The sequence below is a fragment of the Zingiber officinale genome, chromosome 11A, assembly GCF_018446385.1.
Source record: "Zingiber officinale cultivar Zhangliang chromosome 11A, Zo_v1.1, whole genome shotgun sequence".
Classification (NCBI taxonomy): Eukaryota; Viridiplantae; Streptophyta; class Magnoliopsida; order Zingiberales; family Zingiberaceae; genus Zingiber; species Zingiber officinale.
The window spans coordinates 11,787,957-11,858,942 of NC_056006.1; the positions used below are offsets into that span (position 1 = coordinate 11,787,957).

General features: G+C 40.8%; 5 protein-coding genes across 6 annotated transcripts; 3 read left to right on the forward strand and 2 right to left on the reverse strand.

The window, feature by feature from the left end:
• The first annotated feature begins 2,390 nt into the window (after positions 1-2,390).
• LOC122031732 (probable E3 ubiquitin-protein ligase HIP1) lies at positions 2,391-11,578 on the forward strand. Its single transcript, XM_042590831.1, has 7 exons — positions 2,391-2,696; positions 3,211-3,966; positions 4,057-4,961; positions 9,653-9,703; positions 10,832-10,930; positions 11,011-11,154; positions 11,226-11,578. The coding sequence occupies exons 2-7, from the start codon at positions 3,264-3,266 to the stop codon at positions 11,376-11,378; spliced, it is 2,055 nt and encodes a 684-aa protein (XP_042446765.1). The 5' UTR covers positions 2,391-2,696; positions 3,211-3,263; the 3' UTR covers positions 11,379-11,578.
• Positions 11,579-26,999: 15,421 nt separating this feature from the next.
• On the forward strand, positions 27,000-40,925 carry LOC122032365 (protein MULTIPOLAR SPINDLE 1-like). Of its 2 annotated transcripts, none has more exons than XM_042591650.1 (10): positions 27,000-27,179; positions 27,272-27,329; positions 27,410-27,550; positions 27,667-27,726; positions 36,504-36,586; positions 36,677-36,734; positions 37,120-37,233; positions 39,573-39,765; positions 40,104-40,174; positions 40,496-40,925. In XM_042591650.1, exons 1-10 carry the CDS (start codon positions 27,042-27,044, stop codon positions 40,678-40,680), a joined length of 1,101 nt encoding a protein of 366 aa, XP_042447584.1. In that variant the 5' UTR covers positions 27,000-27,041; the 3' UTR covers positions 40,681-40,925. The 2 variants fall into 2 exon arrangements, with proteins under 2 accessions (XP_042447584.1, XP_042447585.1); XM_042591651.1 differs by having other exon boundaries at positions 40,104-40,232; positions 40,496-40,632.
• Positions 40,926-41,613: 688 nt separating this feature from the next.
• Positions 41,614-50,982, reverse strand: LOC122032278. The gene is made up of 6 exons (XM_042591559.1): positions 50,583-50,982; positions 49,491-49,775; positions 45,110-45,283; positions 44,923-45,029; positions 43,937-44,262; positions 41,614-42,414 (listed from the first exon to the last, which is right to left on the reverse strand). The coding sequence occupies exons 1-6, from the start codon at positions 50,730-50,732 to the stop codon at positions 41,855-41,857; spliced, it is 1,602 nt and encodes a 533-aa protein (XP_042447493.1). The 5' UTR covers positions 50,733-50,982; the 3' UTR covers positions 41,614-41,854.
• Positions 50,983-51,385: 403 nt separating this feature from the next.
• LOC122032279 (trihelix transcription factor ASIL1-like) lies at positions 51,386-53,564 on the forward strand. Its single transcript, XM_042591560.1, has 2 exons — positions 51,386-52,602; positions 53,204-53,564. Exon 1 carries the CDS (start codon positions 51,783-51,785, stop codon positions 52,596-52,598), a length of 816 nt encoding a protein of 271 aa, XP_042447494.1. The 5' UTR covers positions 51,386-51,782; the 3' UTR covers positions 52,599-52,602; positions 53,204-53,564.
• Positions 53,565-53,698: 134 nt separating this feature from the next.
• Positions 53,699-58,840, reverse strand: LOC122032114 (preprotein translocase subunit SECY, chloroplastic-like). The gene is made up of 8 exons (XM_042591367.1): positions 58,618-58,840; positions 56,964-57,133; positions 56,086-56,471; positions 55,034-55,333; positions 54,874-54,957; positions 54,558-54,681; positions 54,228-54,391; positions 53,699-54,063 (listed from the first exon to the last, which is right to left on the reverse strand). The coding sequence occupies exons 1-8, from the start codon at positions 58,830-58,832 to the stop codon at positions 53,842-53,844; spliced, it is 1,665 nt and encodes a 554-aa protein (XP_042447301.1). The 5' UTR covers positions 58,833-58,840; the 3' UTR covers positions 53,699-53,841.
• Between the last annotated feature and the right edge of the window lie 12,146 nt (positions 58,841-70,986).

The window sequence follows — 70,986 nt, forward strand, 5'->3', positions numbered from 1 at the left end:
AGACTATCACTCCACACAATAGTCTAATTGAATTGGGAGCTAATTGCTGCAAGGAGATGTGCAAATATAAACATACGACATTGAAGAAGGGGTGTAAGGGGAAGCGAAAGACGACCATGAATTGGTCCTTAAAGAAAGTAATGAAGCCAGTCGGAGGAAGATTGGAGCGATCATAGCCTGAGGGGATTACGATACGATAGGAGGGAGAAAGATGATAGTTGCGTCGCATCGCTTCCACCTCCCCGCCATTGAAATCAGAGGTGGTGGAGGTATACTAGAGCTCATGGATGGCGACGGGTGGATCGGAAGTCATGGGAGAAAAGAAAATGGATAGAAGGATGGAGGAAACTGGACTTATGAAGGGAATGAGAGCTTGAAGACATGTCGACAAAGGCATACAGAGAGCAAGGGGGCGAAGAAGAAGAAGAAACGCAGAAACAATGAAGTAACATCATTGCAACAAATCTTTAAAACCCTAGTGGGGCTGCCGGAGAGCTGTTTGATCAGTTGCTTAGAAAAGTGAGATTTAATTTGGAGCATCAAATTTGAACAAACAACTGTCACATCAAATCTCAACAGTTGCATGTCATATCGAATATTATTCTATGCAAGCGTGTGACACATGACAATAAATCACAGGGCACATTTATGAGTGATGAGTGACAATTAGCAGGCTTATGATAAAAAATCGTGCTCATCAGGCTTTGCATTGATAACAAGTGATTTGCTCGGTTTTCAAGGTGCCAAGGTGAGGTCAGCTTGAGCCGAGCGGTGGTACAAAAAATAAGCGTTCGGTTGGAAGACGAAGGATGCATGATGTAGCAGCAGCTCAGTTTTTCATCAGATTAAAATAATCGTTCGATTGGGAAACAAAGGACGCATGAAGAAGCGACAACTAAGTTTTTAATCAGCTTAAGCTGAACGACAGTGCGGTCGGGAGATGTGGAATCTCATAAATACTGACATCTAAGTCTAATATTTGTTTGAGGCAAATGAACATCTGATCGGAGGACAAGAAGCACAAATAAACTGAAGTCCAGTCAGTCGGACTTGCAGCCTCCTTTGACTATACTTGATGGAGAGGCTTGTGATATGATAATTGAGGTGGGACCCCTGAGTCGAGTCAAAGTACAAGAGTCGGCTGACATGACGGTCAAAGTCAAAGAAGGGTCAACCTTGGATGCCTGCGCAATTGGTTCCTTCGAACGAGAGACAACTGATCGAACCATCACACCGACTAGACTGAGGGGTCAGTCGGACTTGAGTTGAGTCCAATCGTTGGTTCAAGAACAGCATAACTAACCAGTTCAACAAAGTGATCTAGCTGATCGGACCATACATCCGGTCAGACTAGTTAGATACTCAGTCTTTCTGAACTTCTTGACTCAATGAAGAGGTTGAGCGAATGCTGAGTCTTTGGTTATAGTTCTTTAATCCAACCGGGTAGTACCTCCGAGTGGCAATTGGTCGGGACACTTGGGAGGCTCGGTCAGATTATCATCTTCACACATAGTAGACCCCTCAAACTAATGGCCTCATATTACTTTTTTGGTATTTTGTGCCATGGAGGACAGAGAATAATCTACAGGCAAGCTGTACACTAAAAGCTTCCTCCATGCCATGCACAGAAATTGTGGATCCATTTTAGAAAAGGTGTCAAAAACATATTTATGGTCTGTCTTTATTTAGAAATGCTTTGAGATTTATACATTAACAGTGACATTATAAAAAGAGATCTCCATTGCAAGTGCAGATACGCTCACAAGACGCGATACCACTAGCTATTATTTACTATCCATTCATTTTATTCGAGTCGACATGATCACTGACTTGAGCGTCGAAGGGCCAATACTGAAGACTTCTTCCCTGCCCCGACAACTAACGCTCTTTGTGAGACACAGGGACATTTCGGAGGCATATTAGGATAGCGAGGAATCTTCATTTGGTCAACACCAGAGTTAGTATTTTCTACCAATCATCTTCTCTGCTTTCACACAAGATTAAGACGATCCAACTTTACATATTGTCTATTAAATAAATTCAAGAAGTATGATGATACTAGACATAACATTCCAACTTCACTCAATGATGTACTCTACGTAGGGTACGATGATATTAGACATAACATTCCAATTTTACTCAATGATGTACTCTTGCGTGGAAATTGAATCCTGATTACTTTAAAAAAAAATATATACATCCTACCACTTACCACTTGTCACAATGAGAAGTTAATGGGATGTTTATAGATTTTCCAAATATAAATGGATTTAGTCATAAAGTATCACAAGTGTAGACCTGAATGTGCCTTTCCCTTCATATCACACTCACCTTGCCATATACGTCACAGTGTGCATATCAAACCCCTTTTTCCTCTGTATATTTTAACTCCCAAATTAGTAATGCCTTGCAAGCTTTGCAAGGGGCAAAGAGAAAAGAAACAAAAACTAATGAAAAGGAACGCCGTCAAATTCTGCATTCTCATCCTCTCCCCCCTTGTTCCTTCCCGATCTCCACCGCATTCGTCTGTTTTCCCAATCCAATTCGGCTTCCTCTCGGCCTCCTGCAGCCTTGTCCTCCTTGTAAGCGGCGCGGGAATCGGAGACGGCTGTGAGGTGTTGCGGGCGGGAGCCGCAGAGGGAGGAGCTTCTTGCTGATCGATCTTTGAGACTTTTAGATCGGGTGGAGCTTCAAAGGTGAGCTCTTTGGGATCTTCTCATACCATCCTTTTAGGAAAAACTAGGGATCGTTGATCCGCGTTTTCGTCTTGTGGCTTCTACTGATTAGATCATACCATTTTGGGTCTTTTTTTTTTTACCTGAGAAGATGTAAGGAAGATCGCAAGGGATTGTCGATATTCTAGATGCTGTCTTTCAGATACTAGGTTTTGGTGTTCGTTCTTCTTACGATTGCTTGTAGTTCTATCATACATTTTAGGAAATTATTGCACTTCTACAACTTCTGTTCGTATCTGTTGTGTGAATTATTCTTTTAGAGGTTTCTTACTACTTGTTGATTTCATCCTTTAATTCATATTTGATATCAGAATGGTGCTGGTTGAGCTGCCATTCTAATAATGATCAATGAGGACAATGCATCTCCAGTGTTTCATCTCAGTTTGATCTACCAATGAAGTTTTCTTTCTTTTAGCTGTTCATATATGTCTATTTGTGCAGTTGCTGAGTTGTTCAATGCGATTTGTGGTTCCAGGGTATACATTGGTCCAACTTGGAAGGGTTGCAAGGGAGAACCTAATTGCCCTGATGCAGGGGGAAAGGAGCACTTTCCAACCTTTCTGCGACGTTCTTGAAATAGATCAGCCTTCTAGTTCAAGCACTTCTGTTATGGATCAACAAATGCTTTGGAATGACCTCCCTCTTTCAGTGGAGAACCAGGACTTACGTCACAACCCACTATCATCTCGTGAAACCATCCTATGCAGAGAAGTGGCTAGCCAAGAAAATTCCAGCTTGGATTTCTGGGATCAAGTTGGTCCTTGCTCTACCATGCCCTCACTAAATCAAGGCAGTCCCAGTGAAATAATACCTGAAAGTGATTGGATGCCTTCTGCTCCTGGTAGAACAGGTGAACCAAGGATAGTAGACAGTAGATGTGAAGCAATGGATACTCTTTCATTTGAAACTGATAATGCTGACCTCAACATCAATCTTGGCAACAATAGGCAACCATCTTTTCAGTTTCTTGACGTTAACGAACCCCCCACGGAGAATGTTGAAATGAGTAGTCAGTTTCTTGATATGCAGCTTCATTCAGGATCAAGTAATGAGGGTTCATCACCTTGTCAGCATATTCCCATCTCTAGTTCTTCTAGGGCTATTGATTTCTTTTCCAAGAATGATGGTGGCAAACAAAAAATAGCAGAATGCTCTTCACACAAGAGAAAGAATGTCAAACAAGATGATGCGGAATGCTCAGCAAGTGTACATTCTACCATCTTTGGTGAAGGTGAGAATAATTTGCTCCATTTTGTTTCTTCTCTTCATTTTGCTTTCAATCCCGTAAAAGGATATCTGGCTTATCTTTGTTGTTAAACAGGTTCAAATTGTGCGGGAGAAGAAATAAATGTAAGAATCAGTACGTTACGAAGAGGTGCAACTTCTGATCGCCATCATTATGTTAGTGCTTCTGGAAACAGTGAAAGCTTTCGGCAGAACAATCGAATGAAAATCAGCCATGCAAATGAAACCAATGATTTCACACCTGGCCTATGTCTCCTAGGGAACGGCATTACTAGTTATAATCCTTGGCCTGCCCAACCATCATCTGCAACAGCCCCATCTAATCAGTCATATGATTCTAGTTATTTGGGTAGTAATTTGGGGGCACGTAAGCAACATAATCTATGTACACCACCTGTCGTTTCTTTGGACTTGTATCCTTTCCCACAAAGTGGAATTTCCACTACCGAAGTAGGTAGTTCTTCGGGTTCTCCAGCAATTGCAGTTGATGGCTCTGTTGTGGAACCGGATCAGTTACATGCTCCAATCAACATCTCAGAGCAAGTGTCTGTTTCCCCAATTAGCACTATGAACATGATTCCAGACCAAACCAATTGGCATTCAGCCAGTGGCACTACAGTTTTATCTGGCAATTCGGTACCTACATCTCAGGTTGGCACCAATTTAGGAGTACATCAATCATCAGGAGCAAATTGGTTAACTCACCAAAACCGACGGCGCATATCAGAAGCTGTGCGCAGGAACTTTCTTTCTTCAGGTTCTGAATGCAGAGGTCAGACCATCAGCCTTCCTCCACATCAAAACAATTCTTCTACACCTCAAGAGGTTGGGCGTCGTCAGTCTGGAGCTGTTTCTCGTGCCCTTCAGCATCCATATTTGAGGTTAAATATGTTGCACAGGCAGAATAGTGGTGCTTTGGGGATTCCCTTGCCGGCACGTACTCCTGCAGCTGCAAGAGAAAGGAGAAACAGGATGTCAGAGGTATGCAATGTAACTGTCATCTTTAACAAGTTGACACATTGCTTTGTTATCTTAATTGTTCCATGAATATCTTCTGCTTGAAAAATATTACCATCAATTTGGCGTGTAGCATTCTCAGCATGATAATCTTCAACTCATTTTGATCTATAATCTACAAGAACAATTTTTGGTTGCATTTATATTGATACCAGAAAAAGGATCGTTTCTGAGAAATTGAAATTAAACCTGAGACAATGCTCAGAATTTATTTCACCTTCAGAAAATTACAGCTCGCAACCGAAGAAAGATCACAAAAGAGGAAATAAACACCTTGGTGTTGCTCAAGTGTGTTTAAACCTCAACACTCGAGGTCCTTTAATAGCCTCGACAAAGTTGTGATGATAAGAAGCGGGTACCCTTATTTGGCCCCATCACCCTTCCTATTCAGCACCTTTGTCGGCCATTATGGACTTTACAACGCATACTGACTAAGCATTTCTTCTTTATGTCCTATTGCTGAGTCATAAAGTATTCTTTACAGCTATTGAAAGGACGGCTCCCCGGGGCTCAATCCCTTCTTTTTACACGTGTTTGGATTTTGGGCTTACCACTTGCTTCCGGGTTATGGTGGAGTTTCCTGTATGACGCGATAGATGTCTCATAAGGCATTGAATGCCCTCCAGAGATCTTTTCTTGTTTCGTGAATTATTGGGAGTTTCTCGGTCCAATAATTGTCTCTTGTTCCTCCCAGATGCCTCCTGTGGTTAAAATCATACTCCTTCATTTGCTGAATGAGTTCCAACTCACTAATAGCTAAGGATGCATTTCTAATAGCTTGATCTTCAATATCTTTCATCCTTCGTCGCTTCTGATGTTCTTCAGGAAGGAGTATATTTTTGGCAGTCTCATGTATTAGGTCTTCGTATTCTGTTAGTAACGGAAATTGAGCGGATCCTCCTACTCCTTCTTCTGTTAGTACTGCCAGTGTCTCTGAATCTTCTACCAGCCTAGTAGATTGTCAGCGAAAACATTTAATTTACCATCAATATGCTCAAAATTTACCTTTACTCCAGTGTCGGTAATAAAGTCTGTAAAAGCAATCCATCTAACTCTGGAAGACTTGTTTCTGACAGACTTATTATGAAAATTGATGATAGCTTGGCAATCTGTCCTCAATATAATTTCCTCTTTTTACAGGAAGTGAATTTTTAAGGCACTCATAGTTTCCATTGCGGCAAAAATTTCTGCATCAATTACAGATTTGACTATTGGAAACTTACCATGAGCGTAAGCACATACTTTTTCCATTACTCGTGGATCATTCTTTTTGGGCTTCCATTTGCAAACACCTCCCCACCCCGTCATTGACCCATCTGTTTCAAGAATAATATAGGCCTTCTCAGGAGGGATTTCGAGGTCAGGTAGTTTTTGTACCTGGGTTTTGATCTGTTTTACAAGAGCCCAATCTGATTCCTTCATCCTTTTATCTCCATGAGGTGATGTCTTTTCGTATAGCGGCCTGAGCTTAGAGCTAAGGTTTGGTATATAAGTCCTAGCGTAATGTAAGACGCCCAACTAGGACCTCAACCCTTTTTCCATTAATTGATCATTCTTGACTTCAGTAATCTTCTTTATAATGTGTGGTTGAAGTCGTATCTTTCCTTCACCAATTTCTGCTCCCAAAAACTCAATTCTAAGTACTGCGATTTTACATTTTGTGGGAGATAAGACCAATCCTTGTTGCTCGTATATTTTTAGCATGATCTCCAAATGCTTGATGTGCTCTTTCTCCGTTTCTGAAAATACTAAGATGTCATCAATATAAACTGCTATAAAATCTTCCGTACCTTTAAAGCAAGAATCCATCTTTCTCTGAAAAATTGCTGGAGCATTCTTCAAGCCAAATGACATTACTAGCCATTCATATAATCCAGATGGACAAATGAAGGCCGTCCATTCGATTGATACTGGATCCATGTCTATTTGGTGGAATCCTGACTTTAAGTCAAACTTTGAGTAAATCTTGGAGTTCCCTACCTTCTTTAAGATCGTATTGATTCTAGGCAAGCTATATTGATCCTTGTATGTGTTGTCATTCAAGGTCCAGAAGTTGAATACCATCCTTTCCTTGCCCTTTATTTCTTTTCCTGAAACTGGATCTATACTTGTGCCGGATTGCACTATTATGGCCATGGTCCTATGTCTTGATTTACTGGGCCTAATCACCTTCAACTTTAGTAAAGCCTCAACATGTCTATTAAAGGCTTGCTTCATAGCCGGAGTTATGTGTGACAAGGATTTATCCTGAATAGTAATATCCGGGTTGATGATATCAATCTTGCAAGTGATTTGATTCTTGGCCCAATGCTGGAGGGGGTTTTCCCCAATATAGCCTTGCTCCTGCCTAGTTATATCTTCTGAAGTCACGTCACTGTTAACAAATCAACTTAGACTGCTATATGTTGTCATGGCTGTGACAGCAAAAGTTGTCTGATAGTATAGTGAGAATTTTATTCTTGACTAGTTGATATTATATATCTGTATCCAGTTTCTAAGGTTGTTGGTTTTTGAAACAGATACTGTCATATTTCACTTATTAACTCGATGATTCTCAAAAGCTTAGATTAACATGTATTGTTGAAAATTTTCATCGCTTCTTCAAGTCCTCTGAACTAAAAGTGCTTGAGTACAATTGACGACATTTGTACATATTCAGAAGTCAACTTAGAAGGTAGTTGGTTTTTTAGTATTTTCCATAAAGAAAATGTTCGTCAACTCTTTTCTGTAAGCTTTTGAACCTGACAATTTTGCATTCATCCTAGTCACAAAATCATGTTCATAACTTTGATGGTGCATTTTACTTAGACATGCATTTGAGCTCACTTAACTTCTTTGGAAGATCTTTTTTCCTAGTATCTACCTTAAAGGTCTGATTTGCTGATTATTGATCTAGTTTTCGGGGCTTTGAGTTAGTTAAACAGCCTCTTTTGCATGGTCTAGGTTGCAATTTGTGTTGTTCTAGAATTTATCTTGGTCTTGATCTTGTAAGTTTTTTTTTTAAGTTGTTCAAAGCCTTAAGACAACACTTAAAAATGTTCCATGAAACAAGATACTGGAAGCATGGATTAAAGTGATGGTCAGCACAAATGGAATTTATTGTTTTACCTGCTAACCAGTATATGAGACGGCTTCGATATTGGCAATGAAGCTTCGCGAGCCAATCATATCCTGACTTCATGACTCCACATGAGAATTGCTGAACGATGGTGGCCTGCATGACGAAAAGAGAGAGGCAAAGGGAGAGAGAGACTAGGAAAGTGAGGGAGAGAAGGGTTGATGTAGGAGAAGGAGAAAGTTAACATGTCCAAACTAAAAACTATAATAAGATCTAAAAATATTTGAAATAAGATTTTATCAACATGAATTTAATCACTAACTAAACTATATATAAAAAAAATGGATTCTCTATGAGATTATTTTTATCAAATTTTTAGATATGTAGCTGTGTTACAATTTGTAGTGACTATAAAGCTCAAAATAAAAAAAATAAAATTGTGATGAACGTAGTTTTTGCTACAAAGGAGATTAGTTGACTTAGAACTAATCAAAAACATTATTAATTAGTATCCTTAACAATTATGGCTTTAGGGCCTTCAAATTTAGAACTGCTTCAATATTATAGAATCTGAAAGCAAAGCATACCCCAATTATAGATGATTAGGGAAGGTGTTATCATTTCTTATTTTAGTAGGTTATAAGTGTAAATCATTAAGAAACGAAAGAAGTACACAATTTTTAATTCTAAAGATTGAGACTATCAAATTAATCAACAAATATAAATAGAAAAACAATCATCTATTAGCAACCTAATTAATTATTAAGTAACTAATTAATTACAATAAAATAGTTAATTAAAATTTTCAACTTATACTAGGTAAAATTAATTATGTTATTATCAATAATTCAATTAAATAAGTATCGAAATAGTACAAACATAATGCGATATGGTGTTAAAACCGTATTATTTCAGTTAGAGACCTATTGCTGAGTATAGTTAGATTTTAATCTTTGATTGGGAGACCTTTCCTTATAATGACCCAAAGTATGTTAATTCTAATTATCAAATGTTTGCCTTCACAGAACTTACAACCAAGAAAAATTTTCTTATTTCCTCAAGGATGCTACTGTTGACAACATAAAAAGGCTTAGGAATGACACTACTGATTTTCTTCACATGGAATGCAAAACATTGCTAGTAGCAAAAGAAAACATTTTCTGCCTTTTCCTCTTGTTCTCATGCTACAAATCCATAAGTGCAGATTACAAGTCCTCTTAAAATAAGAATCTTTTCAACATTTGATATCCCACTGTCTAACCGGATTCTCTTTCTTTTATACGGCAGATACAATATTATACGTTCATCAATCAAGTTATACTACTTTAAAACTTTAAAGCATCTTAAGCATGTTACGAATCATTATTGTATGCAAAGTGGAAATCCAGTAAATTATTATCTGGTTATTTCTAGGAAGAAGGTTGGTTTCATAATCATGCTTGTAATTAGTCTCTTTTCAGTGGTTCTTGGCATGAAATGGTTTCTTGTCATCTCTAGTTATTCTACTTCCTCACCATTTTTTTTGTTATTTGGAACAAAAGCATTTTATACATTTTATCATGGTTAGTGTTGAATGGGATTATTATCACTATAACAGATTCGGAATGTTTTTGACCTCATCCGTCGGGGCGATAATCTACTCCTTCAGGTTAGTTCTAATTTTCCAGCACTTTACATTGGACTAACATTTATCCCATCGTTAACCCCTTCAGTAGTACTTTATATTCTTTTGTCTTTTTAGTTTGGCTGTTGTTTGATTGACCGGATTCTTTGATAAAGTAATTGCATCTTAGGAATGATCACTCTCCATCTTTTCATTTTGTAATGCTAGAAGAAAGGACACTAGATATTACCCTAATTTGAGCCATACAATATCTCTATTGCAAATATCTACTATTTAAATAGTTTCGACTTTTTTTATTATAGTTTCAACTATCTAGAGTTTGCTACGTGATCTTTATGAGAACTGATAAAGTTGTTAGTGCTTTATAAATTTATATATATTTGGAACAAGGAAAGAAACTAAGAAGACAATTTGTTGAGCGCATGTCGGCAGGTTACAGATTTTGATTCAATTCTTCTTTACCAGTTTCAGCTGGTCTTTGAGATTGCCCATTAATGCTTGGTAGTATGCCCACATGACTCTGAGGTCCGACCATCTGAATCCAAGGAAAGGCACAGGACAGTTGCAAATTTGCATTAGCGTGTGGATTGTGAGTTCAGGCATATGTTAAAGAGGAATGTGAATAGATATGACATTTGGGAATAGATAATAAGAGGAAAAGGACAAGATAGATAATTCTTGAAGTCAAGGCATTTTTTTAAGAGTCTAAAGTCTAACCCTCGGAAGTGATAAACAATCTTTCCATAATAATTCCGAACAGTTCGCATAATTAGTAGGAATTGGAACAACCATGCTTCAGAGCAGTATATAACTTCCCTTATTGATGTAGAAAGGGTGCATGATGAATAGGAACTATGTTACTCGACTCCTGTATGAATATCCCACGTGGGCATCGATCTAGGTGTTAGACAACTATTTTTCAGAATTCTATACATGATCAAAAGGAGTATGGGGCGTCGGCTTAGAGTGTAGGTGCCCAAGAGATAATTGACAACACCAACTTGGACAGAATCGGAAATTTGAGTAGCTGCAGTGATTTCTATTATTTGCATTATTTTCGAGATTGTCGGTCACTGTTTTCTGGTTTTGTAAACATAAGTCGAAGTATCATGACGATGAGATTGGATCTGTATTGTTTATGTCTTCGGGCAGGATGTCTTGCTACTTGAGCAGTCGGCATTTGTTGGAGGCGCCAATCTTCTGGACAGGTACCGAGATATGCGGTTGGATGTGGACAATATGTCTTATGAGGTAATACTCTTTTCTTTTGCTTTCACTTTTGCTTTGAGACAGACGGGTGAAACTTCAACTTATAGTACTCTGCGCCTTAGGAACTGTTGCAACTGGGAGAACGTATCGGTAGTGTCAACACTGGATTGAGCGAGGAAAAGATACTTGAATGTCTACAACAACATAAGCATGTAGCTCTTGCAGCAGAAGCTTCGGAGGAAGTTGAGCCATGTTGCATTTGTCGAGTGAGTACATCTCTAACTTCAAGGTTTTCTTTAGAAGGCCGGAAACTGAGGTACTATGTGTCGTGTGGCAGGAAGAATATGTGGAAGGCGAGGAATTGGGTCGATTGGACTGTAGCCATGATTTCCATTCATCGTGCATCAAGAAATGGTTGGTTATAAAAAATTTGTGCCCCATCTGTAAAACAACTGCTCTGAGTACGCGAAAGGAGGACGAGATTCACTGAGCCTCGTAAAGTAAGATGGTTGGCTTTAGCAATTTGACCTTCTCTAATAAATCATTACAACGATGGAAAACATTTCCTGTATCCTTGAATCATTTCGGTTCCGTTTATCTTTGTTGTTAGTTTGCATTCTCGTCTACAATTGTAGAAGATATGGTATCGGTTGTCATTCTGTGGTTGAAATGCAGTGTCCTTGTTTTGTAGTAATGCTCCTTGTTCTCCAACTTCAAACCAGACTGGTGAAACGAAAGATAATTCAAAATAAAGGAAGAAAACTGGAGCTAAATCATTTTTAGGGTTTTATTGGCCCCCATGGCAAGACCACTCATGCTCAAATTTGCAAGAAAGTATGAAGATAGAAACAATGTGGGAGAATCTATCTATTGTTGAGGGTGAGGATCCGTATTGACTAGATTTTTGAGGTGATTTAGTGGGAGTAAATTTGGCTAAAGATATTTTCTGAATTTATTCAATTAGAAATAAAAAAAAATAGGGTAAGACTGTGTACAATGGATCTTTCCTTGGAACCTCGTATGGTGAGAAATTCGTACATCGGGTTGTTCTTGTTTTAAAATAAAAAAAATGTTCTTGTTTTAAAATAAAAAAAAATAAAATTTAGTATGGATAAATTCAAGAGAACACAACAACAAGAAGAAAAATTTGCGGGACGAGAAGAAAAAAGAAAAAGAAAGAAGGGAAAGAGAAAAAAAAATCTCAAGTTGGCAAAGGCTACTGCGTTCCCCTTAGTGTCAATCTGTCTCAGGATCAATATAGAGACGTATGAGGGAGATATTTACCTTGATTATATTGAGATTTGAATCCTAGACCTTAAGTTGGCAACATCTCATACACTAGTCACTAGATCGTCCCGAGAGGACAGAAAAAAATCTCTCAAGAAGAGAGCCAAGGAAGATGGAAGGGAAGAAAAATAGAAGGAAGAAAGGAAGGATGAAAAAAATTAATGAAGTTGTCGGCGGTCACATGAGCGGTCGTGTAGGGTTGTATGTGGCTCACGATCGTCTTGCGTGGTGTGAGGGCCGCTCGTTGCTCACGACTAGCACAAGGTGGCTGTGCTTACAGTAAGTGCAAAGTGGTTATGAGTAGGGGTGCAAACAAATCAAATATATTTGCAAGATTTTCGAGTCAGCTTGAAAAATATTTATTTCATATTCAAAATTATTGAATTTGAGTCGAACTCGAATATGTTTGATATTTTTTTTTTAATCGAATTCGAATACAATATTTTATTTGATTGTTTAACGAGCGATTCATGAGCCGAATTCAAATTGAACTCTGATTATTTTTACACAAATTTAATTTAAATATTTTTAAAAAATGTCCTAATAATTTGAATTGAACTCAAATTTAAGTCATTTCGGACTATAGTTCAATTCTACTCGAATCAAGATTCGAACCGAACTCGAGTTCAATTTTTATTTTGAAATGAGCTCGAGTCAAAATTATTTACATTTTTGAGTTTCGAATCAAATTCAAATATCATATATATTTTTTGAGCTCGAATTTAAATATCAATATTTTCATATTATTCAGTTCGATTTAATTTATTTGCACTGCTAGTGATCAAGGTCGCCCACTACTCATGACTAGCATAAGGTGGTGGTGTAGGACCACCTACGGTGAGTGTGAGACGATCGTGCAAGGCCACTTGTAGTCGGGCGAGGCAGTCATGCATGACTGGGTGACCATGCAAGCAGTAGCGGATCCAGGAATTCAAATATGGAGGGGCGATCACGAAAAACAAGGGGCGGTATCCTCCATCTCCACTGATAGACCCCCATAATACTAGGGGTTCCATCGCCGGCAAGGGGGCGACCGTCGATGTCGTCCCCCTACTAGATCCGCCCCTGCATGCATGGTTGATAGCACGGGATAAGACAGGGGCAATTGGCTGCACATTACTGTCCCTGGACTAACTGTGTAGGTCGTCTACGGCTCGCGTGGTTGAGGGGCAGAGATGAGAGATGTGACGAGGAAGAATAGTCATTTGGTCCTGATTTAGGATGATACAAACAGGGTAAAATATTTTTAACCCCCTTGTGCTTTCTATCTAGTAGCATTTTGCCTTCTGTGTTTAAAATATAACATTTAACCCTCATTTGACCAAAAGTCAGATGTGAGAAATCTTATAAAAGATAATTATGTCCTTGTTTTTTTTTTTATCATTTTTTAATAATAATAAAAGCGTAAAGGTACATTGAATTGACTATTATATCTCTTGATCCGGTGGTAAGGACTGGGGACCCTCGTTGACGGGAGGTCAATGACACGTGGAGGTCAATGGTAAGAGGGTCAACCCCAAGGTCGTGCCGAGTGGACATAGGTTGTACCGAGCGGAGTAGCAGGCCGACCGAGCATCCGGCCGACCGGACATCCGGCCAAGGGTCTCCCGGACCGAACGAAAGACAGCCCGACTAGGTGTCGGGTTTCTGATGCTCAAGGAGAAAGAGCCTATGGGCCGAGTGGACAGGCCGCTCGGCCGAGCCACAGGACAATAAGGCACAATTCCAGCCGAGCACATGAGCAGGGCTTCCCCGCCCAGGTCGAGGTATGCGCGTTCCCGGAGGCCATGAGCGTCGAGCGACTGGTCTGCTCGGCCCGGGAACCAGTAAGAGCGCTAGGAGACAAAAAGGACAACTAGTAACTTCGTCCTCGAGACACCTCCCGCCGACAAACAGCATGGTCGGCGCCCGGAGCGGACAGAGTATCGTACGGTGGAAGCTTCCACCGTCACATCCGGGATATGCTCGGACGATTGCGGAATAGCGTCAGACATGCTTTTCTGACACAATCCTACTGAGGTATGTTTGGGGAAGCGTGCACGCATCGAGAAGCGTGCTCGTGCCTCCCCGGAGTCCTATATAAGGACCCCCAGACTTCGACGGAGATATGCAATTTGGATCATTGTAGCCACAGTAGCGTTACTTTGCTCTTCTTCTTCGCTGCCTGACTTAAGCGTTGGAGGGTCGTCGCCGGAAAACCCCTCCCGGCTTGGATTCTTTACAGGTCCGCCGGAGGTCCACATCACCAATCGAAGACAGCGGAGAGCACCACGTCCCCAGCGTCTATTGACTCAGCGCTCGGACAAGATCAAATTGGCGTCGTCTGTGAGAACGCACCTGAATCCGAGCAGAGACGATGGAAGAAGCTGGACGTCAACTCAAGGTGATGCTCTCCCCCGAAGAATTAGACGCGCTCATCAAAGCACAGACGGCCAAGATAGTCGAGCAACAGCAAAAGGCTCAAGTCGATCGGTTAGCGCAACAGACAACGTCAGCATCAGGCAGTCGGGCAGCACCAGACGACCGGCCGGAGCAGCTCTCAATATGGGGTCAGAACAAAGGTCCGACCGACACTCAGGTGGAAGCTCCGTCCGCCCCGATACCGTTCCATCGGGCTTTATTCCAAACACCGTCAGAAGTCGCTCAGGCCAACCTCGACCGAGGATCTTCGTCAGACGAAGCCCCCGCGCGGGACAATAGAAAAGGCAAGGTGCCACGGACAGACTTGTCCCCTGAGCGGATCAATAGACAGTTCTCCGAGGCCATCCTGCGCGACCCACTACCAAGGCATTACGCGCCCCCGGCGATCGGCGAATACAATGGGACCACTGACCCGGACGATCATCTGGGTAAGTTCGACAACACCTCCACTTTACATCAATATACAGATGGGGTGAAGTGCCGAGTGTTCCTCACCACCCTTTCTGGGTCGGCCCAACGGTGGTTCCGGAGGCTGTCTGACGGATGAATAACAAGCGTCAAAGAGTTCCGCACGACCTTTCTCCACCACTTCGCAAGCAGCAGACGCTATCAGAAAACCAGCGTCAGTCTATTCGCCATCGAGCAAGGATCGAGGGAGTCGCTCCGAGCTTACATCCAACGCTTCAACCAGGTGGCCATGGGCATCCCGACGGTCACCTCGGAAACTATGATGAACGCGTTCACGCAGGGGCTTGTGGACGGTGAGTTCTTCCGATCACTTATCCGAAAGCCGCCTCGCAGTTACGACCACATGCTGAACAAAGCCAACGAGTACATCAATGTGGAGGAAGCTCAGATGGCAAGGAAAAAAGAAATACCATCCGAGACGCCATCCTCAGCCGAGCGGAAGCCACTCACTACTCACCAGCCACCGAGAGGACCACAGGCAGAAGCAGCCCGTCCTCATCAGCACACAAGGTCGCACGTCGTCCAACAAGTGGCAGCCGATCGGCCCAAGCCCAAGGGGAAGGTATGGACTCCCATGTTTTGCTCGCTCCATCAGTCAGCAACTCACAACACCCGCGACTATCGGAGCCTCCCCCCAATCGCTCATCCTACGCCGAGGTGCTATCGCTGTCGATCACCTTCGCCGAATCGACGACATCAACACCAAAGTCTGCCCGGGGTACAGAAAGGAGATCTCCCGAGTGGCAACATAACCAGCCGCACAGGGCCATTCCTCGGGCATCACATGAAAGACCCCGACAATCCGCTCGGGAGGAGGAGAATAGGGGCAATGCGTCGAGGGGTGAAATCAACATCATCGCTGGAGGGTCGACCGGAGGCGACTCCAACAGGCCACGAAAAGCGCATGCAAGGCAGCTCACGATCCATGCAGTTGGCTGCAGTCAGGAGCGGGCGAACGGGCTCGAGATCAGCTTTGGGCCTATGGACCTCGAGGGAGTCGAAGTCCCGCATGATGACACCCTCATCATCCGAGCGGAAATAACTAACTATACTATTCACCGCATCTTTATTGATACAAGCAGTTCGGTCAACATAATCTTCCGGAAGGCCTTCGACCAATTTCAAATCGACCGAGCCGAGTTGCTGCCGATGACAACCCCCCTTTACGGGTTCACCGGTAATGAAGTTTTGCCGGTCGGACAGGTACGGTTGGCTATCTCGTTGGGAGAGGAGCCACTCAGAAGAACGCGGACTGCCAACTTCATCGTGGTCGACGCTCCCTCCGCGTACAATGTTATCCTGGGGTGACCGACTCTCAACGACTTCCGAGCGGTCGTCTCCACATTCTGCCAGAAGATCAAGTTCCCGGTGGAAGACCAAGTTGGGGAGGTGCGGGGAGATCAGCTTGCCGCTCGACGATGCTATGTAGAGATAGTCCGAGCCAAGGCTAAATCCTCTCAGAAAATGCCACGAGTCGAGGTAAACGCTATAACCGAAAAGCCACCTTCTCTAGTTTATGAAGAAAAGGAGGAGGTACAGATCCATCCTGCCCAACCAGAGGCCACGACTTTCATAGCATCCGACCTGCAAGCAAGCCAGAAAGAGAAGCTGGTCAGATGCCTCCAGAAAAATTACGACATTTTCTCTTGGTTAACCCACGAGTTGCTAGGAGTCTCGCCGAACATAGCGCAACACAAGCTTCACGTCCGACCGGATGCTCAGCTGGTAAAGCAAAAGAAGAGGGACTTCAGTGCTGAACAGAATAGCATCATCCGAGCGGAGGTGGAGAAGCTCTTGGAGGCCGACCATATCAGGGAGGTACAGTTCCCGAGCTGGCTCGCAAACGTGGTGCTGGTCTCCAAACCAGGCAACAAATGGAAAGTTTACATTGACTTCCGAGATCTTAACAAGGCCTGCCCGAAGGACTTCTACCCTCTGCCCCGGATCGACCAACTAGTAGACTCCACTACCGGGTGCGAGCTGATATGTATGTTGGATGTTTATCAGGGCTACCATCAAGTGCCGCTCGCCCGAGGAGACCAAGAGAAGGTTAGTTTCATCACTGCAGACGGCATTTACTATTACAACGTAATGTCGTTCGGGCTGAAGAATGCAGGAGCTACCTACCAGTGGCTGATGGACAAGGTATTCCGGGAGCAAATCGGGTGTAACTTGGAAGTATACGTAGATGATATACTTATCAAATCCTTCCGAGCGGCGGACCTTTATACGGATTTGGAAGAAACTTTCCAGACACTGAGGAGATACGGGGTCAAGCTGAACCCCCAGAAGTGCTTGTTCTGAGCAAAAGGCGGGCGCTTCTTGGGCTATATTGTGACCGAGCGGGGCATAGAGGTGAATCCCAACAAGGTGAAAGCATTGCAAGATATGTCGCCTCCCAGAAATCTTCGAGAAGTACAACGCCTCACCGGTCGGATAACGGCGCTATCACGATTCATCTCCCGAACGGCCGACCGAAGCCTCCCTTTTTTCAAGATTCTGCGCAAAGCTACCAAATTTCAATGGGACGAGGAATGTGATCGAGCGTTCGAGGAGTTGAAGACTTATCTCAATTCTTTGCCCGTGCTGGCTAAACCGGTTGTAAGAGAGTCGCTCCGTATTTATTTGTCTTCGACTGAGCATGCTGTGGGTTCGACATTAGTGAGACCGAACATCGAAGAGCAGCTCGTGTACTTCTTAAACCACATTTTAAAGGATGTTGAATCTCACTACACTGGTATCGAGAAATTGGCTTTTGCCTTGATCCTCGCAGCGCGGAGATTGCGCCCTTATTTCTTGGTGCACACAATCATCGTGATGACAAACAGCCCGTTGGGAATGGTGCTCCTGAATCCAGAAGCGTTCGGGTGGCTCATCAAGTGGACAACAGAGTTGAGTGAATTCGACATTCAATATCAACCCCGCTCGATGATTAAGGCACAGTCCTTGGAAGATTTTGTGACCGAGGTGCAAAATCCTGAGCCCGAAGCTATGTGGAAAGTATTTGTGGACGGGTTGTCTGCTCGGCTCGGAAGCGGAATTGGTATCCTGTTACTTTCCCCCCAAGAAGAGCGGATGCACCTGTCCGTCCGGCTGGACTATCGAGCAACCAATAATGAAGCGGAGTATGAGGCCCTCATAGCCGACCTGCAGGCCGCGCGGCACGTGGGAGCCAGCCGGGTGACGCTATTTTCAGACTCCCAGTTGGCTGCTCAGCAACTCTCAGGGTCGTTCGAGATGAACAATGCGAGGCTCAGGCTCTACGCGGAAGCCTTTGAAAAGATCAAGATCAACATCATTGGAGTTGTCATACAAAAGATCCCCCGAGCCGAGAACCAGTCTGCGGACGAACTAGCCAAGCTCGCCAGTTCGATATCGCCGGTCGTCATCCAGCAACCAATCAAGCAAGTGTCCCTGCTGGCGCACATTGACCGGATGGAAGGCCTCACATTCCCGAGCGACTGGAGGACATCCATAATAGAATTTTTGCGATCGGAGGCCACGTCGTCCAATCGGGAGGAAGCCAGCTATTAAGGAGGAGAGTCGGCCGGTCCACGCTCATCGGGGATCAACTTTACAAGAAGGTGTTCTCCCGGCCGCTGCTAAAGTGCGTCAGCTCGGAGGACGCAGAGTACATTCTTCAAGAGGTATACCAAGGATCTTGTGGAGGTCTTTGGCTAGAAAGATCCTGCTGGCTGGATACTTCTGGCCAACTCTACAGGAAGACGCCGCTCGGACCGTCACTACCTGCCTTTCCTGTCAGAATTTTCACAATTTCTCTCATAGACCAACGGAGGATATGAAGGCGTCTGCTGTGTCCTGCCCGTTCGACCAATGGGGTATGGATATAGTGGGACCATTTCCCATGGCGACCGGGCAACGGAAGTTTTTATTAGTAGTGGTCGACTATTTCTCCAAGTGGGTCGAAGCTGAACCACTGGCCAAAATAATCGAGCAGATGGTCAAAAAGTTCATCTGGCAACATATAATCTGTCGATTCGACATCCCTCGTCGGCTCATTTCGGATAATGGGCGGCAATTCGTTGGTCAGGAGCTCGGAGAATGGTGCAAAGGATACGACATCGAACAACACTTCACTTCCGTGGCGTATCCTCAGAGCAACGGTCAAGCCGAAGTAGCCAATCGGGAGATCCTGCGAATATATACTTCGGGTTCGGCTCGATCACATGGGAGGAAGCTGGGTGGACGAGCTGCCCGGCGTACTATGGGACATCCGCACAACCCCAAAGGAGGGAACAGGCGTAACACCGTTCCACTTGGTGTACGGAGGCGAGGCGATCGTCCCAGTTGAGGTCGGAGTGGAGTCCGATCGGATCCAAAGCTACGATGAGGACAATGCCAAGCGGAGGCAGCTGGAGTTAGACCTGGTGGACGAAGCAAGAGCTAAAGCAGTCGTCCGGCTGATAGCGTACAGGCAGAGAATGAAGCAGAATTACAACAAGCGTGTAATTCCCAGAGCATTCCAGGTCGGTGATCTTGTGTGGAAGAAGGTGAAGTCGATCGGTGATGTGAGCAAGTTGGCACCTCCCTGGGCGGGGCCCTTCAGAGTCGTCGAGAAGCTCCGATCGGGTGCATATTACCTGGAAGATGAGGACGGTCGGCGGCTAGATCGACCATGGAGCGCAAACCACCACCAGTCGTACCGTGCAGGATAAAAGGTGCACCAGTGTAATTCATTTCATTTATGTTTCGTTCGTCTGTATCCTTTCGCTGCAGGATTGAAGATAAGAAAATTTGCGAAGAGTCTGAGCGTCATTCGCTAAACGGAAAACTACATGAAGACCGTCGAACGACGACGTTAAACTCTAGAGTCGAACCGGTGACTATAAAAACCCCGGCTTGAAGACCGTCAAGCGGCGACGTTAAACTCTAGAGTCGAACCGGCGACTATAAACCCCCCGGTCGAAAGACCGTCGAGCGACGACGTTAAACTCTAGAGTCGAATCGGCGACTATAAACCCCTCGGCTCAAAGACCGTCGAGCAGCGACGTTAAACTCTAGAGTCGGACCGGCGACTATAAAAATCCCGGCTTGAAGACCGTCAAGCGGCGACGTTAAACTCTAGAGTTGAACCGGCGACTATAAACCCCCCGGCTCGAAGACCGTCGAGCGACAACATTAAACTCTAGAGTCGAACCAGCGACTATAAAAACCCCGACTTGAAGACCGTCGAGCGGTAACGTTAAACTCTAGAGTCGAACCGGCGACTATAAACCCCCCGGCTCGAAGACCGTCGAGCGACGACGTTAAACTCTAGAGTTGGACCGACGACTATAAACCCCCCAGCTCGAAGACCATCGAGCGGCGACGTTAAACTCTAAAGTCGAACCGGCGACTATAAACCCCCCGGCTCGAAGACCGTCGAGCGACGACGTTAAACTCTAGAGTCGGACCGGCGATTATAAAAACCCCGGCTTGAAGACTGTCGAGCAGCGACGTTAAACTCTAGAGTCGAACCGGCAACTATAAACCCCCCGGTCGGAAGACCGTCGAGCAGCGACGTTAAACTCTAGAGTCGAACCGGCAACTATAAACCCCCCGGTCGGAAGACCGTCGAGCGGCGACGTTAAACTCTAGAGTCGAACCGGCGACTATAAACTCCCCGGTCGGAAGACAGTAGAGCAGCGACGTTAAACTCTAGAGTCGAACCGGCAACTATAAACCCCCCCCCCCCCGGCTCGAAGACCGTCGAGCGGCGACATTAAACTCTAGAGTCGAACCGGCGATTATAAACCCCCCGGCTCGAAAACCGTCGAGCGACGACTTTAAATTCTAGGGTCGAAGCGGTGACCATAAATATCCCGCTCAGCATACTGTCGAACGACGACGAATCGCAGAGTCGAACCGGCGACTATAAAGCCCCCCGGTCCAGAATTCGTAGAGCGGCGATTGAGAACATGACTTATGGATTGACGAACAGCGACTAGAGGGTCCAGCCTTGGCATTGCAAAAGTTCAAGGAAACTTACAAAGGTGATATGACATTGGACTGCTTGACGGAAATGTGAAAGTCAAGAGGAGCATGATCAGACAAAAAGACGGGCATAGATTCATTCAACAAAGTTAGCCGAACGGCGATTACAAAACGGTGTTATAGGCCGGACGACCAATATACATTCAGGACTTCACTCTAAATAGTTAAAGATTTCGTCGGGAATGGTGGTCAGGAGGTCGGCATGATCGCGAACGAGGACAATAAAGTCTTCAGGCAGCTGGCCCTTTGTCTTCAGATAGTCGGCCGTGGCGGTGATAGCTAGCTCGAAAGCATGAACGAGCCGAGCGCAAGCTTTCTCTACAAACTTCTCCGAGCGGATGTAATTCTGTTGCATGACAATGAGTCGACTCGGCTCGGCTTCCTGATATTCTTTAAAGGCAGCGCGAGAAGCATCCAACGCCTCTTGGAGTGTCTTCAGGTCAGTCTGAAGGACGGCCACCTCCGCCGAACGACCATTCTTCTCGGCAGCCAGCAGGTCGGTCAACTCTTTGACTTTGACCTCAAGGGCCCGGGCTTCGACATTTTTCGCCTCCAGGTCAGTGACAGCCTGATTCTTCCTATTGGTGGCCAGAGTAATCTTCTTATCGTAAGTCTTGACCTGGGTCTCGAGCCGTTCTACCATGGTTTGCAAGCCCGAAGATTTATGTCGCTCGGCCTCGAGCAGTTTGTTGGCCTTCTCCAGATTGGCCTTCAGCTCGGCATAGGAAGGGCCTTGAAGAGGGGTCCCCCCAGAGACCTTGAGCTTTTTGAATTCCTCCTCGAGGAAAGCTAAGCGGTGGCACACCGCTATACTCTCGACCCAGTGCTGCGATTTAGTTAAAAATATAAAATACCGAACGGAGAATAAGAAGAAAAAGCTTGTGGAAGTTACCCCAGTAACTTGTTGCAGGTGGCTGTTGCCGAGCAGCCCAGGTGGCATCACGCCTACGCACGCTCGGGCGTCCTCCTAAACTTTTGCGAGGGCCCCCCGAATGGTTATCAAGTGTTCGGAGCTCGACGGTTGGTCAGCCTTGCGCAAATATTCCTCAGTCGGCAGGTGGAGAAGGGCCTTGATAGTCCTATGTCGGCCCGGAGTGGACTGGGCAGATGCGGAAGGAGCAGAAGTTTGTCCGACCGGCTCAGAGCGGATGAGAGAGCGCTTGATTATCTGACGAGCTATAGGGAGTGAGGTGATAGGCTGAGCGGCAACGGGGTCGGCAGGCCAGTCTCCTTGAGATTGAGTCCGGTCGGACGATAGCGCTTCTACTGATGCAGGAGCTGAGGGATCGTCCGCTTGTTCGGAAACGTTAATGGCGGAGGTTGCTGAGCGGGTGGGGGTGCCCGTTCGGCGGCGTTTACGCCCAACCAGTGGAACTTCATCTTCATCAGAACCGGCTTCCTCAGGCCGAGTGGCCGGTGGCGCGCTCAGTGGAGCGTTCTCCCCAGTCGCATCGGGGGTGGCTGTCCGCGCGGCGGACGCCTCGCCCCCTGTACGTACCTCTTCACTCTCGCCTTCGTGAGAGCCGATCGGGGTGAGGCCCAGCTTCTCCGCCTCCTGCGCGGTAGCCGCTTCTATCTCGTCGGCCTTGCGCTTCAGCAGGCCAAACACCACTGATTTCATCATAGTTTCGGCTGTAAGAAAAAGAAAAGAAATCAGTTAGACACCAAGAAAAGGAGAGAAGGTTATTCCTTACCCGGGTCGTTCGGAAGCCGCGTTCGAATCAGGCTTAATCCGAATAAGTACATCATCCCTTCGGGCAGCAGCTTGTGTATGTCTAGCTTCAACCCGGCTAGCAAGTTTGCCGCATGCAGAAAAGCGGATTCAGTCCGGTATCTTTTCAGCTCGGGAGGGGTCGGCAACGAAGTTTGCCATTTCGTCCGGAAGGATGGTGGCTCGGGAAAACGCAGGAAGAAAAAATGCTCTTTCCAATGCTTATTGGAGGTAGGCATTTTATCAAAGAAAACTAGACCGATCTGAGCTTAGCTTGAAACAGGAAAGTGCCCAGCTCGGACTGATAATGGAAGATTTGGGGCTTAAGGGGAATATTGTGTACCCGGAAGAGCACAACTACGCCGCACAGCAACCTAAAGGAATTGGGAACAAGCTGGCCGAGCGGAATACGAAAATAGTTGCAAACTTCTAAGATAAAAGGGTGAATCAGAAACCTAAGGCCACCTACGAACTAGTCGCGGAAGAAGGTAACAGTGCCGGTCGGCGGGTCATGGGGCCGGTTGGACGACTTGGCCAGAATCAGTTTATGGTCATCAGGGATTTCGTAGGTATTAAGTAATTTGAAGGCGTCTCCCGAATCAAACCTACTTTCCATGGTTTGATACCAAAGACCAGGAGAAGGGGCAAAAGAACTAGCCATTGCCACCGGGATGCAAGACAAAGGGAAAGCAGAAGGCAACGGAGGAGATGAACGGAACAGTGCCCGCGATGCGCAGACACCGTCGGAATGCAATGAAAAAGCGCAAAGAAAACAAAAAGGGAGTAAGCAAAGAGTTCTTACAGAAAAGAGGACGACTGGAGAAGAGAGCGAAGGACCGGAATGTCGAGAATAAGTTCGCTGGAGAACGAAGAGGGAACCTCCAAAAGCACGGGTGCGATAAAACGGAAGCGGTGGAAGAGGAGGAAGCGACCTTATGAAGGTTGGGCTCGGGCTGCAGGGACCGCCCGATCCAGGGCACGGGATCCGAGGAACGCATCTGCCCGTTGAATTCAAAGCGTTAGGGGTCACATCGAGTCTGACAGCTCGAGCAGGCGATGACGGCCGCCTGACCACATGGCATCACTCAATTGGGCGCATTTAATGACCGCCATTATGCAGGCAAGGGCGTGTGCTCGGACTTAATGGCTGGGATTTGCACGAGTTCCAAGAAAATTTGGAGGACATCGAAGTTGACCGAAGTTGGGTCGACAAGACATCCACTGGCATGTCGAACTTTAAGTGTCAGTGGGTTCTAAGCCAAACGGTATTCTCATTAGATACAGAACAGTCGTCGCGTCGCCAGACCGGTAGTCCAGTCAGTCGGACTTAGCGTCTCCTTCGACTAGACTTGAGGGGGAGGCATGTGATCCGGTGGTAAGAATGGGAGACCCTCGTTGACGGGAGGTCAATGACACGTGGAGGTCAATGGTAAGAGGGTCAACCCCAAGGTCGTGCCGAGCGGACATAGGTCGTGCCGAGCGGAGTAGCGGGTCAATCGAGCATCCGGCCGACCGGACATCCGGCCAAGGGTCTCCCGGACCGGACGAAAGACAGCCCGACCAGGGGTCGGGTTTCTGATGCTCAAGGAGAAAGAGTCTATGGGCCTGGTGGACAGGCCGCTCGGTCGAGCCACAGGACAATAAGGCACAATTCCAGCTGAGCACATGAGCAAGGCTTCCCTGCCCAGGCCGAGGTATGCGCGTTCCAGGAGGCCATGAGCGCCGAGCGGCTGGTCCAATTGGCCCGGGAACCAATAAGAGCGCTAGGAGACAAAAAGGACAACTGGTAACTTCGTCCTCGAGACGCCTGCCGCCGACAAACAGCATAGTTGGCGGCCGGAGCGGACAAAATATCGTACGGTGGAAACTTCCACCGTCACATCCGGGATATGCTCGGACGATTGCGGAATGGCGTCAGACATGCTTTTCTGACACAATCCTACCGAGGTATGTCTGGGGAAGCGTGCACGCATTGAGAAGCGTGCTCGTGTCTCCCCGGGGTCCTATATAAGGACCCCCAGACTTCGACGGAGGTATGCAATCTGGATCACTGTAGCCACAGTAGCGTTACTTTGCTCTTCTTCTTCGCTGCCTGACTTAAGCGTCGGAGGGTCGTCGCCGGGAAACCCCTCCCGGCTCGGCTTCTTTGCAGGTCCGTCGGAGGTCCACATCACTAGTCGGAGACAGCGGAGAGCACCACGTCCCCAGCGTCCATCGACTCAGCGCTCGGACAAGATCAAATTGGCGTCGTCTGTGGGAAGCTTCCACAGACGGCGCTTCCGTTTTATCACACCCGTGCTTTTGGAGGTTCCCTCTTCATTCTCCAGCGAACTTATTCTCGACATTCCGACCCTTCGCTCTCTTCTCCAGTCGTCCTCTTTTCTGTAAGAACTCTTTGCTTACTCCCTTTTTGTTTTCTTCGCGCTTTTTCATTGCATTCCGACGGTGTCTGCGCATCGCGAGCACTGTTCCGTTCATCTCCTCCATTGCCTTCTGCTTTCCCTTTGTCTTGCATCTCGGTGGCAATGGCTAGTTCTTCTGCCCCTTCTCCCGGTCTTTGGTATCAAACCATGGAGAGTAGGTTTGATTCGGGGGACGCCGACAAACAAATTGCCGCCGACAAACAGCATGGTCGGCGACAAGAGCGGACAGAGTATCGTACGGTGGAAGCTTCCACCGTCACATCCGGGATATGCTCGGACGATTGCGGAATGGCGTCTGGCATGCTTTTCTGACACAATCCTACCGAGGTATGTTTGGGAAAGCTTGCACGTATCGAGAAACGTGCCCGTGCCTCCCCGGGGTCCTATATAAGGACCCCCAGACTTCGATGGAGGTATGCAATCTGGATCACTATAGCCACAGTAGCGTTGCTTTGCTCTTCTTCTTCGCTGCCTGACTTGAGCGTCGGAGAGTCATCGCTGGGCCCCCTCCCGGCTCGGCTTCTTTGCAAGTCCGCCGGAGGTCCACATCACCAGTCGAAGACAGCGGAGAGCACCACGTCCCCAATGTCTATCGACTCAGCGCTCGGACAGGATTATCTCTCAATAAAAATTCTTACAAAATTCATACATAAACTAACATAAAATAACAAAAAAACAGCAACTCTTAAACGGATAATTAGCTAAAAACTCATTCCGCCATTTTCACCAAATAAAAAAAGAATCGAAATTCTAAATTAATGAACCAAAATCAAATAAAGATAGAACAAAATTTATAATTAAAAATCTTCTCCTTATCATCAAATGTGGCAGATAATGAATAAAAGATAATTGTACCATTTTCTCCTTTTTTTTTTTATCATTTTTCGACAATAACTTCAAGAGGGAAAAAAGATATTGAATTGATCATTATATCCTCAAGTAAAAACTCTCACAAAATTTATACATGCACCTGTATAAACAACATAAAAGCAACAACTATGAAAAGGATAACCAGCAAAAAATTCATTCTACCACCCTCATCAAATAAAAAAAAAGCTAGAATTCTAAATTGATGAACCAAAAATACTCTTACTTTATTATATGTCATATTTGACGATAAGGAGGAGATTTTTAATTATAAACTTTGTTCCATCTTCATTTAATTTTTGTTCATCAATTTAGTATTATGATTTTTTTTTGGTTTGATGAGGGTGGTGAAAAGTTTTTGGCTGATTATCCCTTTCAAAGTTACTGTTTTCTATTGTTTGTGATGGTGTATATATGAATTTTATAAAAAAGTTGATTGAAAGATATAATAATAAATTTAATGTGCTTTTTCCCTTTTTTATTATTATTAAAAAATGATAAAAAAAAATAGAGACATAATTAGCTTTTATAAAATTTCTCACGGTTAAAGAAGAGTTAAATATCATTTTTTTTTAAATATAAAAGTAAAATATCACTCGATAGAAAATACACGAATTCGTTAAAGGTATTTTATCCTTAAAAAATAATTAAAAGAATAAATAATCCATCCTCTTTTTCACAAAATAAATAAGGGGAAAAAAATTTAAGTTCGTAAAAAATAACTAAAATCACTTATAATTAATTGATCAGTAAAACACAGCTAAAATTATTACAATAATAATAATTATAATTATTATTATTATTACTATTATTATTATTATTATTATTATTATTATTATTATTATTATTATTATTATTATAATAATGCTGCTTGACGCGGCGATAAAAAAACAGGTCGATACAGTGGGTTTTCAAATCGCCTCCGGCTTAGCTGCTGCATTCCGCGTGCTCTGAAGCCCCCTCTCTTCTTCAGACCGTTGCCATGGCTCCTACTCCAACCACTCGCTCGGACTCCTCCTTGAAGGTCGCCATCGCCCTCGCCCTCGCCCGCTTTAGCAAGCTCCACCGTTCCTCTCCCACCTCCTCGTCACCTTCAGATGCTCAGCGTTGGAAGCGGAAGGTACTTCACCGTCCCTTTCGCCTCTTCCTTCTCCCTCTACGGTTTGATCAGAATCCCTAATCTTAATCTTCGGAATTTTATGATTGGTTAAGGCCAAGGACCGTAAGAGGGAGATCCTCAAGCTACGAGAAGAGATCCAGCAACTTGAAGGTCGCCTCTCTTTAACCTCTTCCCGCTGTGTATATCTGCTCATTTCTCTTTTTGTTAATATCAAGTTCTCGATGTCTTAGACGGGAGTTCATGCGAGGCCGATCTCCCGATCGCGTCGTGCCCGTGCCATTTCTTTGGTGCGATCGGTGAGTCGGGTGAAGATGGTGGTGGACGAGGGCATTGGATCGATGAGGTGTTGAGGCGGAGGTTCCTTAGACTGGGTAATTCATATTTTTCTTTTGGGGGGTTCTGTTTCTGTTGATTTTCCTACATTTGTTTTTCTTTTCAATTTCTATGCAGTAACATGTGCATGAGTTGGAATTTTGTTTTTGGACAGTTCGCTGGAAGGAGAGGAGGAAAAAAGTAGAACGACCTCTGGATCGAAAAAGTTTGCTAGGTAGGTTGATTGTTCATTTTGGGTTCTAATGCGGTACCATCCTAGATGATTTTCTTTTTTTTTTAAAAAAAAAGTTTTTACAGATCTATTTTGTTATGGTAGGAATTTTACTTCTTTTTTTTTAAAGTGAAAGAGGGAAAGCTATTAGCCTAGCCAGTATATTGATGAAGAATAATGTGGGTAGACCATGATATTCACAACAGCCCCTGCCCATGCATTTGATCTTGCAGGCTACTTAGGCAATGATAAGACCATAGCTCTAGTGGAAGATAGATTATTATAGCATCATGGAGTGGACATCTTACATGACACCTCGGCAATGATAAGATCATAACCATATTGAAAGATAGATTCTTATGACATCTTGGAGTGACATGTTGTAAATGCTGCTTTTAATTGTCACACATGTTAGACGACCAAGTCTATCAACTAGAAAGATACCTATTCCACAAACCTATGAAGATATCTTTGTTAGGGTCGATTGATGCTAGAGGGTGGAGGAGGGGACTGGAGAGAACCTGTGAGAGAGGAGAGCGTCGAGATCTCTCGAGTTGCTGCGAGGAAGATGACTTTAAACTCGATGTTTCCTTCGCAACAATCACATCCCAATCGATTGACCAATCGATTGGGGAAGCTTGAATCGATCGGTCAATCGATTCAGAGTGCCTCTGTGCTCTGCTAGAAAAGGCCTGAATCAATCACCCGATCGATTCAGCCTTTATCGCGTCGCGCGCGATTTCTAGCTGCCAATCGATCGGCCGATCGATTAGCGGTGCCCAATCTATCGGCTGATCGATTGGGGGGCTTCTGTGTGCGCGATATAAGCTCCCAATCGATTGGGCTGCTGTTTATCGTAGCACTGTGCCCAATCGATCAGCTGATCGATTGGGCTTGGTCCAATTTGATCACTTGATCAAATTGACCAGCCCTAGCTTGCCCGAGTCAAGTTTAGGGCTCCTAAACCCAACATCCGGTCAACCGTGATCTGTTGAGACTCCTCGTGCCTAGTATCCGGTCAACCTTGATCTGTTGGGGCTTCTTCACCAAGTGGCTGGTCAATCCTTTGACCCACTTGGACTTTTCTTCTCGTGGCAAGTGTTCGGTTAACCTTGACCCACTTGGACTTATCGTCTCGTGCCAAGTGTCTGATCGATTATTTGACCCACATGGACTTTTCTCCTCGTGCCAAGTGTCCGGTCAATCTTAACCCACTTGGACTTACCATCTCATGCCAAGTATTCGGTCCTCGATGACCCACTTGGACTTCCTTCCACCAGATGTCCGGTCACCCTTGACCCGTCTGGATTTCCTTGTGCCAAGTATCCGGTCACTCCTTTGACCAACTTTAACTTCCCAACACCAGGTGTCCGGTCAACATTGACCCACCTAGATTTTCACGTGTCTGGCTTCACTAATCGGGTCTTTGCATCTGCCTAGCTTCACTCACTAAGACTTTCCATCTGTCTGACTTTACTCAGCAGAACTTTCCCTCTGTCTGACTTCACTTACTAAGACTTTCCATCTGCCTGGCTTCACTCAGCAGGACTTTCCCTCTGCCTGACTTCACTGACTTTCCCTCTGCCTGACTTCACTCACCAGGACTTTCACCTGCCTAGCTTCACTCACTAGGTCTTTCCCAGTCAAGTATCTGGTCAATCCTTTGACCTACTTGACTCTTCTTCACATCAACCTAGTCAACCCTTGATCAGAGGAAAATTGCATCAATAATCTTCCCAAATGAACGATTGCTCCTGCAATCTCCATATATTGTCAAAATCGAAACCCAAACATCGAGACTCAAATTTGAGCCAACTCAAGCGTAGTCAACCTGGTCAACCTTGACCCAGGAGATATTGCACCAACAATCTCCTCCTTTTTGACAATACCTTTAAATTAGGCTAATCCCATAGCCTCAACTTCTTCTTCATGTCAAAGCATGAATAAGGGTTTCCTTCATTCTCTTCCTTCCTAGAGAACAAACTCCCCCTTTGGATAATGAAGACATAATTTAAACCTTATATTCTTCCCCAAACTTTCCTAGAGGGCAATGAAGGTCTAACTTAAACTCTACATTCTCCCCCTATTGGCACACATCAAAAACTCTCCCCCTGAAGAGTTACTCAACGTTTTTCACAACCTCACATGTTGTTCGCAACACTACAATGAAGGTCTCATACCCTTCACTATATCCAATGCTCACCTTGAGCATTAAACCACGTCACACTGCTCATCTAAGAGCATTCATTATTCCAACAATAAAGGTCCCATACCCTTCATTGTAGCCAATGCTCACCTTTGAGCATTAATCCATTCTATAATGCTCATCCTAGAGCATCCACAACTCAAATGAAGATACCCACTCTATATTGTTTTTCAATGCTCAACCTTGAGCATTTATTCGAACAAAGATTAACCACCTTCCATGGTATTTGAAAAATTAATTTTCATGTCCTTAACGAGTAACTCCCCCTAAAGGCATGCTCCAAACTTCTGTCATTGCACCAACAATGACTTGGAATCCCTAAATCTTTAGGAATCCCAAAACTTGAAGTTTTAAGGTTCAAGAGATTCAATATTGAAACCAACCTCATCCTAAACTTCAATCTAGTGGTCCTTAACCATTTCTCCTTGTTTTCATCATGAAAACTACCCTTTAATGTATATAAATATATTCCAAGGGTTAAAGTGCTGAAATCAGGTTTTCCCAGCCAAAATCAACCTTCTCAATCGATTGGGGTTGGGGCTCAATCGATTGACACCATTTCAATCGATCGCCTAATCAATTCCGCGAGCTTCTATTCGCTGAGAAAGTGCTTGAATCGATCCACTGATCGATCCAGACTTGAGTGAATCGATCGGTTGATCGATTCAGTGAGTTTCTGTTCACGGGAAACCCTTCTCAATCAATCACCCGATCGATTGAGACACTCCAATAGATCGGGTGATCGATTGAAAGTCTGATTTCCTGAAAGTGAATTTCAGCCGAAATTCAGAAATGCCCTAAAAATTCTACAAAATTCTAAAAATCATGAAACTTCTTGTAGACATTATTTAGGGTATATACTATCATGGAAAAATAGTTTACTAAGAAAATACACCTTATTTTCAAGGATTGACACAAACTTGAAAACTTGTAAAAACTTTAATGTTTCTTCCAAGTTTGTGTCTAACTTTTCCATGATGATTGCTATCAAAAGATAGCCTTCACCAAGGTTTTCCAAAGTATATTTAAAATGATTTTCAAAATCAATTTCCAACCATGTTCTTTGGGCTCAATGCATATGACTTGTACATTAACTTTTCCAGTGATTGGAGTACACATAACTATGTGTTTAGATGAAATCAAAACTCAAATAGATGCACTAAATCAACATCTTGAGTCTTATTCATCATCCTAACATCTCACTTGTATCTAATGTGCACTAAAACATATACAAGTCACCTTATAGTCTTTGTGAGATGCAGATTTTGGTTTTGCCTTAAACTTGGGATTATGTATATCTATCTAGGCATTTTAGGAATTATGAACATCTACCTAGGATGTCACTTGTTAGTAAATATCATTGTCCTTAATTACAAGGAAATTAAAATGATGCATGATGAGTTATGACATACATTAAAAGGAATAATTTTCAAAAGAAAATATACTATTACTACATGATGTATGTATGACATGACATGATATTTTTGTTTGTTTTTCATAATAAGCATGAATGCAAAATATGATGTTATGGCATATACTGGGCAAACAATCATGGCAATTTAGCATAAATAAAATATACCTAGATATTTTATCTAAGTATCCTTAATCCTTAGCTAAGCCTAAAATTAATCCTTGATTTGCCCCTATTATCTTCTTCAAGAAATTGCCAAACCCCAATTTGACATTTCTTTTACTCTTTCCCAATTGTGCCAATTAAAATTAAGTCCAATTCCTCAAAATTTGACACATTTTACTCTTCCAAAAAGTAACCAATTAATTCTTTTTATTTTCAAAGGTTAACAAAATCTTGAAAATACCTCCAAGTGTCAACTTCATCAAGGTTGGGTTAACTACCCTTCCAATTAGAGTTGACACTCTCTAAACCCATCTAGGGTGTAGGGAAAATGCTCCTAGGAACCCAAAACCTATTGGTGCTCCTTGGATGTTCTAGGTATACACTAGGGATAACTTCCCTAGATACGTTCCTAATGACCTTTCTAAGCTTCTTAGAAGCCTTGGTCACTTCCACTAGGTCAACTCTAGGAATTGCTTCCCTTGTGACCTTCTTAGTGACATTCTTAGACTTCTTAGAAGTCTTAGTCACATTAGTCTTGGCAAAAATACTTCTAGGGATAACTTCCCTTGTATCTTTGACTTGACCCCTAGACCTAGGATTGACTTCATAACTATATGGAACCCTATGATAAGAAGGAACATCCTTCTTGGTTTTGGGTTTGTTTCCCAAACCTCTATAACCATTGGATAGTTCTTGTCTAACTCTCCTTAGGTTATGTTCATTTTGATCCTTAATAATATTTTCCATTTTCTTTAGGGTATTTTTTAATTTATCAAGCCTTGACCTCAAGGCTTGGTTTTTCAACCTTAAATCCTTAGATTTTGATTTTTCTTGATTTCTATAAGCATTTCTATTTTTAGGCCTATAACTAAAATCCTTAGAGTTATTACCTAATTTGTCTACCTTCCTAGCCTTAGGTGTGGTAGTCTTAGCATAATAAGCCATATGATTTTCCTTAATTCTATCATACTTCCTATTTTCATGATAAATAGCATTAAAGTGATATAAATATCATGGGTCAAAGGAATAGGTTCAATGAATGATACCTTGGATTTTATCTTGGAAGCTCTCCCTTAACTTGTGTTTCCTCCTTTGACTTTGGTCGGCTTCTTCCCTTTAGGACATTGACTCCTATAATGTCCTCTTTGATTGCAAGAGAAGCACACAATGTGCTCCTTGCCCTTGCGTTCCACAGGATCGACTCTCTTGGGCTTCTCCTTGCCCTTGGGTGCCACTTGGTCCTTCTTGGCCATTTTTGGGCACTTGCTCTTATAGTGTCCTCTTTCCCTACACTCAAAGCAAATAATGTGATTTTTATTATTTAAAATTGAAATTGTTATACCTTTGCTTGTAGGGGTGACACAAGATCCTCCGTTTGATTTTTCTTGATTTGTGGAAGTGGCACCATCTTCTTCTTCTTCTTCATTTGATCCGGAAGTGGAAGCCTCTTCTTGCTCCGGTGTCAATACATGACGCTCCCCCTCAATCCTAGAGGTGGAGGCTTCTTCATCTTCATCCTCTTGCTCATTGAACAAAGAGTATGCTCCCTCTTTGCCTTTTTTGTTGCATTCCATTGAGGATGAAGCTTCTTGTTCTTCTCCTTCGGAAGTTGAGCATCTCTCTACTTCGGAGTCCGCTTCCTCTTGATCTTGATCCAATGAGTCATCCTCTTTAGATTCTTCTTGGTTTGGTACAGTGGAGGGGACCTCATGGAGTTTAGCCAATTTACTTCATAGCTCCTTGGCATATTCAAATTCTCCTATTTGTTTCAAAATGTTGCTTCGCAATATGTTGACCAATACTCTGGTCACTTTGTCATTGGCCTCTCTTCTTTGAATTTTCTCTTGGCTCCACTTACTCTTCTTGAGAATTTTGCCTTTTGAATTTGTTGGAGCTTGGAACCCTTCCATTAGAGCAAACCATTGCTCTATGTCCACTATGAAGAAATTTTCGATCCTTGATTTCCAAAGATCGAAACTTGTTGATGTGTACGTTGGAGGCACCCTCGTGTCGAATCCGAATCCATCTCAGAATTCCATTTGAAGTTGAGCCTTGATGAAATCTTTGACTTGTTGAATTTGGTGCTTCAACTTCTTCTCCCTCTAGCTTGTTGCCCTTTCCGGCGGTGATTCCGGTGAAAAGCGACCTTACTCTGATACCACTTGTTAGGGTCGATTGATTCTAGGGGGGGGATGAATAGCTCTTCGTGCTTCGGTTGCTTGCTTTGATAATGTTGTTGCAGCAGAAAACACTCAAGCAACTCTCACAACGCTAGCACAAGAGATTTACTTGGTATCCACCTCAAGAAGAGGTGACTAATTCAAGGATCCGGACTTCACTCACTCATCCACTATGAAATAACTCCTCGATAACTACCGGAGGCGGAGAAGCCTCGTACAAGCTCACACACAAAGATATACAAGAAGAAAGATATACAAGCTAATACAATCTCAAATCTTACAAGATTTACAATGAAGAAACCCTAACTTGCTTTTCTTCTTACTTGTGTGGAACACCTCTTGACCTTGGACGTGCAGTAACACTTTGCTCCAAGAAGCTTCAAGAACTGGCCAGAAACTGTGAGAATCGTTAGAGAGGAGAGCGTCGAGATCTCTCGAGTCGCTGCGAGGAAGACAGCTTTAAACTCGATGCTTCCTTCGCAACAATCACATCCCAATCGATTGGGGAGGTCTGAATCGATCGACCGATCGATTCAGAGTGTCTCTATGCTCTGCTGGAAAAGGCCTGAATCGATCGCCCGATCGATTCAGCCTTTATCGCATCGCGTGCGATTTCCAGCTGCCAATCGATCGGCTGATCGATTGACGGTGCCCAATCGATTGGCTGATCGATTGGGGAGGCTTCTATGTGCTTGATATAAGCTCCCAATCGATCGGCCGATCGATTGGGTTGTTGTTTATCGTAGCACTGTGGCTAATCGATCAGCTAATCGATTGGGCTTGGTCCAATTTGATCACTTGATCAAATTGACCAACCCTAGCTTGCCCGAGTCTAGTCTAGGGCTTCCAAAACCAACATCCGGTCAACTGTGACATGTTGGGACTCCTCGTGCCTAGCATCCGGTCAACCTTGACCTGCTGAGACTTCTTCACCAAGTGTCCGGTCAATCCTTTGACCCACTTGGACTTTTCTTCTCGTGGCAAGTGTCTGGTCAACCTTGACTCACTTGGACTTATCGTCTCGTGCCAAGTGCCCGGTCAATCCTTTTGACCCACATGAATTTTTCTCCTCGTGCCAAGTGTCCGGTCAATCTTGACCCACTTGGACTTACCATCTCGTGCCAAGTATTCGGTCCTCCAGGACCCACTTGGACTTCCTTCCACCAGATGTCCGACCACCCTTGACCCTTCTGGATTTTCTTATGCCATGTATCCGGTCACTCCTTTGACTTACTTGGACTTCCTAACACCAGGTGTCCAATCAACCTTGACCCACCTGGATTTCCACGTGTCTAGCCTCACTCACCAGGTCTTTGCATCTGCCTAGCTTTACTCACTAGTACTTTCCATCTGCCTGGCTTCACTCACCAGGACTTCCCTCTGCCTGGTTTCACCTACCTAGCTTCACTCATTAGGTCTTTCCCAGTCAAGTATCCAGTTACTCCTTTGACCTACTTGACTCTTCTTCACATCAACCTGGTCAACCCTTGACCAGAGGAAAATTGCATCAACAATCTCCCCAAACGGACGATTGCTCCTCCAATCTCAATATATTGTCAAACATCGAAACTCAAACATCAAGACTCAAACTTGAGTCAACTCAAGCTTAGTCAACCTGATCAATCTTGACCCAGGGGATATTGCACCAACAATCTTAATATAACTTTAATGTTGTACTCTTGAGACTAGTCAATGTCATGATAGTTCTTGTGGTTCTAGACATTTTCTAAAGTAACACACTTTATTCATGTGGCAAAAAGCTAGTGATACATTACAGCGTCTATCTGCTTCATAAAGAGTTAGATTGCATGAGTTACATACGTTTATCGTGTTGAATATGAATGTTAAGATCATTAATTACATTATAAAATTTTAAGTGAAAATGATTGGCACCAAATTTTAGTTTTATCTATACTTCATCTGCATTCTAATGGTCAAGTTGAGTTTCCAACCATAACTTTGGCAACTTGCTTATTGACTAGTTGTAAAAAAAAATTGGTATTTAAGATTGTATTTCATTTCAATTGTCCAATTTGCTTGTAAGAAGGTACGGCAAATGAAGATCTCGTGCCCTTCCATAGCAAGAGGATAAATAAAACTTCATACCTTTTTAAGGCAGGGTGCATAGGAAGGCATCATAATCATCGGAGGTAAGAAGAAAAAGAAGACCTTAAACCTATAGTTATTAGAACCATATTGAAAATCAAGATCTGGATTGTTAGTCGAACCAGTGGGTCAATTGATCTGATTGCATATCAACCCATACTGGAAAGCAAGGAACATCAGATGCCTTTGAGGTAGATGTTCCTTGATGAGTGTCTCTTGATGTAGCAACTGCCTAACATGACATCTTACAAGGTAAGAGGGAAGAGCTCACATATCCTTTGAGGTAAAAGGGAAGAGAAGACTTCATGTCTTTTGATGGAAGAGAAGTTCTCTTGCCTTTTGGCAAGAGGCTAAGGAAGATCTTTTACTTTTGGAGGTTGGAAGTAAGAGAAAACCTCTTCTCATGCCTTTTGAGGTAAGAGGAAAGTAAAGATCTCATATCTTTTGAGGTAACAGGAATGACCTCATATCTTACAACATAAGAGAAAAGATAGGAGGGGGATTGCACTTGCCCTTCTCGTACTGAGTTTTACTGCTCTAGTAAACAGCAAACTCTACTTTTACTGCTCTTTTTGTCATCTATAAAAACTATACCTTGAATTGTATTTGGTTGAATTTCAACCATATGAATACTTAACAAATTTGTTAATTTTAGAATTTTGCTTTGGTATAGAAGTTTCTCTGAGATTGCATGTTAATCTTTTACATGCAGTGTTTGACAACAACAATGAGATAGAACAGCTTGGTGCATCAATAAATTTCTTGGTGGAGCATACCGATAATTTCTTTTTGAAAGTAAGATAATTCCAGTTAAAGATAACCAATTACATAGCTATCAGTTGCTCTAGAATTTCATATGTTTCTTGTTCTCTATTTGCTATGCAGGCCGAAATGAGCACTTCTTTTGCTGCTTTTTCTCATCAGGCTGTGGATTTCATTGTAGGTAAGAATTACTATTAAACCTATTTTGTTTTTTTTATTTCCACTTTAACTGTTTTGTTTTCTGTTGTACATTTCAACATAGTTGAATTGCAAATGCTATTTGGAAAAAATAATTATAAAGGATATAGGAGTCATTTATACATTTTCTCACCTTTAGTTTATTTTGGTAGATCCTCTTGTTTAAGATGATAAGTTGTTTAAATTAATTTGAAATTCGTAATTTTGTTCAGTTCAAGATGATTTTGGTAGAAGTTTAATTTAATTTGCTTTCTTTCCTAATTTGCAATTGGTTTATTTTTTAGTTTGATTGAATCAATTATTTTGTTCTTATTATTTTCAAGTAAATTTTGTTAGTGTTGAGAATTTTTTTTCAATGTTTTCTGAAGCCTCAGTCAAGAATATACTGTCATCAAAAAAAGAACCTGACCTCATTGAAGATACTGTGAACGGGTTAATTATGCGCTTGATCAGAAGAATGTGTACCATCCCAGAACATGACGGTACTTTATATTTTGATAGCATAATAATTTTCTTGGGTTTGATTAAAAGCAAAAGGTCATGGCTATATTTGTTAAATCTTTCCATATTTGCTGTCACAGATTCTTGTAGTTCAGTTTAACTCTACTGTGAAGACAAGCTGCAGGATCCGATTTTTATTATTTCATTGAACAATTTCTAAGTATATTACTTTGAACACTACAAACATATCATTATAAGTGCCTTTTTATTTTTAACCTATCTAAGAACATCTGATATTTTTCTTTTTGATTTAAGGTCAACGAGCAGTTAAAAAATTGTTGCCAATTAGTGTTTGAACTTTAACAATTATCCAAGTTAAGAGGTTATATACACTTGACATTCTACAGGAATATTGTTAATAAATTCTTTTTGGAAAAACTTTATCAAATCTGTTACAGAATTCTGTTATAAAGGAAGAACCATGCCGAAAACCATATTTCAAGATGGCTTATTTCATTTAATCCCCTTCGACATGGTGGCACTTAAGAAGAATGACAGGTGTTAGGTTAGGTTGCCAACAAGAGCATAGTGTTTGGTTTTCACTAATCTGGTTCCGCAATGTTGGGTTCTCATAAATGATAATGTTTTAATCTTTAGTCTATTAAGTTAAAACTCAAACATCATTAAATATGCACTTTCCCTACAAACCTTTTTGAGGTTAGCTGTTAATCATCCAGCTTTGACTATTTCCATTTCTCTGGTAGGTGACTTTTGAATTCTGATATTTTGATGATTTGTATGGATCATTTTCAGTCATTAGACCATTGCAATTGCCATATTATCACCAAGCCCACTAATTCATCATGCATACAAACTAATCTTTAGTGATGGTAACTTAAAAGCACTCAGAGTCAGGTCATTCGAGTGACTCTTTGGTTATGGTTAAGCTCGTTTGCCATCAAGTTTTGATCAAGACCAATCAAAGATAATAAGACCCTTGTCCTTTTTTGTTACGACCACATTGGATGATGAGCAGACCTTCAGTATATTAGTTCATGTTGTTCAGAGTTCAGACCCTTTGAAGCTTTGATCATTTGCAGATCTAGTGATAAAGTTCTTCATATTAGGATCATATTTAGTAAGGTCTCTTATGGTCAGATTCCTTAAGATATTGATTTGCCTAGCCTGTTGAGAATTGATTAGACTCTTTAAGCAATGGCATGGATAATCACTAAACAATGCAAGTAAAAATATGAGTGTGCAGTGACATGATCCTTTATCTGTCTTTTATGTTGATTTTGTTGATGAGGGTATAGCCTGGGATAACATGTCAGATCAATCCTCGTGCATTTCATAATAGCCAATCTGATCCATTGTTTGTCTTTATTATTGATTCATTTTGCTTTATAGCTTAGATTACCTTCTTTATAACAAAAACATCCTCGTGCATTTCAAATTGAAGGTTAGTCGTGCAAGATCCAACTTATATGAAGGCTAATTAAGTTATAAATACATTTGCTAATGAAATTGAGGTTTCTCAAATATGCTTGTACTACACCTTGCAACAATTGTGCAAATACATATTATTTTAGTTAATGTTCATGAACTTCCAAAAAAATAGTTCTATTGATTTTCTATCCACTCCAATCAAATAATAGCAATAACCTACAATTAAATATTGAACCTTTTCAGCTGCTTTTGCCACCTCAAAACATGCCTTTATGTGTCTCCAAATTGAGGAAATTCAGGTTTGGAAGCCCATTTGGCAAGGGTTTTTTGGAGGAAGGATGTAATGGAAGAGGAAGAACAAGTAAAAGAAGAGGATATGAGGGTTTCAGAGTAGAAACAAAGATCATGAGCAGGCTGAAGGGTGGCTGTGAGGAAGAGTGGAGATGAAAGAGGAACAAGGGTTTGGAAAGTGTAGAATAAGAGGGTGAAGTTTTCTGGATCATGAGAGTAGAAGTAAAGTTGGAGGAAAATTTTAATTGAATCTTAGAAATGTCAATTTGACATGAGAACGTACAATTTGCTCATAAATTCAAGGAAAAAGCTAGTGGATTCATGCACTTTGTTCATTCTAATCTTTTCCTTTCTCTTGTTTGACCATTGTAAGATATGAACATGCATGAAGTAATACTGCCTTATAAATGGATGAAATCGTCAGTGCAATGTTATCTTTGAGTGTTTCCATTTTTTATTAATAAAATGAAACCTCTTTTGCCTAGATTTTTCAGTTGACGTGTTTTGTTTTTGCATGCATAAGTAAACATAGTTCTTGAATCATTCAATGAAAAATTTGTAGAATTATAGTTCAATGCCATGTGCTGACTTTACCTGTTGTTACTTGTTCTTTGTTGATTCTTTTGTTTTGCGGTATCAGGGGCCCTGAATTCTGCTCCAGATCCTCAGTCTTGTGTTCAACACATAATCAGAAAACTTGGAAACGAGCCATTTATTGGTCAAAGAATTCTGCTTTCCGTTTCTCAGAAGAGTGCGGCAGTTGTTGAAAGCTTACATTTTATGGATCCATTTGACGAGTCCTTCCCTTGCCTTCACGGAAGCATGTTTTTGATGTATGTTTTAATTTATAACTATATGGTAATGTTTAGTGTAACTCTATGGGGAGCCATGTGATTAAAGTAGTTATCTATTTTCTTTCTGCAAATATTGTATTCTCTCTAAAGTTCCCTTAGATTTTTTATGTTTGGTCAAGGTGAACTAGTACTTTTTCTGAGTTCCTAGTGCATTGCTTGAATGCCTTACAGGAGTCAGGCTTTTGATTGCTTACATGCAATACTTGAATACCTTTTTTTAACTTTTTGGAAATTTTTAGTTCCTGCTTAGCAAAAATAATGCATTTCTCCTTCCTGATTTAAATGAAAATATTTCTAACATGCCTGCCCAAATGCAGGATTGAACTCATGGAGTTTTTGATATCAGATTATGTGAGAAGCTGGATAAGTATTGAAGTTTTTGACACAAGTAGGTGTTTTTATACTTTCGGATTTCTGATGTCATCCTTGTGTGCAGTCATTTAAAGGTTTGATATGGATTGCACCTAAGTTTCTTAAGCTTTATATTATTTTTTTTTATAGTTTTCGGGGATGATAGCTTCCTTTTTCCATATCTTGTGCAATGTCTTATCGAAGCTTTACAATGTTTTTACTCCAATATCGTAAATATACTTGGTTTCCTACATTACACAAAAGCGGAACACAGTAATTGTTGTGCTTTTTTTCTTGCAGTCTTTGTCATCTTGTGTTGTTGAAGGAAAATTTCCTGACTTATCATTACGTTTTGCAGGACTTCTTGAAGAGTGGATAAGATCAGTTATACAAACACACAAGGCTTCAGAGCTGTTCGAGTCGAGGAATGGACTATATACTCTCTATATTGAACGGGTTATATGCGAGCTGCAAAAGATACTGTCTCCTCTTGCCAAGCAAGGGAAACTTGGTGTGGACATCTTATCTTACCTAACCTGCTGACAAATAGCTATTCTGATGATCCTAAATTCAGTAGCAACATGCTTGGCTGCTGCTTAATCGATGGTAAATGCAACCTTTTCGAATCTCCATTACTCTATTGCAGTAGGAAATATACCTGTCAATTCTTTTTTTTTGTTGTTTTTGTTGATCTACTTTCATGTTTAAGTAATTACCCACCCTGCATTTCATTGGATATGAATTTACTTTCCTTTCAGATTCCCCATTATCAAAGATGATTTCTTTTATTTTTTTTGGTTCAAGTATCTAGATGAATTTAATATTGAAGGCCGACTAGCAATCCGTAGGCTCTTCGATTTTATTTCTGCTCTGATTCACCAGGATTCGCCATTTTATGTGCTATGAATTTCATCAGTGATAAAGTAGGCAAACAAGAAATTAGTTGGATGCACATATTCTGAGAACATCTGTTTAAGCGAAGCCAACTAGTTCGCACTATAGTACTTTTTTTTTTGTTTCAGATAATTCATAATGCTCTATGATAAAAAAAACATATTTGTTGATATACAATCACATCTACTTCTTTCTAAGATGCAGGCTACCATAATCATAATCATGTGTTTAAATTCCAATCTTGTGGCTTTTATATATATATAGGAAAAATAGCACATGACATGGTAGTAAAATCATGGTTTAAAATTTTAAACCATATTAAAATTTTGATTTATGATTGGAATGTTACGATACTCACGGAGGTTGTCAAAATCAACTTCTAAATCTGTATAAATTATACTCTAAAATTTACTAATAGGCAAATTAGAAAAGCCTTTATCTTCAAAATTAGTTGGAAAACATAAAAGGAGAGCTTTAACAAGCAAAGAAATGGTCAGGTAAAAAATGCATTCCTTAGGTAAAGAAATGCATAGTAAATGGTTAAGGAGACGATCTACAACTGGTCAAAGGCGTCTGACCATATGATGCAAAAAGAAGAGCATTTCAACTTAATGTTAGATTAAATGGACAACAAAGGTATGACTTCCACCCTCTTTTAACTGATCCACATGTCTCACAGCAAATGCTTGGAGGCAGCTCCAATTACATTATTCTTCAGGCATATTTACGGGACTTGTATCCTACCAACAACACCTGAAACCCTAAGAAAGTTACCAAAATGACTGCTCTTTACATGAACAAAGAAGAGAATCTGCAAGCTTTGTCAGCTTGAAGATGAGGGACTATCTTCTTCATCTTCTGCGATATTGAACAAGAACTGAGATAGAGAAGCAATGCGCGGGAGATGCATCAGAAAATCTCCAAACGAATCCTTTCTTGACATGCCTGACACTTTCTCTGGAGCATCTTGCTTAGCTATAATGAGCTCCGATGAGTCATTCTGTATGGCATTGTCACTGGATGAAGTGGTGCCACCATTCATCTGCTGGCTCTGTACTGCGATAACATCTTTTTGGAGCAGGGAGCAAAAGGAGTTGACCTTCTTCATGAGAGATTTTTCATCGGAGGAAGATGCATGAGAATCACTGAAGAGGCACTGGACCACCTCTTCCAATGCAGCTCTGTCAGGTACAGCAGCACCAGATAAATGTGGGTTGCCTGGGGTGATCTGCTCGGAGATGCGTTGTTCTAGTCGTCTTACGACGTCGTTGACATACAACAAGGGTTTGGGTCCATGTACTCTCAACTTGTCCCGGCCTCTCTCATTTGATGTGATCTCAGAGTCGACTACATTAGCTCCTTTGCTAAATCCAGGTTTTAGCACTAAAACACAACAACAAACATTACAATGCAATGCAATGCAATTTGTGCATGTGAATTACATATCACCAAAATCTAAATTGTTGCTTATCCTAACAAGCAATTGGGAAATGTCAGTTTTCGATATGAAATTTTAGACTTTCATCTATCAAACAAATTGACAACTAAATTATTTAGAAACCTAGATACGGTGTGCACCCCCAACCATTTGATGGGATGGAAATGATGATATCCCCAAACTGTCACCTTTGCCCTGCGCCGTAGTTAGAACGAGATTGGCTATTATAAAAAAAGGCGAATAGAAATCTTAAAAACAAAAAATGATGCTAGCAAAGTAGTTGAGGCGTCTAGATCAACAGATCTCCCAAAGTAGCTCAAATTGATCTACTAGTTACACAAAACTATCACTCGAATACTCAGCTCCATCAGCACACAAAAACAGGATTTGTACACGAGAAAGGAGTGGCAGAACTAAATTAAAGAGGACAAGAGCTAGAATGAGGAAGAAAGGAATCAGGAAAAAAAGTAATTGGGCAAAAATCAAAAGAGCACCCCCATTACTCCTCTAAAAATCTCTCCAAAATATCCCTGGATTGCAATAGAATTGTAACCCAAAAGTTTCCTTGAAAGTATTCAATTTTTCTAGATTATAGGCAAAATCGTTCTAAGGGTCCATTTTTTTCACAGAATTTTTTGTTTCCAAAAATGTATTTTCTAAATTGTTTGGTCCAATAGAAAACCATAATCGTATAAAATTTCTTTTGGATAATGGAATTTCTCTTGTCTAGGTATTGTTCGAGGAAAATGACTTCTTTTGGAAATGAGTGGAATCAATTTGGGTGGGGCAGATGGACCAGCAGGCAAGCTGGATGGGTTGGTCGACCAAGGTAAAGGATTTCAAAGAATAATCACACACTTCCAATTTGGTATCTTTTTGAATAAGAACAAATGGTTGGTTAGATTCCATAACAATGTATAAACAAGGCATTATGTACACCAATCGATCAAAAAGGCTCAGCTAATGCATGAACGAACTGAAGCTTAAGTTTGCTTGATCCAATGATAAGCCCTCAAATGCACAAGGTATAGATAAATTCAATAATATTTGAACTTTACCTTACTGTTCCACTAAGGTATAGATAAACAGTTATAAATTTTAATGGCCACTTAAATGTTAAAAAAGCTATGACAGAATAAGTTTTCTATTAAACAAATTTAAAAAATAAAATAAAATAAAAAAAGAAGCAAGGAAATTAGTTCTTGTCGGGTATCATGAATTTGAACAAAACAATGTGCCAAAAGAAAATTTAGGAATTTTCAAAGAAAATGAAAGTACAAATCTAAATCATTTTAAAGTATTGGACAATAGGACATATGTTAATAGTTTACCCTAATTCACGGAATAGTATATTGTCTTAGAATTTATCCCAAGGTATTAATTCCATTAGTTGGTAAGTGCAGAATATTTGCCCAAATGAATCACTAAGACATGGATGACTAGCCGACAATTGGAATCAAAAACTACCTGAATTTTGTGAATGAATTTCACCCATGGAAGCATCAGACAATGAAGTATCAGAATCTTTGATGTCACTCTTAACAGAAGCTGATGTGGCAGCACAAGTAGATGGCAATTCATGACTTGCAGAACCATATTTATCCTTCGACATGTCAAAATGATGGCATTTATATTCTTCGTAGTCCTCAAAAACAGAGGATTGTGATTCAAACAAAGGGTTTGCTAAAATAATATCCGGTTCTAAACTTAGCGCATATAACCGTGGATCACATTGGATAATCTTCTCAAAATGCTTGCTTAACTGACCTTGTGGACATTGTAGGAAGTGCCTCCTGAAACAAATGCATATTACATATTTCTAAGGTATTGCAAGATAACATCAGAAATATTCTGAAGAAACTGTAAAGACTAGAATAAAACCCAAGTGATGTTTATAATAAAACAGCCAAAGACCAATAATAACTTCAAATTATCTCGAAGTTATATGACAGTACTTTCAATTTTCCCCCAATAAATAGGTTCCATATAATCATTTTCATGTCTGAGCATATCCACATGCTTAAAGCAATTAATCTCAAATTTAGCAGAAGTACCCTAAGATGATCTTATCTTACTACAGAAAGGTTGCTTAAAATCACCAAGCATATATCTAAGGAAGATACCTGTTTTTATCTTAATTCAAGAAAACAAGTATAGAATGTATACTAAGATGATTATGTCTGGTAACAAGAAAGTGAATAGTTGATGTCAAGACATAATCCTTGTATACATTTAATTATATCAATGCTCTAAAATAGTGGAAAAGGAAAAGAGTCTCAGTAAAAACCGAAATAAGTTATATATAAATACAATCAAGCAAAAAAATAATATTAAAGTTAAATAAAAAAAGCACTATGAACTCAAAGAAAAAAATTCATTGTGAATTAAATTATATTGTTGTGATATCAACAATATCAATTAGTGAACATAAGAAACAACAATATATCTTCTACCTGTGTATACTTGCTTGCCCTTCTGTGAAGTCTGAAGTAGCCTGCCACAGAGTGTGCTTTCTAGGCTGTGGATTAGTCTCCCTAAAAAAAAGAGGTTGCCTACCCAGCTGCAAGAAATAATACATGTTGTCTTGGTTAGTAAGAAATCAGGAAAACACTGCAATTTATTAAGCTCGATTAAAGTTACCACTAAATCCAAAGTCCCTGGACCATTTTCTGGAGAAGTTGCCTTCAGAGCTGTGATATCAGACCATTGGATTTCAATCTTACTCTTGAGACCACCTTCAAGAATCTCCCATACAAGCTTTCGCTTAGCAAAGTAGAACTTGGATACTAAATCTCCTTCATACCTTGATGGATACTATAAAAGAAGGAAAGATAAGTAATTATCACTAGTTCACCCTACTAAACATGAAATGCAAACACAATAATAATAATGCAATGACATTAAAAAAATAATAATAAAAGACAGACATACTAACTCAATTAACAAAAACTATTAACAAAGCAATTTTTTGGTTCAATGTGCCTTAGTTATTTTCATAGAATCAGGATTTGTTTGGTTAAGTCAGAATGGACTAACAGTAAAGCCTTCTAGCATTTATCTGGTTAGTATTTCATAAAACCACCAAATACAAGCATCAAATTAGCAAAATTCTATGGATGTCAAAATTTGTCGAATTTAAAACAAAGAAGTTTGTAAAGCTCTCCAGCAGCTAACCATACCAGAACATATAAATTTGCCGCTGATTAAATCCAGTTCTTTCAAGATACAACTGAATCGGAGGATTAGACTACTGATCTATCTCCTTCAACCACTTTTTTTTGTCTAAAACCAAGAAAAATCGAAAGCTTCTCAAGAACAGTCAAAATCAAGATCACAAATAGAAAACTCAACTTATTCCAATCTGGATTGGCCAAGTTGGATTGGAATTTGCTCAGTCCAATCTCATTTTAGGCAATTTCTCAGAAATATTAAGTGAACGAATACAACAGAAGTCACTGAGAAACATGAAGAAATATCAGGTGAAAATGACCAGTACTAGATCTGTTAGCCAATTGGAAATTAGTGATTGACGGTAAGACTGCTCATTTGAGTAAGAGTTCGTCTCCTACTCACATGCGGAGAGAGGTGTTGTGTGAGAGATGTGAGATCATGCGAGGAACGAATGCCTGAACTGGACCTAATGGAGATTGTTAGAGGTTTTAGATTAAGAGGGTATCCTAGTGGAGAATTAATCCAGTATTAGAAAGTCTAAATTTAGAATCTAATAGTGAGTCCACAAGTACCTGCATAATGGAGGGACTTTTGGACTATTCCGGGGAGCTAGGGGGCTGCGGCAAGGAGATCCATTGTCACCATATCTATTTGGAATATGTAAAGAAATCTTTGGGAGACAAATCCAGCAAAGCACAGTTGGTTCGGCCTTCAGATTTCACCCTAAGTGTGCCTCTAGTACTAACTCACCTAGCTTATGCTCAGTAAAGGTGATGAGAATTCGGTTGCTCCATTATCTACCTATTTGCATGAATTTGGGGAAATAGCTGACCTTCGGGTTAACAAACTGAAGTGACGTTTGGTTAAATGATGGGAATGACTATGGGTATGAGTTTAATAGTAAAGTATAATAGGAATGGGAATGGAAATGAAACCCACCTAATTATATGGGTTTGGTTGATTCCCACAAATCTAGAAATCATTCCCAAACTGTCATTCCCGAACCCACAATCCAAACACCATATTTTACTATCATTCCATTCCCTCATATTCCCAAACCCTCCAACCAAACACCCCCTGAAATCTTGCATCTTCGGATTTCGGACTATAGCTCTCTCCTTAACTCCTTAGTCCTACGTGTTAATGGACGGTCGAGGCACACTCTATCTTATGCACGGTGTGGAATGTTTTTGGAAGTCCCTCTTGTCTGTGCCTTTGGAATCATAGATTGTATCTATAGCATTTGCAGGTCTTTTATATGGGCATCTAAGCATCCTCTGGTTGCTTGGGCTGATATGTGTAATCCAAATGAGGAAGATGGCTTGGGATTCCGGGAGTTAAAGAGTTGGAACTTAGCTCTGCTAGTTAAGGTATTTTGGCAAATTGGGGTGAAAGCATATGCTCTTTGGATCAAATGGATCCACTACAGGTATATGAGGTGCGCAGATGTGTGGTCCTTGGGAAGTAGCCTTTACAAACTCCCCTTTGATTAAGAGGTTATTGTTGATACAAGACCGAATTCTTTAGGAGGTGGGCTCGCCGACTGCTACCGGACAAAGACAGGTAGTTTGGTTCGCACATGACGGTAGAGTGGCTCAAGACTTCTTTAGACATCCCAGTCCAAAGAAGGCATGGGCACAAACAATGTAGAAGACTCACTTGCAACTTAGTCACACTACCACTTACTAGATGTTGGCCTTGGGGCATCTTCGCACTAAAGAAGGTAGGAGTACTTGGAGGATAGATAGGTAGTGCACATTTTGTAGTCGGGTGTTGGGAACGCAAGAGCATTTGTTTTTTGGATGCCCCCTATTGCTGAGTTATAGAGGAGAGTCAGAAATTGACTTCATATGCTGTAGGAGATGTCCACTTTCAGACAGACTCTGAGAGTGTTTGGGAGACGTTACCGTGGGGTATTAACGAAAGCTCGACACTTGGCTTTGTCTTCATTAATACACTATGTATAGAGAGCTAGAAATAAATGTATCTTTGAGGATGAGCAATTGAATGTTAAGCAAATATTCAAGAGTGTGAGTATACATATATACAGGTCCTTAGGGGTGTATTTTGATCTGATGTTGTGTCAGATATAAGTATCTGTGATAGACCACTTTTTGTACTCTTGACTTATGATATGGTATTTTTTCTTATAAAAAAAAGGATGCAATTGAATATTCTTACTTTGATAATGGTGCAATTAGGTGGAAAATTTGCCTTGTATTACTGTTTATGCTAAAATGGTCTTTACTTACCCTTACCATCACATGTTGCAAGTATAACTTTGAATATGAAGATTCAAAAAATGGGATTTACATTGTGAGTGGGATTGATATCGATTTAAGTTGTAACTATGGAATATGAATTACATAGTGTTGCTATTTCCTATGGCTTGTCAAATTCTTAATTCCCAGACACTCATGCCAAATTTGTTTTTTCATGCTCATTGAGCATATTTGTGCTCACACCCCCTATTTATTTTTGGCAAATGGTTTTTCGACTATGTTCTTAGACCCTATGTTTCATTTAGAGCAGTTGAACTTGTGCTTTTCAGAGGTTAACTTATGGCACTTCAGACTTTTGTTGTTTTTTTTTTGGACATAAGATATTAATGTTACTCTAATGGACTAGTGGATATTTATTTACGTTGATGAGATGATTCAATTTGAAGTTTAAATTGTTGGTTTGTTAAAGGTATTGATTTTTAACAACGCAATTTTTATATTATATGTTCAATCTAAATGTTGTAAATTGTTGGTGTCCTTGTAAACTAACTTATTTACTTGTGTTGTCAATGTGTGATGTGTTAGATAATGATTAAAAATTTCTTTTCTGTGAAATGCTAAGTTAATGTAAATAGGGAAATAATAAAATCAGGGGACGTTCTGCTTAAATTCTTCAGGAAACTAAAAGGGTAACTGGTTTAAAAAGAGAAAAGTTGCTGCATCACCCAAAGGACAAGTTTCACTCTAAGAGACTCACTCTTGAGGATGGAATTTCTCTTTATCCTCTCTTTGTCAATGTGTTGATTGAAGTCGAAGATATAGTTGAGCTGGAAAGGATGATAATTGGCTACAAGCTCCATTAACTAAAGTTGTGTTTCACCTTCATACAAATATTATGAATTTGTTTCACTACAATCATGCCTTTGTCAACATTTTTAGTTTCTCTAGCAAACTGGACACAGATAGTATCTATTCTCGTCCTTGAGAGGCAGTGTTAAATGGTATTAAACTAATAGGTCTATTTTTAATATATATATATAACTCACTTCAAACAGTTGGACTAGTGGCAGCAAAGCACTTGAATTGTTGTCCCAATCAATTTACTCAAAGGTCCAGATTCAGAACATTGATTCAGCCAGTTTATGAGAAAATGTACCTAATGATGGTAATATTGGAACCACTATCTAAAGACATTCCAGCAAAGTTCAAGCTTTAGAGTATTAACTAACAACTTGAGGAAATATGAAGTTCTAATTTATAGTCAGTGGCATTTTAGAAGTTCATGCGTCAATGATTCTCCATCATTGTAGAAGAAAGAAAGTGATTCCCATTGCGTGTCAAGAGTTTGAAAAGTTGAACTATATGTGGCACTCAATAACCACAATACAGAGTACAAAGGCAAGAGATCATTGTTGGGACATGCATGTTCAAAAGAATAAAAAAACATTCCAAAGCAGTAGACTAATTTGATTCACAACAGATAATTCATTAGGAAACTGCAATGAATGTAGAATAACTGAAATGTCCAGTGGTTTGAGAAACTTATCAACAGCATTTCAGTTTTCTTTTGAAAATGATATTCACTAAATACAAAATTGCTAAAAGATTTCAACATTCGTATATGTTACCTCCCAAGTTCCAATCCTCAAAAGAGAAGCTGGAAAATTTGATGCCTTCATCTTTTCAGTAACAGTTAAAGCACCAGCAGACTTTGTATCTTTAATTTTGTCTTCATCCAAGATCTTATTGTTCGTTATGCATGAATTGACAGTTGTGGTTGCTTGAGTCAACCTCATCTGAATCAAGTCTAGTAGTGATGGACTCTTTCGCAAGCGAAGACCCAGCGGACTAGGCTCATCAAGTAAGTTATTCTGAATAATCTTAGTTGCGGCCATACTCTCATCTGCTTCCCTCTGATATAACAACAATTAAATACATTAATCCAGGAAAACACATAATTGCCCTAGGTAAAAGAGTGTTAAAGCATATAAAATTTCCTATTACAAAGCAAACCCTTCAGCTGTTATGTAATTGATCCTGTATTAAGAAAAGAGAATGTAAACATTGAAACAGATTTCGTACTAACATAATAGTTCACAAATCATCCAAACAAAATCACCAACATTCTCTGAAATTTGTCTCTGAAATAGGGGAAAAATTTGAAAAAAAAAAAAAAAGGAAGCAGAATACCATGGTTCACAAGATGATTGTTCTAAAATAGGATAATTATGATCCAATTATCCAAAGAATGTGCCTTTCCTCATTTATAAAGACTCAGCACAACTTATTCCCTTGCCAACCTTGAATCAAACAAAACATGTTTGTTCAATGAAGAATCAATGTAAGATGCTCTCATGACATCACTTGCCAAAAGAAAGTCTTGACAAGCCAATCCCTATTTGATGAAGCTTGATGCAATGCACTCTCTTGCCATTACTCAATTTGAAGAAGGTCTCCGATGATTCTAAAACGATCATCAGATGATTTCCTCAATTAATCATCTATAAACAAACATACTCTAGCTCTTTTTTTTTATCAAACAAATTCATGAAAAATATAGCTTTTCGATAAGACTTGGTGAGGGATGTTTCCTAATAACGAGGTACGAAATCAGGCCAAATAAATCTCCAAAAATATTTGAAATCATGTACAATCTATCACAGCTACTAAAACAGGGACGTTTATCTTGAATATAAAAGAAAGCAAATCTTAAGATTCACCTTGGATCTCTTGGTAAGCGACCCATGCTCGTCCTCCAGTTGATCCTCAATCTCCAACTTCACAGGACACGATCCGTCTGCCGCCAGCGGCCACTTCACCGGCAGATCGGACTCCTGCTGCAGCTTTCCGTACCCCGCCAACTGCACCATAAGTCACCACAATCCCCCCTATGTCTGAAAACCCTAGAGCACAGATTCACGCAGCTCTGTTTACCGTTCACAATCCCGAAAACCAGATCCAGAAAGCTCAGAGACCAAGATGACCAACTAACTGTCAGATCAGATGGAGGGGAACAGAATACCCAAATAGCCGGGAGGCGATTCGGAGATGGAGAGGAAGGCGGAGGAATCGGCGAGCTGGCGTCTAGGTCAAAATCAGGGTGGGCCGTTGTTCAACTCGGTTTCGTAGTCGGCGTCAGCGACCGTCCGCACGTGACGTGGGGTCTCTGGCACGTGCATAATAAAGTTTCTGGTAATGTGCAGTTTAGTCCTCCATGTTATCCGTTTTAACAAAATAGACCAAATTATACTGACAGCCTTCGTCAATTATCATAATTAAGCCAAATCATGGCGCGCACGGCGGACGAACCCTCCGCCGCGCCGCCACCGTTGCGATCGGTTCGTTCCGCGCCGCGGCGAACGGGATTTTGACGTCGGCCGACCGGCGCACCGATCGCCGACAGAGATCGATCGTCCACGTCGGTACGAATCTCCAAGCACGCGAAAGTGTCGCCTTACGCGACGCCTGACGCGAGACTCCACTCCCGCGCTATTGCGCTCTGAAACGGCCGGCTCCTTCACCACCGATGGTTCATGTCCACCCACGTGGCTGCATCCCATACGTCACTGTTGCGCAGCAGGCGATTGGCCCACTCTCTCTCCACTCTCCTTTGTCCCTTTCGCTGGCTCCTTTGCCTTCCTTGGAGCTGTAGCAGAGGACGCCGAGCTCGACTCCTTTAGGGTTCATTTTGATCTTTGATCTGTTTTCCACTACGATTGTTGATTCCGTTCACTTTCGATCTATGTGGAGAAAATCTTCGATCCTTTTGGTGCTACCGCTCAATTTCTTACAGTAGAATCCCTTAAAGATGGTTCTTTTCGGCGATTTTTCTTGTCGATTTGCTGCTTGTTCATCGAAGGAGAGACTTTTCGCAGTGTGATCCTTGCTTTCCTGGGTCTATCTTGCTGCCTCGGCTTCCCATGGATGGTTCCCACCCCTCGTCCTGTCCGGATCCGGCCGCGCCTTCCGCGCTGAAGGTCCCGGACAAGGGGAAGAGGGACGAGTGGAGCGAGGGCAGCGTCCTGTGTTTGCTGGAGGTTTACGAGTCGAAGTGGGTGCTCCGGAATCGAGCGAAGCTGAAGGGGAGTGATTGGGAGGAGATCGCCCGCTTGGTGTCGGTGCAGTGCTCGGGGACTAAAGCGCTCAAGACCCCGACTCAGTGCAAGAACAAGATCGAGGCGCTGAAGAAGCGTTACCGCGCCGAGTCCGCCCTCGCCCATGACCCCGCCTCCGGCTGCTCTTGGCAGTTCTACTCTCGCATGTATGATCTGCTAAGGGGCTCCGTAAACTGCTCAGTCAATCCCAAGTCCAACCATGGCATCGATCTCCAGTCCCTGCCCAAGGCAGAAGCGGACGGCGAAGTCGACGGCCACTTGCACGACAGCAATCACGACGATGGCTCTAATACGATGCAGATCGACGTCAATGCTGACAAGAAGATGGATAACAGGGCCACTGCCGATGACGCCGGTGGCAGTGACCCCGGCAGTTCCTCTAAGAAGAGAAAAATCACAGTTAGTGAGGTAGCAGAGAGCATCAGGTTGTTGGCTCAGTCCATGCTGCAGATTGAACAAGCGAGGATGGAGATGTACAGGGATTCTGAGAGGATGAGAGCTGAGGCAGAGATCAAAAGAGGTGAGATGGAGCTCAAAAAGACTGAGATCATAGCAAACACACAGCTGCAGATTGCTAAGCTCTTCACCAGGAGAATGCACAAGCAAAGCAAGGAGGGATGAACAGGTTAATCTTTCACTGTATTATTTTTCTCTCTGTCAATTGTTGATTGATATGCAGTTCATTTCTTCTTTGGATTGAAAGGCGAGTATTTAGCTATCCATCTGAAAATCCAACCTGATGATTGCAATAATCTCCTATAGTCACTGGCTGTTCAAGGTTTCCTCCATTGTGCTTTGTTAAGAGATGAGAACACTAACTTTGAGTTTGAGAGAAAGGGTAGAAATTGGATGATGGCATTGAGCCAAGCTCATAAGAACTATAGAAGTAACAAGTAAACAGGAGTCAAGCTCAAATGTAGATCTGCTACATTAACGGTTCCCTTAGTGTTGACTCCACGAATATGTTGGTACATGCAGATGTCAGCTCAAGTTTCTTTATGTTGAAGTCCATTGATAAGCAACTACAGCAATGTGTTGGGTTATCGATTATTGTTTGTTCGACAACTCAGATGATTATACATATAAATCCTGTCATTATTAGACAATATTGTCTTCCTGCTACACTTGTTTTTTTCCTAAATTTTCAGAAAAGTTCTCTAGTTTAGGTGTTAGATTTTTGGCATTGTTCTTGCATAACTTATCCTTGCATTGCCTTGGTAAATCAGGAACCTGAGATTAGGATGCAGTTGCCCTGCCATGGCCATCAACTGAGAAATTAAGTTTGAAGAAATCGATACTTGGGATTACATGACATTCTCAGTTTTCACATAAGATGTATCTCCTAGATTCCATTTCATGAGGGTGTTTTAGATTGGTCGAGAAGATTAAACTGCAATTAACTTCAGCAATTTGATGCCCTACCAAATCTGCATCTTGCTTGGTGTGGGAAGCTTCTTGTTCAACTCTCTTCAGGTAGCCAAGAAAGCAAAATTGTGTTAACTTCTTGATTTTTTTTTTTGTTTTCTATGTAATAAGCTTCGACTAGCTGATTTCCATTAATGGTAAAGTTCCATTTTGTTTCCTCTTTGTTAATCTCTTATACATCAATAAGCTTCATTTCTAAATCTCTTTCTTACATATTATTTGCAAAAGATATTATTTTGATAGATAAGACTAATAAGGAATACATATTAAATTCAAATCAGAAACGAAGTGAAAAGTTTTAAGTTGATGATAAAAAAATTATCATATTTAGAGAGAATTCATAGACAATCAAAATTTGATAACAACATCTATTTCGCAGACTAATTACAACATTATTGATTTAGGTACCGTTGTGTTCTTGAAAAGAAAATTCACCTTGCTACTGGTTGATATCATAGAACTCGATGTTTTTGTACTTTTGGGAAATTATTTCTGCCTGAACTTTTCTTGCTGTATCGGTCGCACATCCGACGAGAATGAGAACGGATGTACCAGCAAATCCACGGAAAGCAGTCAAGCGTGTAGTTTGTTCGATCACAGAAGGACCGGCGGCTAGCACTGCCAGAAATGCTGAACCCAGAACTGATATCCGGCTAAGAACCTGTAGAACAAATGAATCTCATGTTAATATAAGCATCTGATGAAGCTAAAGTACCCCTGTGACTATCAAAATGAATTAGCCTATTTGTTGAGGTAGCAATGTTACAAGTAGATTGCACCCGTAAACTACCAGATATGAATATAAACAAAAAGGAATCATCTTACAGTTTTGAGAAAAGCAGATGTGCTTTTCCCAGGTCGAATTAGAGGTACTGATGCTCCTTGGCGTTTCAACTGCTCACTCACATCATCAGGATCCAATTGTAGAAAAGTATAGTAGTAGTTGAAAAAGGCGATAAGCAGTATGTTGGTGGGAAGATACAAGGAACCTGAAAAACAATTAATTATGTTTAGAAACTTGACTTCGATAGATAAGACGAATCCTTTAACATGTCTAAGGTGCTCATTACTTGTCTCACTTTACTGTGATCATGGTACATTATACATTCAATTGATGTAAGTGTGCCAAAGTATCGTGTACAATGGTATGCTAACCTCCAGGGTTCAAAGCAAGGGCTGCCTTCTTAAGAGCAGTTACACCAGTGAAGCGCGCCAAAGTGCCAGGTAAAGCCAAGGAAGAAGTTGAAAATATTATCGGCATCACCCCAGAGCTATTTACCTGTTTTGGAAATTATTAGAAGTAAATAGCGTGTACAAATAACTTACAAACTGACCGACTAGAGCAATCAAATTGGAGCTAGAAGATGGGATTCTAACTAAACTTTTCAACACGATAAATATGTTCAAGAATTCATAGATAATCGATGACCGTAAGAGCAGAATGAACAGATGAACAGAAACTATAGAAGACCTTGAACGGAAGATATGCAGATTTTTGAAGGCCCCCAGTTGTGTATCTCGACGCATAGTTGAGTGGAATCTTTCTTTCTGCTTCCTGGAAACCATTGATAAGCATATTTTACTAAGTAAATGATGTATACAATAAGATGGTTTAACTATTCTGTAATTACCTGAACATATACGATACCAAGAACCAATAGAAAAAATGAAAAGATAATTGCTGCTAGTCCAAGGTAATTCCCATCCTGAAAAGCTTGTGCAACTGTTCTGCCAAATGATGCGGGCAAGTAGGATATTATGCTAGTAAATATCAAAAGGGATGTTCCATTTCCGAGTTTGAGGTCGGATATTCTTTCCCCTATGTAAGTTGTGAATACCGATCCAAGGGTCAACAGCACAATTGATGATACCGCCCATTCTGTACTGAAGTCGTTGACATATGGACGGAGGAAAAGTACTTGCCCAATAGCCTAGCAATAAGAACAGCAATGCTTCTCTTCACTATGTCATTCATGTAAAGTATTAGTAAAACTTTAGATATTCATGTAAGAAAACAAACTGGATGCACTAGAACTGCCAATGAAGGGTTTGGGAGTGACCTATCGATATAGTGGTTGGTACCTCTGGACAACATTATATTCTCATATTATGAACCTTTATCTCCTTGGTGGCAATGGAGCAGTTCAACATTGCTCCATAGCTGACCTTGAAATTTTGGATATTGATATAACAAGAGTAGCATTCTTCTAGTCAGATCTAAGTTATTCATAACCCTAAACTCTTAAAATTAAACAAAATTGCAAAATGAAACTCTAGCAGATAGACCGGATTGTTTTTTCTAATCAAATAATCTACATTAATAAAGCACACAGTTAGAGTGGTTTCCAGCAAGTAAAAATGGTAGTAACCTTGTTATCTACTAAAAATGCAGAAAACTGATGGTTAACAACAATGAGGTTTGCTTGTCATCAAATTGAGGAAGTGTAGTAAAATAGGCACCCTATCATTTATCAAAATGACAAGAATGTCACCAGTGTCAACAACTCAGCCTATCATTATGCAGTTGTGCAAGAGTGATACATTTTTCAACTTCAACCTAATGGCAGTAATTATAGCATTGAACAGGATAGACACTATGTGAAAGACTACATGGAATAAAACACTGAATTACTAGATCAGGTATACCAAATCCAAAAGCTTCACTGAATAGGATTTCTCTCACCTGAACCACTGCAAAACCTACAGAAGCATAGCGTGTATACTGAAGAACCTTCTTCCTTCCAGCTTCACCCTCTCTTTTCTGGAGGTCTTGTAGCTTTGGATAGATCTGGGTAAGAAGCTGGAAAACAATTTGTGCATTGATAAATGGAACAATACCCAAAGAGCAGATGCCCAATCTACCAATTCCACCACCAGAGAAAGAATCCAAGGTGCTTAATAGACTGTTTTGATCCAAGTTACCAGCAAAAGCTTCGCGATTCACTCCACCTAGTGGCACATACACTCCAAGACGAGATAAAGCTAAATACCCTAACAGCTTTAAGAATTTCCCTGGCAGAGGGCCCTTAAAGAAGTCCCCAATGTCAATGGAACTGTCCTCAATTGCAGCTGTATATAAAGTTGAATTTCAGATTTAATCTGTATCTTGACATTTCTCATTAAACATGTCTTATGCAATGAAATATTTGTTGGTTATGCACTTTTAACTGTTTGTTAACCATGTTCTTCCAAATTTTTGGATTCAAAATTTGAACCAATCACATAAGTTATATACTGCTTTTTTGAAAAATTAGCGCATTTTTAATATTTGAAATTAACTAATTATCAGCTAAGGACATGATCTTTAGGTGTTATTCCATAACTATAATATATCTTGTTTAAGATGTCTGTGCTCATTTGAAAGTAGACTTAAAACACTTTATGCTAAACATTAATAGACAGATTACTTCACAGAATTCTACAGTTAGAGAACATAGCACTAAGTGCTTCTCTATAGAATCCATTCACATACATTAATAATTTCCCTTGACTTACATTATGCATGGAGCATATCACTTACTCTCTAAGAAAAGCCAATAATCAATGCAATAGTGAACTAACCTGCTGCACCTCGTTTTAAGGCAGATCTATCCTTCTTTGGGCTTGATGTGCTTTCAAAAGTTTGGGAAAAGAAATCAAGAACATTTTCCCGAAAAGAACCAAGGCCCAAAGTTCTCTCCTTGTAAAGGCCCAAGGGGTCAAAATTAGACAAATCAGACTGTTTGATGCACCTGAAAGGAGTTCTAATCAGTCAAATAAAGGAAAGGCATGAAGATATATCAAAGAGGCCATTTTTGTTATTGGCTAAAAGGTGTCACCAGCAGAGAAAAGTGGCACAGGAGTTAACAATTGATAAATGTCTTTTTGCTAACATGGCCAAAGAGGCAAGTGATCCTAATGTTTTAACAAGAATTTTCTAGATTGGTTATCAATAAGAGAATAGAAAGTAAACAAGAGGAGAAAATACTGATTCAAGGTTACACAATTCTGTCAATGAATCCAATAGAGAAAATCTTATGGCAAATATTCATATGTCAGACAACTTTAGCTCTCGCATGGGCTGGGTCATTGCAAATAATAGTTTAAGAGTATAACAAACAATAGGGTTGATGAGGATATCCAATTGCACATGGTGTTCTATGATTGTCCATGGTGCAGTGTCATACTACACAGTATTGTATTTGTGCATGGCACCTCTTATATCCATGGTAGCTACTTTATATATATATATATATATATATATATATATATATATATCATCAACATTTTACACTATCATCGTAGCTCACTTGAGTTTGACTTTGGACTCTGATAAGACCGTTGTGAATTTGACATCCAAGTCCAATTCCACATGAGAAATTGATGCAAACTATGAATACATAGCATTGATGGATGTACTTTGATTAAACAGAGAACCATTTTACTCCAGATGGTGCAAGATAGAATCTTAACAAACTGATCACATGTGAGTGAGTAAAGAACCTAACCTCTTGTCATATCTAATCCCTAGTTATATATTCATTTTACGTGAAAATTTAATGCTGGTCGTGCTTGGGAACAAATGTGGGTGAAGAAAGAGATTGAAGTGAGAAGGCAAAGTTCACAAAAGAGGTGAACTGCTACTGCAGGTACATGTATCGCAGGTAACTTGGCGTGCCATGCAAATCACAAAATATTTTGTCCAAAAGTAACTTGTTTGTGCCATATTCCCTCTACATTCATTCTCTCCATATTGCGTTGCAGTATACAAGAAGAGCGATACTGCTAGATGACTGCTGTGTTTAGAAATTTAAGCTGCATGCCTGTTCATAGTTCCGTTTATATCCTGATTTCTTAGGAACATTGATCGAATAAATGAAGATAGTTTCTGAATTCTAAGTCAAAGATATTTATACAAAAAAGAGCAGCCTCGAGTGAATCTTACTAGCATTTGGTACAGTTCCTGTTCTTGTTCCCATGCCCTTCTATCAAAGTCAAAACTAAATAAAACAGTAAGCAAAAGAGAACTTTTAATTAGGAGAAACATCAGAAAGGAACCAAGACGGCTACTTTTCTCCCGAGTTCCCCAATTTCCTGTCCCAAGTTCGTAACTTCATCCAGCAATCAATTGCCTAACCCCTAATCAGACAAATCAACGAGGAAAGGCTCCTCTAAAAGCTACTGTACCAGATCAATACAAGGATTAAACACTGAAACGAACTGTAAGATGCATTACCTGGTCCCTCCGTCGGAACTCAAACGGAGATCATCCCAAGCGGAACTTCCTCGTCCGATTTCTGTGTTCACTGCCGCCGAGTAAGAAGCCCTACAGAGAACTACACTGGGCCTCGACAAGGCGAGTGAAGTTCGTCGAGGCGGTGCCGAATAGAAGCCGGAGAAGACGAGGCCATGTGGAGCGGAGCTCTGCGGCTGCCGCGCGGATAAGAGCATGGTGCTGATCGAACGGCATCGCCTCGCGTCCGCCACAGAAAAGGAACATAGAGGTGAAACGAACGGTCAGGATTCAGAACAAGCATGAGATGAGCGGCGAAGATTTTCCCTTTCCATTCTCACCGCGTTTAAATAAGGATTCTGTTCTTCTATTTTCGGTAATTTTCAAAATACAACGTAATATTTACATTTTTCTACCAAACTGGCCTCTCTGTTAATATGTGAACAACTGAAATAGTAAGTTTAAGGTGTGAAATGGGTATTTTCATAGAAGAGTGAGGGGGAGAAAGCAAACTTGAGCTTCCTGTTTTATCATTTTGCTTTTACTCGCTCTCGTTTATTGTTAGACTTTATCGTTGATACGATGTAAGAGCATCCATAATGCTCTAATATTATAATATTCATCATCTCATCAAAAAATATGGACCATATTCATTATAACAACATCTTTCTTTCATCTATATCCCTTTTAACGTTAATATTCATTATTATAGGTCTCACCGTCCACTCACTCATCTTAAAATTATATCATATTAAATAAATATGTTTTAAAATATTTAAATTATTATTATTTTTTTAATAATAATCTTATGTTTAAAAATATAATTTTATTATTTTTCAAAAATAATATTAATTTTTTTAAATATATTTATTAAATAAAATAGATGCTGGTGAAAAACGAAATTACAATGTAAGGAAAACGAAATTATAAAGTTGGGAAAACGAAATTACAACTGAACATCTAAAATTATAAAGTTGGGAAAACGAAATTACAACTGAGCGGCTAAAATTATAAAGTTGGGAAAACGAAATTTATTTTAAATTACCATGTAATTATGAAATTAAAATGCAACAATAACTTAAATAAACCATATTATTATGTCATTAAAAATAATATATGAAATATTAATTCACGGATTGTTGTTGTATTGCCCCCATATATGCTCAACTAAGTCGGCGCGAAGTTGGTGATGAACTTGAGTGTCACGTAGCTCAGAATTTATTCGAAGATAATCCTGAAATCCTCGGTTTGAGCCATGGATAGGTTGTGCAGGTTCGTCACCTTTTTCGTTGTACCAATTTGTCACGTGCTCTCCCTCATCCTCAACAATCATATTATGCAAAATAATGCATGCTAACATGATTTGTTTTAACTTTTTCCTACACCAATACTGAGCTGGACCTCTGACAATCGTCCATCGAGATTGGAGCACCCCAAATGCCCATTCAACATCTTTTCTTGCATACTTCTGTCTTTCCTTAAACAACTTCCTCTTGAGATCCTTCGGGCAAGGAAAAGCCTTAACAAAAGTAGCCCACTCGGGATATATTTGATCTGTTAAATAATAGCCCTTCGTATATGCAATGTTGTTCACCGTGAAATTAATATCCAGCATATTTCCTTGCAAGATGTTGTTGAATATGGGAGATTCATATAACACATTAATATCGTTACGTGAACCGGCGACCCCAAAAAATGCATGCCATATCCACAAGTCATGAGACGCGACCGCTTCAAGTACGATTGTTGGTGACTCATGTCCCCTTGTAAATTGACCTTTCCAAGCAACTGGACAATTTTTCCATTTCTAGTGCATACAATCAAGGCTACCTAACATGCCAGGAAAGCCATGTCTCTCATCATGCATTTGAAGAAGACGTTGGACATCATCAGCATTTGGCCTTCACATGTACCTATCACCAAATATTTCAACAACGTATTCGTAGAACTTAAAAAAACATTTGATGGCAGTTGATTCACCCATACATAGGTACTCATCAAGATGATCGGCGGGGACTCCGTAAGCCAGTTAACGAATCGCAACGGTGCATTTTTCTAGTGGTGACAACCCTTTTCTTCGTACAGCATCGTCCCTTTGCTGAAAAAATGATGAATGATTCTCTAATGCATTCACTATGCGGAGGAATAACTCTCTTCGCATTCAAAATCATCTTCGAAATATTTCATCGTGATACACCGGGGTTATAGAGAAATAATCATTGACGAGTTTCTCATGCCCGACTTCACAATTTCTTTGGACGAACCTTCTTCTGAGCGTGTCCCTCCTCTGATATGCTTCCATAAGTTGTTGGTGTTGTTGAAGAACCAATAACATCATTTCTTCACCCAGATCATAAGTTTGCTCATCGATTTCAACATGGACTTCGTCTTCGCTTGTCGAGCTGGAACTTGAGCTAGAGTTGCCTGTAGAATGAGACATTTTTGGAGGAAACACGTTTTAGTATATGTGTTTGAGAAATGGTATAATGGTCTATATATATTGTTTTTCTCATGCAATGACTAGTATGCAACGTCGCGTTGCAACGGCTAATTTGCAATGGTAAGTTTGTAATGCTTAGTTTGCAACGGCTAGTTTCCAACGGCTAGATGTAACAGCTAGTTTCCAACGACTTGTTTATAACGACTATTTTACAAAATTATAATAATTAAAAATCACATTAATCAAAATGAGAAATACAATAATTAAAAATTACAATCACGAAAATATAATAATACTATAAAATGAACGTTAAGTAAACAATTTAGATATTCCATCTCGACCTAATATCCTTGCATAGACATTCATGTATGATAAGCTGCTCCTTTGTCATCTGCGAGGTGTCTTTGTTCAATATTTCGTACTCTTTCAACTTCGAGCGACGATTCTTAGCTTCAGATTTCGACAATGCAGCTTTTGCCTTAATCTCCTCTACTTCGAGTTGCTTTTTGTTTCAATTCGACTTCGGACTTCTTCACGCTTGTGTACTCAGTGAACTTTGTGATAATATTGTTGTAGTTTACTGTCAGATCCTCCATGGTCGATTTTACTTTATATTTTCCCTTTCTTTTTGCTGCCTTTTGCCTCATTGGACGAGTATTTTCATAATCTAGGTCTATACTCACATCTTGGTTGGAGGAAGTGTTGCTTGCTCCCGACTCTGAGGTCCTCGTCTTCTTTGTGGCCACAAAGTGATCAGCGGATTGTGGAGTAAACATTGGATGGTCTTTGACAATTCTCCACACATGTTCGAGATTGAATGGAACACCATTGTTTTCGGATAGATATTTTTCGTACGCAAACCTCAATATATCTTCATCACTGTAACCACTTCGATATGAACTATAAATACTGTTGTAATTTGCGTTGAATCGATATACCTTCTTTTGGATTGTATTGTGTTAATGTGACCGTATAACATTTGCACTTCTGGTGTTTGAATCTAGGGGAAGATCCTCATTGTAGTAGATTGCAACTCGTCCCCAAAAAGCATCCGCCTTTTGATCATTGTCGATTATTGGATCATCACTGATAGTGACTAAGACCTCGTCTTTAACCTTTGTCCAACTTGAATGCTTTCTTGTATCCTCAGCATTTAAAACCGTCTTTTCTAAATTGACCATCTCAATTGGGGATTCACGGTCGGAAAGTTGAGTCTCCGGGACAAAAGTCGAAGTTGCAACCTTACAGGTTCATTCGACATCGAAGGAGTGAAAGATATACCAGTTGTGTGCGAGGTATCATATCCATGAACAACTGACGGCCTGAAATACGGATGGCTCATGTTTTGCCAATATTCGGCTGGAAGCAGTTGATATGGACCTCGAGGGGCATAATTCAGATGATTCATAGAATTTCAAAAACCTTGGAAATTTTGAAGATTTTGTGGAGGAAATGACATATTGGAAAATGGATGTGGGTATTGTTAATTTGGTGGAATTTGTGGATTTGGGGAAGATGAATATTCTTGCGAGTTGTTTGTAGAATTCAAGAAATTTGTAAAAAAATGTCATATTATTTTTCATCCATTTCGGATAGAAAATAAGATGGTAGGAACTTGAAAAAAATAGATGGGGAGAGAATTTAGAGAGTAGAATTGAAAGAGTAGTGAGTTGTAATAAAAATATGTGTGTATATTGATGGTTATTTATAGATGAAATTTCGATCTAGCCGTTAACTAGCCGTTAAAAAATAATCGTTAAATAACTAGTCGTTATTTAATTTTTAATTTAAAAATTTACATTTAAAAAAGCTTGAACGCCATGAACGCTTCACTGAATGGTTGAACGCGTTTATTTAAATAACTAGCCATTATTTTAAAAAAAAATAGGTCGTTATTTAAAAAAAATAAATAAGAAGTTTACACATGGGGTGCAAATCCCTAGCTCGTGGGCCTCGCGCAGCCTGGTTTGTTTTTGCTAGTCTCTGGTTCTTGATTCTGACCTGCCCGTGACAAAGCAACGCGACGCACCTCTGTCCGCGTGAGGAAGCGAAGCAACGCACGCTTTGATTCCTGGTGTGCTTGCGCTGCTTCAGAGTGTATCAATACACTCCTCCTGTTCCTGGTTAAACTCACTCTCTCAAGCAAAACATTCTCTGCTTTCTCCTTCTTCTTCTTCCTTCCGAGTTTTCCTCTGTTCTGAGGCTTTGGTTCCGCGATCTGAGGTTGAGTCCGAGTGCGGCGTTCGTCTTGGAGTGAACCTACGAACGACGCGAGTGGTTGTCGGATCTTGGGAGAATTTTGCTAGAGAGCCTCTGCACCGTGGGCGACAATAAATTCTCTAAAGACAGTCGGCACGCCGGCGCTTCAACCAGAGATACACAATTTCTAAACCTTACTCTTATATTACCCGTTTATTGCATGCTTGCTATTTTGGTGCAAATAGATTACTGTGTTAGCGTAATCAGATTACAACAATTTTAGAGAATTTATTGTAAGCATCAATAGACATGATGAATGATAGAGTAACGGGGTCTGATGAGGCTAGTGCTAGACCCGAAAGATTTTTTGGGCAAAACTTCAGACGTTGGAAACAACGGATGAAATTTTGGCTTACTACACTAGGGCTATTCTCCGTTATAGAAACTCCTCCTTCACCTGATGAAGAGGAACCTGCCTATAGTGCTGCCTTACAGAGGTTTAAGCAAAGGGATTACCTCTGCCATGGGTGGATCCTGTCTGCCTTCTCAGACGCACTATTTGATGTATACTGCTCAACATCTTCGGCTAAAGAGCTGTGGAAATCTTTGGATAAAAAATACAACTCCGAAGATTCTGGTTTAGAAAAGTACACAGTGACAAAATTCCTAAACTTCAAAATGGTTGAAGGCAAATCTGTGGTTGAGAAAACACCTGAATTCCAAGTTTAAATTCATGGTCTTGCTGAAGGAGATATGCCATTACCCGAAAAATTTCAGGTCTTGTCTATCATCGAAAAATTACCTCCGAGTTGGGAAGATTTTGGCATGACTCTTAAACATCGGAGAGGTAAAATCTCTCTAGAAGATGTGATGATTGCCTTAAATATCGAAGAAGAACATCGGAAGCAACATAAAGATGATGATAAAAGAACGCCTGTGGATTTTATTCCAAAGGCAAACGTAGTAGTCTCATCTGACAAGAAGAAATTCAAAAATCAGAAAATGAAGAACAAGATGAAACCCAAACCAAAGATTTAAAAGAAAAATGGAACCAAGCCATGCTGGGCATATGGACAAGTTGGACATTATGCCAAATTCTACCCTAAGAAGAGAAACCAGAGCAATATATCCAACACTAAGGCACAAGCAAATGTTGTGACTGCTAGTGACAGCACCAGCGATAGATTTGTTACCTTCAAACTCGAACTAAATTTGATCTATCAACCCAATGAATGGTTAGTTGATACAGGTGCTAATGTGCACTGTTGTGCTGATTGCTCTGCCTTCCTTACTTATCAGGTAATTGAAGGCACTTCCATGGCCATGGGGAACCATTCTGCAACCAGGGTGTTTGGGATAGGACAAGTTGACTTGAGGTTCACCTCTGGAAAAGTCCTATCACTGCATGAGGTGCATCATGTTCCAGCGGTCCGTCGGAATCTGATTAGCGGGTCAAAGTTAGTCCGTGCTGGTTATGAGTTGAACTTTAAATGTAATAAAGTTGTAATATTACATTTATGAACCTTTATTGGAAAAGGTTACCTTAATGAAGGTTTATTTAAACTCAATGTAGAAAATGCTACCTTAAATAAATCTACTGATATTGATTGTTCATATAACATTGAGTCTTATGATATATGGCATGACAGATTAGGACATGTCAATTTTAATATCATAAAAAGGATGATGAATCTAGACATGATTCCTAAGCATGCTATAAATGATAAGAAAAAAATGTGAAGTTTGTGTGCAATATAAACAACCCCGTAAACCCTTCAAATCAGTTGATAGAAATTCTAATATTTTAGAATTGATTCATACTGACTGTTGTGAGTTTAACGATGTAATAACGAGAGATCATAAATGGTATTTCATTACCTTCATTGATGATCATTCTCGTTATTGTTATGTTTATTTGCTAAAAACTAAGGATGAAGCTTTAGATAAATTTATGGTTTTTAAATCTGAAGCCGAGAATCAAACAAATAAAACTATTAAGAGGTTAAGGTTTGATAGGGGTGGAGAGTTTACTTCGAACCTGTTTCAAAAAGTTTGTCAAGATGCGGGTATAATTCATGAGGTAACTGCTCCATATAGTCCTCAATCCAACGGTATAGCAGAACGAAAATATCGAACCCTTGAAGATATGATTAATTCCATGTTAGGCAGTTCTGGGTTACCCAACTACATGTGGGGGGAAGCTCTATACATTGCATGTCATGTGTTAAATAGAGTCCCCATGAGGTCAAGGGATAAAAGCCCATATGAACTTTGGAAAGGCCGGAGGACAAGTTTGAAATACCTTAAAGTGTGGGGGGTGCCTTGCAAAGGTACTAGTACCTGAACACAGAAGGAAAAAAACTTGGTCCAAAGATCGTAGATGATATCTTCTTGGGTTATGCTCAAAATAGTATTACATATAGGTTTCTGATTAGTAAATCTAAAATTTCTGGAATAGATGCAAATACTATTGTAGAACTTCGTGATGCTACATTTTTTGAGGATATATTTCCTATGAAGACAAGAACACCTCAGTCTATATCTAGTATTCCTACTAGAGATATGTCTGCTTCCATAGAGGCCCCATTATCCATAGAAGGTACATCTTCCTCAAGTCACTCTAGACTAGATGAATCTAGTGAGCATACAGAACTGAGAAGGAGCAAGAGGCAACGTGTGTCTACGGATCTAGGCCAGGACTTTATCACCTATAATATAGAAGGTGACCTTGTGACATATAGAGATGCTATTGCTTCTCCTGAAGCTAAGCACTTGAAAGAGGCCATTAAAAGTGAAATGGACTATATTATCTCTAATGCCACTTGGGAGTTGGTAGATTTACCTCCTGGGTGTACAACTATAGGATGTAAATGGGTGTTTAAGAAAAAACTTAAACCTGATGGGTCAGTAGATAAATTCAAAGTCCGCCTAGTTGCTAAGGGATTCAAACAGAAAGAAGGGATTGACTATTTTGACACTTATTCTCCTGTTACCAGAATTACTATAATCCGAGTGTTAATAGCATTGGCATCCATATATCATCTTAAGGTTCATCAAATGGATGTCAAAACGACATTCCTAAATGGAGATCTTGAAGAAGAGATATATATGGATCAGCCTGAGGGACATGTAGTTTTTGGAAATGAGAATAAAGTCTGTAGATTAGTCAAATCTCTTTATGGTTTGAAGCAAGCCCTAAAGCAGTGGCACGAAAAATTTGATAGTGCTATGTTATCGTTTGGCTTTGAAATGAATGACTCTGATAAATGTGTGTATGCTAAAATGAAATGTGATAATTGTATTATCTTATGTTTATATATAGATAATATTCTACTTTTTGGCTCTAACCTTTCTATTATTAATGAGACTAAGGCTCTCTTAAGTGGTAAGTTTGATATGAAGGATATGTGTTGTGCTGATATGATTTTAGGGCTGAAGTTGACTTGTTCAACTGATGGAATAGTAATTTCTCAGTCACTCTATATTGAGATAGTATTAGAGAAATATGGCTATAGCCAAGTTAAATCTCTCGTCACACCCTATGATCCTTCAAAAACTCTCCACAAGAATAAGAGTGGTGTGGCAGTGTCTCAATTAAGATACTCACAAATAATAGGTAGTCTAATGTATTTAGCAAATTGTTCTAGACCTGATATTTCTTTTGCTATATTGAAATTGAGCAGGTTTACCAGCTGTCCGGACAGAACGCATTGGGATGCATTAGATAGAGTACTCAGATACCTAAAAGGCACTATATCCTTGGGCTTGTGGTATGGGAGATTCCATGCAGTCCTGGAGGGATATAGTGATGCTAGTTGGATAGCTGACACTGCTGAGTGTAAAGGCGTTACTGGTTATGTCTTTACACTTGGAGGCGGTGCAGTTGCTTGGAGGTCTGTTAAACAGACGATTATAACCCTTTCTACATCTGAGTCAGAATTGTGTGCTTTGGATACCACAGTAACTGAAGCTGATTGGCTTAAGGGTCTTCTTTCTGAAATTCCCTTGATGATAAAGTCAATACCTTCTATTTCAGTACACTATGATAATCAAACAACAATAGCTCAGATTAGAAGCTCCAAGTATAACCAGAAACAGAAGAGACATGTATGAATAAGATTAAAGTCTATTCGTGAGTTAGTGTCTCTTGGAGTGGTGTCATTGGACTTTGTAAGTTCAAAAGACAATATTGCTGATCCACTCACTAAAGGACTTGATTCTGAGAAAATCAAGAGATCCAATAAGGGAATGGGACTGAGGCCTATCCTGGTTTCATCTATAGTGGCAACCCAACCTATCTGATTGGAGATCCCAAGAAGTAGGTTCAATGTGGTATAAACAAGCTATAAGGGTGAACCGTAAGCATCAAATTGATTGAGATGTAATCTCATAGTCTCTTCCCTGGATAGATGCTTGACTGCTAGTAAGGATGAGCTTAGGAGCTCTTAATGAGTTCAAGGTCTTAATGACAGGATGCTCGCAGTACATCCTTGGAAAACTCACCTATGTAAGTATAACTGTCGAGCCGCAGTGTGGGGGGTCTAGGCAACTCTCCTTAGCACTTATGAAACAAGATTCGGTGGCATGGCTGTAATGCACCAACTCAGAAGGATTCAACCATCGCAAGTGATGAGTTGTTACCAATTGATTTTCACATGTAAAAGGTTTAAGATCAAGACTGAGTTCTCTTCAAAGCTATGTGAATAAGATTGGTGTACTTAGGTGAAAATTCAAACCGGAAGGTATTTTCACTAAAAGCTCATTGCAATCAAGCCTCAGAACATATCTTTGTTTTCGACCAAAAATAATTTGAATTAGTGGGGGATTATTGAGTTTTAATTCAAGTCATTTCTTTTGATAATGCATATGTATGCATTTAGTCCCACATTGCTAAGCAAAGAAGGTTGGAAGGCCTTATATATGGACCCCTTCCATCCTTGCTTAGCAAAGTTAAGGGGGCCTACACGCATGCGAGGGCCGAGCCCAAATCAAGTGGTTTCGGGGGGTTCGAGCCGGAAATCCATAAACTGGGCGCGACGCACGCGATCATCGCGCGCAGGGGGGGTGCAAATCCCCAGCTCGTGGGCCTCGCGCTTGCAGGCGGCCTGGTTTGTTTTTGCCAGTTCTGATTCTTAGTTCTGACCCGCCCGTGAGGAAGCGCACTTGGGTTTGGTTCTGTCCGCGTGAGGAAGCGAAGCAACGCGATGCACCTCTGTCCGCGTGAGGAAGCGAAGCAACGTGACGCACCTCTGTCCGCGTGGTTAAATTCACTCTCTCAAGCAAAGCATTCTCTGCTTTCTCCTTCTTCTTCTTCCTTCCGAGTTTTCCTCTGTTCTGAGGCTTTGGTTCCGCAATCTGAGGTTGAGTCCGAGTGCGGCGTTCGTCTTGGAGTGCACCTACGAACGGCGCGAGTGGTTGTCGGATCTTGGGAGAATTTTACCGGAGAGCCTCTGTACCGTGGGCGGTAATAAATTCTCTAAAGACAGTCGGCACACTGGCGCTTCAACCAGAGATACACAATTTCTGAACCTTACTCTTATATTACCCGTTTATTGCATGCTTGCTATTTTGGTGCAAATAGATTACTGTGTTAGTGTAATCAGATTACAACACTATAAACCCCCCCCCCCCCTCATTGTAGGTGTCCTAATAATCTTGGATGGCGTAGCACAGATGATGGACGTATAATATTTTTAATGTAACGATTAAGAGTCGATTTTTAAAAATTGACAATATACAATCATTCCATTATATGCCTAATATTTATATTTAGTTTTTTTCTATATTCATGAACCGGTACTGACCTATAACATAGTGGATCTACCTAATAATCTTGGATGGGAAATGGGTCAATTGAGATTAGGCTCGATTTTTGGGCGTGCTAAGTTAGTTCTCGTGAATCACGGTTAGAGTGAAAGAGTGGTCGGGAGTCAGAGTCTAGGGTTGTAAACAAGCCGAGCTGAGCCGAACTTTGGGGTGTTCAAGTTTTTTTGATAAGGTAATCGAGCTAAGCCGAGACGAACTTAAAATGAACCAAGCTTTTGAAACGAGTGTTCAAACTTAGCTTCGTTTATTTTTTATGAGCTTGAGCTTGTTTGAAACTTGGCTTGAGTTTGGTTCGTTTAGATGTTATCAAGCTCTCAATTCAAGCTTGTTTGGAACTTTTAGTTGTTTGATTGGTTATTGAGTTTGATAATTTAAATTTATTTATTTATTTTATTTTATTGTTTATTTAGCATATTAAAAAGAGTTTTATTAATAAATATGATTCGTGAACATTGTTCACGAACATTATTCACGAACGTTAACGAGCTGAACATATATGTGTTCAAGCTTGTTTGTTTAGCTTAACGAGCTGTTCAAGCTTGCTTGCTTAATTAACCTTATATATATTGAACGAATATAAACAAGCTCTTACCAAGCCGAACACCAAGTTTATTCATGAACACTTGGTTCGTTTACAGCCCTATCAGAGTCGGAGAGTCATTTAATGTGCAGAAATCGAGATTAGATTAATCAGGTAAAGCTCTGCTTTAGAATCTGGTGCTCAGGAGTCGATTAATGTTTGGTCTGATTATTTTACACAGTGTCAATGCTCATTAGTGCAATGTTAGCAAAGAAGAGATCATGCAAGTGTTGATAAATAGAGAAAATAATGGTGGGCGGAGATCATTATAGAAGGGGAATTTAAATGACAAAAAGTTGTTATTACGGGGTAAAAGCTATAAAAGAAAAGAAGTGTAATAATCAGAAGACGAGGTAGTCATATAATTATCTTTTTCACTTTGATATTTTCTGCACTCCAAATCTCACTTAAGCCTTAAGCCTTAAGCCTTAAGCCTTAAGCCTTAAGCCTCGGAGGGACTTTGTCGCTCTCTTCTGTACATAGAAATTTGTCTACTTGATATGGAGAACGATCAAGTAGAACGCACGAATCTAAGAATTAGAAGTGGACTTGGTCTGCCATTGAAGAGGTATGAATTCACTTCACGTGAGGCACCTCCAAGGCCTCACATGACATTGGAGGTGCCTTGAGACACTCCCTAATTGGAGGTAAGATAGAGAAAATACAAGGGGAGATTATTAATTACTTGGGAAACATGACATTGAGACAAGTCATAGGCTTTAATGTATTCGAGGGGCGAGAGTTAAAGGAATGAGACTTGAAGAAAAGAGATCAACAAGAAAGGGTCAAGTGAGTCGTAAGGGTCTAAGTGCGAGAGAAATGTACTCGGGAAGGGAAACCCTAGGTTTAGGGTTTTACTAGTCGACTGGCAACTAGACCAGTCGGCTGAGGCAGGGCACAGAATATTTCTATGCCCAACGGCTGTTAAAATCAGTCTACTGGTACTGTAGCCAGCTAACTGGTGTTGTAGCCAGTCGATTGGTACACTATACCAATCAACTGGTACACTGTAGCAGTCGATTGATACACTATAATAGTCGACTGGTAAAGAACCGTTAGCCAACACCAGTCGACTAGTGCAAGGACCAATAGATTGGTAACGGTAAAATCAGCTTACTGATTTTTCCAAACTCTATATAATGAAGCTTGGGGTAACTGACTTTAGTGATGATAATAGACTTGGTTAAAATCTATTAGAGTCTCCAAAGCTCTCTTGGTGATCAAGAGTGTGTGTTCAAGTGTTTGTGGCAAGGTTTCTCCACCGACAAGGAGCCTAAGCTAGCCGAAGCTTTTTGGAAAATTATCCACCGATGGATTGAGATCGTCC

Bases quoted from the DNA above. Each gene is read 5' to 3' on its own strand.
- LOC122031732 (XM_042590831.1), top strand. From the start codon at position 3,264: ATGCAGGGGGAAAGGAGCACTTTCCAACCTTTCTGCGACGTTCTTGAA. The intron at 4,962-9,652 runs GTATGCAATGTA...TCACTATAACAG, and splicing joins GGAGAAACAGGATGTCAGAG to ATTCGGAATGTTTTTGACCT. The intron at 9,704-10,831 runs GTTAGTTCTAAT...GTCTTCGGGCAG, and splicing joins GCGATAATCTACTCCTTCAG to GATGTCTTGCTACTTGAGCA.
- LOC122032365 (XM_042591650.1), top strand. From the start codon at position 27,042: ATGGCTCCTACTCCAACCACTCGCTCGGACTCCTCCTTGAAGGTCGCC. The intron at 27,727-36,503 runs GTAGGTTGATTG...TTTTACATGCAG, and splicing joins GGATCGAAAAAGTTTGCTAG to TGTTTGACAACAACAATGAG. The intron at 36,587-36,676 runs GTAAGATAATTC...TTTGCTATGCAG, and splicing joins CCGATAATTTCTTTTTGAAA to GCCGAAATGAGCACTTCTTT.
- LOC122032278 (XM_042591559.1), bottom strand. From the start codon at position 50,732: ATGGTGCAGTTGGCGGGGTACGGAAAGCTGCAGCAGGAGTCCGATCTG. The intron at 49,776-50,582 runs GTGAATCTTAAG...TTGTTATATCAG, and splicing joins CGCTTACCAAGAGATCCAAG to AGGGAAGCAGATGAGAGTAT. The intron at 45,284-49,490 runs GTAACATATACG...CTTCTTTTATAG, and splicing joins TGAGGATTGGAACTTGGGAG to TATCCATCAAGGTATGAAGG.
- LOC122032279 (XM_042591560.1), top strand. From the start codon at position 51,783: ATGGATGGTTCCCACCCCTCGTCCTGTCCGGATCCGGCCGCGCCTTCC.
- LOC122032114 (XM_042591367.1), bottom strand. From the start codon at position 58,832: ATGCTCTTATCCGCGCGGCAGCCGCAGAGCTCCGCTCCACATGGCCTC. The intron at 57,134-58,617 runs GTAATGCATCTT...AACTCCTTTCAG, and splicing joins AGTTCCGACGGAGGGACCAG to GTGCATCAAACAGTCTGATT. The intron at 54,064-54,227 runs GTAAGATGATTC...TTTGTTCTACAG, and splicing joins CATCTGCTTTTCTCAAAACT to GTTCTTAGCCGGATATCAGT.